The sequence below is a fragment of the Chenopodium album genome, chromosome 8 (genome assembly GCF_948465745.1).
Source record: "Chenopodium album chromosome 8, dcCheAlbu1.1, whole genome shotgun sequence".
NCBI classification, from domain to species: domain Eukaryota; kingdom Viridiplantae; phylum Streptophyta; class Magnoliopsida; order Caryophyllales; family Amaranthaceae; genus Chenopodium; species Chenopodium album.
In genome coordinates, this window is record NC_137841.1 from 55,389,750 (window position 1) to 55,461,838 (window position 72,089).

Genomic DNA, 72,089 nt, shown 5'->3' on the forward strand with positions numbered 1-72,089 from the left:
ACTCATATTAAAAGATTAGATGTAATGCATCTTGTTTTGATTAATAGGCTAGGGGAAGGAAACGTTAGGTCCAATTATTTAAATTTCCTTATAATGCATCTATTGTATTTTTACATGAAATTTGTAAGACATAGTAAATGTGTTTCAATTGAACAAGTATGTTTTTTTTTTTTTTTTTTTTTAAGCACACACTTGTAATTCGCAAATTGCTACACTTAATGATCACATGCATATATAAGCAAACCTGCTCGTGAGCTACTTAACTCTCAAAATTAGACTAAATTTGACTCATATATATTTTAACGTGTTGAATTGAGATAGTTCCAATCCAATTAAATAAACGCGTAAACAACTTGATAAATTACTACTACTAGAAGTATAGAACTATATATATCAAAGAACGTAAATGAATATGAATAACAATTTCAAGCCTTACCCATCTAATAATATTACCTCCACCTTTGATTGTTCAAGAATGACCTCAAAGGGGACCATTCAAAGAATTTTTTTAGTAGTGTTTGTTGGGTCTTTTTGGGGCTATTATTACATAATTGTGTATTTTAGATAATAGAGAATATAAATATTGGGGGAAAAAAGTTACCCTTTCATTAAAAACTCAAAACAAGGATTAATTTGAAATACTATATTGATTAAACTTGGAATCATTCATATAAATTTCCCAACAAAAGAACTAATTTACATAAAATAAACCAAATTTTCACAATTTAATCTTCTAAATTTAAGTCAAAATGTGAAAAATAAATCCTAATCAAGTAAAAGTAACATGAAATTAGCCAAGAGCAACCCCAACTACTCTCTAATTGAAAAACTAAATATAGAAAATTAGACGTTTCAAGTTGTTTTCACGCATTAATTAACCTATAATAATACAACTCTCTTAGTAAGGAAATTAGATGTTGCTTTACTCAAAGATACCCTTTTGCCACACAAGAGTCAAAATTATGCCTCCCTATATACTTACATTTGCATTCACTAATTAAACTTCGCATAAAACAGGCTTAAAAATTAAGCTCCTCTTTATCAATGAAGTTTTCAGCTGACTAGCCATTCTTCATCATCTCATATTACATTTTTCGACGTAAGTAACATTAAGCTAATTTCGAGTTATTCTATGTATATGGATAATAATTTTTCTCATAATTGTATGATCATCCACATTTTCTTGTGTTGCTTAACAGCTTCAAGGTTTGTGTGTAACGCGATGAAGTTCTTACAAAACCACAACCTTGGTACAATGCATCTATATTTTTTGAACTTTTAAGTGTACTTGATCATGTTTTTTTATGTATGTGAACATTTTAACATATGTTTTCCTAGGCGAATCGATTGATGGATTTCAATCTTCAAACTCAGAGTTCTCTATGATGATGGGCAGTAACATGTATGTTTCTACATTTACATATTGAATCACATTTGACATTATCAAAAAATAAAATAAAAAAATACAGAGTATTGATTATTAACAAATAATTCTATATACTCATGCAGCAATAATAATGGTTATATTGGAGCTGGAATTGAGAATGATTACATGCAGCAAATTAATTATGGAAGCATGGATGTTCCCTCTCAATTCTCGTACATTTCACCAGGTTCAGTAATTTCTTTTCTAATTTCTAATTATACATAGATTCTGTAATTAGTGTATGCTTAATTATTATTTGTCAAATGTAGTTTATTCTTTACGTACAAAACATAAATTTCTACTTATATTCAAGGTGAGGTAAGTCATCTTTATTTTTAAATGTCATCAATCTTACCTAAGTTTTGACACTGATTAAGTGTTTTGGGGAGCACATTTTACCACTCAATTCACCAATGTGCACGGGTTTTACTGAAAGAATTAGCCATCTCCACAACAAGGCATAAAATATGCGGTCTTAATTTTAAAAATTACATTCTTTTTGGTCCTGGTGGTGTATATGTATACAAATTATGACACCGCGAGTCCACGAGCCACTTATTATGTCACAAATAAAAGGGATGGAGGGCTTTTTCCAGTAAAATTACAATTTTATCCTTAAGTTCCCGGAGTTTGGTCTATTTCGAGGAGGTATATCAACTATTACTCATTGTACTTGCTTCGTGTACTCGAATTTTCAGTTGCATATTCATCGTTGATGCCTACGCCAATAGAAAATCTCAGCCTTGCAACTCCTCATTTGTTGGATTATCGTTGGAACTTACCTTGTGATGACTCTATTAAGAATGACATTCTTTTGAATCAACCTTACAAACCAGTATGCATTTCTATCTCTTTTTTTACCCTTTTTATGATGTTAAATAACTTTATGCTTAAGAATTTCAACAATAACTTGACACTTTGTTAATATCTCTATTTTAGACGATAAAAGATGTTAGAAAAAGTGTTACCGGGGCTAAACTTGCACAAAGAAATAGTGTTCTCGGTAACAAGGCAAGCCTTGAAGCATCGAGGGCTAATAAGAAAAGGAAGGTGATTGAACAATTTGTCGATACAAGAAAATACAAGGTGATTATAGACGTAAATTCCTTCCTTTTCCTAGTGTATATACTGGTAATCTGGTATAAAATTGTATTTGTATACGACAAACTACTAACAAAATCTAGTACTCGAGTTTGAGTTGATGGATCTCAGGAGACTTTATATTATGAAAATATGAACAATGTAACATATCACTTATATGTGTGTTTTGCAAATTCGCAATTAATGAAATAACATAACTTGGTTTATCAATGTATACTAAAGATGCAGGCACCAGTTAAGAGAAGCCAAAAGTTAAGCGAGAAAATTTCTGCTCTTCAAGAACTTGTATCTCCTTATGGAAAGGTCAGTCAAAAAAAAAAGTTTACTCCGTACTTCATAAGGCCTACAATACATAAAACCATTCATTAATATTTACGTCGTATTATTTACTAAATTTAAAGTGATACGATGTATTACAATAAAATTGCATTGATACTAATTATACCTTAAAAAATGCAGACGGATACTGCTTCAGTTCTTCAAGAGGCTTGTATCTATATCAAAATAATTCATCAAGAAATTCGGGTATTCTTTAATTATTCATGAAACAAATAAAAAGAAACTAATAGTTTAAATTTAAGAATTTAACAAGTGATGTATAAATAGTTTATGAATTTGTTATTTCAGAGGCTAAGCATCTCATATTTTGAGCTTAGGTCAGCACTTCAAGCACAGTTTCAGGTACACCCTGCACTAAAATAAATTTTCTGAATTAGATTGTTCTTTGATGAATTAAGCACCCTTATAATTAACAGTCACGTTGATAATGTGTTTCCGCTAGTAATGTGATAAGTGACAACTAAACCCGAGCATAGGTGGTGCTAACACTAAAGAATCTGATCCTGTTTTTTTTCGCGAGACAGGGTGATGCAGAGAGGCAAAGTGACCTGCAAAGTAAAGGACTATGCTTGGTTCCAGTATCAACTATGAAGAGTATTACAAGAGAAAGTTGGGTAGTTGATCATCAGACTGCATCAAGGACCTTCAAAAGATCTACATATGAATTTAATTAATTCATCATCATAGATAGTACATTTATACACATACAATTATATCACATAGTTTGTATACATTATTTTTCATTTTTCCTCGTTTTTTTTTTTTTTTTTTTTTTGGTTTTTATACAATACTCTCTATTAAGTGTTGATTAATTAAAATGATTCAAATATACTATAAGTATTTTAATATTATAATTAAAGGATTGCCCAATTGAGCTAATACCTGCAAAAGCTATAACTTTGTTTAGGGTATACAAGGTCTCATACTTCATATATCCTTTGTGTTAATTCAAAATATTTCCTCTGTTTTTTTTTTTTCACCATTTATTGCGGATTCTTAGACAATTTTTAAAGATAAGAGAGGAAAAAAATTCATAAAAGGACCCATGTGATAGGAAAAAAATAGAAAGAATTTACTAAAAAAATATGGAGGAAGTTTGTGTAATAATTACATAACCCATGTGAATTAACTCAAATAAGCATCGACAGATAAACCAATTTTAGGGTGTGAGTAAATCTTTCTATTTGGGGCATGGATGGATCATACATATTATCAATTGATCGAGTGACAAAAATCATAATAGGTTATTGGCATTAAGTGAAACATAGCCAAATATATCTATCATTTTGAAGCATAAATATCAAAGATTGTAATTCGCTAACATTAGTACTTAGTAGCAGAAAGCCCTCCCGCAGCTCACTGGTTACTGATCTTTTTTTCGGTAGATGCCGAGACACGTCATTACATACCTTACTCTATCCCAGGATCTACTCCGTATCAAAATGATAGAAATACAACATTTTATTTCACTAGAAATACGAACATTAAGGTAATTTAGAAGTCGTCATAAATAGGGCCAATTGGAGGTTGACCATGAGAGATTGACCAAGCAGGATCAGAGTGCCCTAACTCAACCAGCAAAACTCACAGAAGGTAGTCGGGGAACAAGTAATCATTTACAACCACACAACAAACTATTACAATTTGAGGGAACACTATGAAGAAAGCAACAAAAATCACAAATAAAGAGCGGTGAATAAGAAACAAAACAATAGACAAAGAAGAACAAGGACACCATAAATCAGCAATAGCCAAAAGATTTCAAGATTAGTGATACAGAAAAGTGGTCCTCCATTTCAAATCAGAGGATATGTTCACAGTTCACCCCAGAAAGGAATACACAAAACAGATAGCCAAAGCATACATATCAAAGCTAGGCTCACTAGTGAAATCCCACAAATAACACAATCATCAATGTATTTTCCGAAATTACTGAAGCATAAGAAAAAAGACATCAGTATTACACTGCAACAACCATCAAATATTATATGTAAGCAAGTTCTATTGCCCCTTAAAAGGTATTAACATTTAAACATAGGTAAAGTGGACTGTATGGATAACACTCAATGAAAGCAGCTGAAACATGGAGTGCATTATGCAGCACGGCTTTTAATAACATCCAAATCCATCTCAGAAGGATCGGTTGCTTGCAGTTCAACTTGAATACCATCTAACTCTCTCTTGAACCTGTCCTTTGAGCTTGCATAAATCATCTTGCTTCTCACCTTAGCATTGTCAGGGGACCTTTCCAAGCAAAGGAGTAATAAGGAGGGTTAATACAGTCAATCACAGAAAAACAACTTTACTGGGTGTTTTATTATGGCTGATAAGAAATTACCATGCAATGAAAAAGATCCTGCTCTTTTGGCAATTCTCTGCAGTCACAAAATCAAAATCATAGACTGCATATCTGCACTCATCAGCAGGAATGCTTGCAGTGAAATCTTCGTAGCTTTGATTAGGCTCACCAACCTTTTCCACAATCACCTGCTTTTGCTTTTCTTCAATCTTAAAAATTATGAAGCGGTAAGTCCTTTTCGACTTCAACTCTAAAAATTTGAGCTTGCACTGGTCATCAACTGCCATTCCTGATGCAGCATTGGCCTATACATAGTGTCAATACAATTATACATCACGAGATTCATGACCATATGACAAGATAAACCAATATGTCAACAAAAAAAAGTCAGAATTATGAGGACAGTTTAGGCAGTAATAGCACCAAATCTCGATGACAATAAGGAAGATCAAACGTTTCATAGAAAAGTCATTCCACAAGCCTCATTTTCCTTCCAGCTTGACTTGTGACATACTGACATCTATTTACAGCAGTTTTATAACCCCAAAAGTTACAATTGACATAAAATGGAGTTGCTCAAAGAAAGAAAGCAAAGGAGTATCCAAGATGAAAACACTGAGAAATTGAAAGCATTGCTGCTGGTTGGGGATCAATATAATAATTAAGTGAACTATGCTCCAACCATATGAAAGAAAATCGATGCAAAACTAATTTGAATGCTTTCAAAGAACTTTGATAATTTTTTTTTTAAATAAGGCAATCAAAGGAGCAATTAATATCAATATTCCATATTCGTATCATAGACAAGCATAAGCATAATACAAACTCCTCCATCACCAAGCATATTGTGTAATAGTTTAGGTTATTACTTGACTGTAGCTATACCTTTCTAGTAAACTAAAAATCTCTGCCCATACTTTCACTCAATTTGTCACCAATACAATCCTGGAAATCTTCAAATTAAATTCAGGATTATTATAAACTTACTCTGCTCACATTGAGAACCCGAAAATATCTAAATACATAAGAAATTCTGCAAGTGAGCTCCTCACTGTTAACAACCAATGTCAGCACTCAATACATGGCAAACTGATTTCTCAGAATATTTTGATAACAAGAACAAATGAGAAGGGGAGACAGCACAAAGTAAAAGCTCATTCTTTACCCACCAGATATGGAGTCTCGCCTATAAACCCAAAGTGTTACACATGCAAGGAATCAAAAGAAATCCAAAAACCATAAGAGGTGGCATCAGTAGTTCAGTACCCCAACTCACTATGACACTCAGCCCATTAAAGCAAAGTGATAAGGTAACAGCCCCATCAACCATTGTAACAGAAACCCAGACAGCACAAAACTCGGGAGGTCATCAGCAACCAAACTCTTCACCAACGGAAACAACTTCAGTCATTCCAGCCCATCAAAGCATAATCAAACCAACAATTGCACAATCCTTAAACAAAGACCTTTACAACACAAGGGAAAATTGAATAGTCTTTCCTTGGTTACACTCGACCATCAGCAACATTCTAATCATAGGTTCCTCGCTTCCTCCAGATGACGAAAACTCCACAAAATAAGCATCTGCTAATTCTATGTACCAAATTTTCTCATCATTCATGTGAGTTATTTTCAAGACATCCAAACATTCATCCTACCACAAGCTATGTTACATGGACTCTTCATTTCACCTCAAGTACCAATGTCAGACCCTCGACACTTGGACATGGGTATGACACTTGGACACTTCACTTTTTGTTTCAATACCATGGATTTTTTTTCACAAAATAACCGAGTCGGACATAGGTACCCGAGTCCATGTAACATAGACCACAAGTCCAAAATCATCACATCAGGCTAAAAATCATTAATCTACACGCTTATTATCGCGAAACTCATTAAGTTTGTTAAATTCACCACATCAAATTTTTATAATTTTTTATACTAGTAAATTCATTCAGTCAGGCATATTTAAGACAATCCTCCGAATTTCAGCAGCTCAAGCTACCCATTTCCAATCAACACGATTTACTCAACTAAATCACAGATCCTAGGTTATGCTGTACTCAATCCAAAACCATCTTACACCAAATAAATTCATAAATAATTGTAGTAACCATAACACAAAAATAAACACAATTCCCTTGATTCCCCAGTTCATAAGAAGCTATCAATTTCCAAATTCAAAAAACAAAAAACTTTCAGATCAGAAAATTATCATAATTACTCGTGAAAAATCTGCGTAATAAAAACGCGAACATCAACAAAATAAAATCCAATAATTCAAAACAAATCTGTCACCATATTCCAGATCGAACAACGAAAGATGAAAAATAAAGAAGCATAATTCCAAAAATAATCAAAATCAAAATAACAAACCCTAGATTTCAAAAACAATCATAAATCAGAAAAAAAAAAAAAAAAAAAAAAAAAAAAAAAAAAAAAGAAAGAAAATAATACCATAATTGTAGTCTTGTGAGTGAAGTAGTAACAACAGCTGAGAGTGGAAGAAAAGAGGAGAGAGAAATGGAGAGAGAATCTAGGGCTTTGATGAGAGAGAAAGACGCAGATAGATAGAGAGAGAACAAGAGCTGTATAATATGGAGACTGTTTTTTTTTTTTTTTTTTTGGCAAGAGAATTTTTTTTTTTATTATTTTTTTTTTGAAATTAATTAAATTTTTAATTTTGTATTACGATTAAAATTTTAATTTTTATATCGTGGGGTATATATTTGTTGGAACCAAGAGTTGCACGTTTGGTGCGCTAAGGTTAGGGTAACGGACTGTTGTATAAAGGGGATAGATTTGACGGAGGAGTTATCCAATAGAGGGATGCCACGATAAGTTGAGTGCCTTGTGTCTGTCATGGTTGTGAATTTGTGATGGCTTTTCTACTCTTTTCCAAAGGATCTCTTTACACCATGGTTTTATTGGAGGAAGTCCAAGTTTATCAAATTGATAAACTTCAAATGTTTATCAAAGGACAAAGTAGTGAGGCTCTGTTCTCTTCCGCTTATTTTTAGTTCAGTTCAGTTTCAATTAGTTCAGTTCAGTTTACTTCAATTCATTTCATTTCATTTCTTATCTTAATTTTCTTCTCTCATAAAATATTTAGTTTAGTTCAATCAATCAGAACAGGCCCTAAATAAGTTGTCTCGGTTTTCGTGAAATTTGTATTTATATTATTTCTTCTCTCACTAGCTAGCTCCACAAAACGAAGCACCATTACTATCTTCTCACTACAAACAGAAGAGAGAGAAAAAAAGACTCAGCTTCCCCTTCAACAATGGAGGAAGGTCGGAAGACGGTGTTGAATTTTAGCATTGAGAATGGACAACCAATTTTATCACCATACTTTCCTCCATTAAAGTTACTTAGGAGCTACCATTTCTACCACTGTATTTACGGCGGCTTCGCCGCGAATTAAAAGAAAACCCTAAGATAAAAGGGAGAAATAAAAGGAATGGTGAATCCTTTAGGGTAGAATTTTCCGTCCTCTTTCTTCTTTCATTGAAGCTGCTCATGAGGGTTTGAAATTTTTTTTAGTTTGGAAAAGAAGATGAAGATGCAGAACAGGGAGGGTTTGAAGTTTTTATTTTTGGGGAAGGAGATGAAGATGCAGATGCTAGTGAACAAGATGAGTTATGCTCGGCAATTGTAAAATATGACTAACGACAAGGCTAACGTCGTTAGCTGAATTTGTCTAACCAAACGTATAAAATGGCAAAATTGTCCCTACTATTCACGAGTAAATAATCCAATATACCCTTTGATAAACATCACATGTTTCTCCTATTGATAAACTTGAATTTGCTTGTTTTATTGAGGTCTTCTTAATTTCTTATTTACCTTTGCTTAAGTAGGGAAATTATACACTATAACCTTCAATTATTGACTAAAATTGTGCCCCATCCTTTAAAAGTTACACATTGTAACCTTAAACTACACTTATGTATCAATAGTTATATTTTGTTATCCTACCAATAACTATCATCGTTGGTTTAAGGGAACAAACTGAGCTCGAATTTGGCAAAAAAAATAACGTAAAGTCCTTGTTTTATGAATTCGGATTTCTGCATTTAAGATTAGAATTTACAAACTAGGGATTTTACGTTAATTTTTGCCAAATTTGAGTTCAATTTGGACCCATGAGAAAGGGTCAAAATGGCTCCTAAACCTTCAACTAAATATTTTTTTAGCACCCAAGTCGAGAATGGAAAAAGGAAGGTTAAAGAAGATGGAAGGAAACAGAGGTTGACAAATGAGTCAACTTGTAAAAACATTTAAATATTTTTAAAATAATTGCTCAGAAATCCAATTTACAACAATGCCATTTGAAATATGAAATTCGTTATTCAAGTTGGGTAACTCGAACAACCTCGTCAACAGTACCTTAAGTTATTAGAGACAGAAATTTTCTAGTATAAATAGATATTACCTTATTTTCAATTTTTCATTATAGTATTTGTTTATAATTTCAAAACTTGTGTGATGTTAAAAAAAAAACTTGTGTGATGTTGTAACTTAAAAGTGAGTCATTTCCTTGAATAATGCTCCAATTACTTCCAATTCCATAAATACAGCTAAACTTTTATAATTTCCCAATTTACTGTCCACGTCACCATTTAAGAATTAAACCTATTTTTTTTTAATGGTTTAACACAAAACCGCCAGTTGAATTTGCGATTTTCAATTGGGGGAAAACCGCCCACTCAAGTGGCGGTTTCCTTTTCATGTAAAAAAAAAAATCTCTAAAAAAATTCTACAATAATTTAGGGAAGAATTCATATGAAAAATTGAGGGGAAACGAGATCATGTAAAATTAATTACACTCCTCCAAATCAAATAAAAAACAAAATTAAAACTTAATTTGATAGTGAAAAAAAAAATAAAATCAAAGTACTCTGATTTTAAAGAGAGAAGGGCAAGAACAAGAGAGAAGTTGTCATATATTTCATTATTATGTAAAATATTACAATGAGGAAAACTAAAACAATCTCATAGTTAGAACTAAACTACATAATTACTAAAATAAAAAGTTTTATAAACCTTGTTGCACCTAATGTGAGGACGAAGACAATGATATTAGTGGTGAAGTCGGCAAAGGCAGCGGCGCATAACGATGGAGAATTGAGAAATCCCCGAACAAATTTTATTTAAGGATGCTAGGCAATTGAGAAAGAAAATATAAAGAATTAATGAGAGAAGTAGAGTGATGAGATCTGAAATTTGAGTGAGGTATAATGGATAATGGGCAATGGAGAATTGGGGACTTTGGTTTTATCGAAAAAGTGATTACTTTGAGAATGAAAGAGCAAAGAGATGAGGATAAAATTTTGATAGTACTAGTGAGTGGAAACCGCTACTTCAAATTGCGGTGTTCCCACTTAAACCGCCCTCTCAAATAGCGGTTTCGCTAAAAAATCCAGAAAAAAAAAATAAATTCATTAAATGGCTGAGGTGGACAGTATATTGCGAATTATAAAAAAGTAGCTGTATACATGGAATTGCAATTCTTCCCAACAATATTAAGGGGCCGTTTGGTTCGCGAGGGGTAATTGGAATGGAATGAACAAAGGGAAAGACAGGGAATGGAATGAAAATACCTAAAATTTTCTATGTTGTTTGGTCTTAAAAACAAAGGGAATGAGGGCCACCAGTCCCACCACCACACCACCACCACACATCCACCTCAAACCTTCATTCTCCACCGTTTCCAGCCACCAAACCACTCGCCGCACCTCCCTCCCCCTTCGCCGGTCATCCTCGCCCCTCGCACAGCTCTCCCCGCCCCTCGCAAACCCTCCCTCAACCCCGAAAAACCACCATCAGCCTCGAATAAACCCTAGAAAATATTCTCCCTCGCCGTTTGAGGTGCGACAACCTCCGACGAGGGTTGGGGAAGGTGCGAAAAGGGTTGGGGGAGGTGCGAAAAGGGTTGAGGGAGGTGCGAAAAGGGGCAGCGAAGTGCGATTCCGGTGCGAAAAGGGGCAGCGAACGATTCGATTCCGGTGCAGGGGAGAGTCGGTGAGGGTCGGCGAGGGTCGGGGGAGGGGCGGCGAGGGTCAGGTAGGACGGTGGTTGGGTTTTCCGGTGGTTGGGTAGGTATGAAGGTGGTGATGTGGTGGTGTGGTGGTGGTAGGGAATGGGAATGGAAATACCTAGGGGGGGTGGGGAATGGGCTTAGAAGAATTTGGGGGAATGGATGGGGGAAAGGGAATGAAAAAAAAGGGCTAACAAACAGCAACAAAGGGAATCAGGGTGGTTGATTCCCTTTCCCTTTGATGAATACCCCCAACCAAACGGCCCCTAAGAGAGGGGGAGGTGAGCTCCATTTTCCCTCCAAATCTCTCCAATTTTGGAGAGATTATGGTTATTATAGAGAAAGGGAAAATGGATCCCTCCCTCTCCTTCCCCTTCCTTCCCCCAATCTTTTACCTAAATAAGAGATTTTGTCCCCCTCCATTTCTCTTCTTTTCTTTTCCTTCCATTTCTTCCTATCCAAACAAAGTGTAAAAGTAATTGATTTTCAAAATAAACTGCAACGAGTAGCAATACTTTGAACACCCTTCTCTCCTTCCACGAATAGAGCAATTTGAACAAAAATCATGCTCCCAACCAATTACTCTCACTATTTTTCTCTCCTTTCTTCTTGCAAAAATTTGAGCTCCCTTCTCAGCATTCATGGCCGTTTGGTAGTTCTAGGTATGACCCATACCAATTCAATCCTTACCCATTTGATAAACACCTATTCTTCACTCCAAAAATGTGATTTTGCTAAGTTGGTTTTTGATTCTGTAACAAACCCAGATGTAATTTTGTATAATTCGATGATTAGAGCATATTCAAGGTCTGATCAATTTGATAAAGCATTAGAATTGTATGGTAGAATGTTAGAAAGAGAATTAGTGCCTGATAAATATACTTATACTTTTGTGCTTAAAGCTTGTGCTGGTAATTTTGACTTAAAAGAGGGTGTTAGGGTTCATAATGATGTGATTAGGAGAAATTTGGAGTTGGATGTGTATATTTCTACTGGTTTGGTTGATATGTATTGTAAAATGGATCGACTTGATCGTGCACGAGAAGTGTTTGATAAAATGCCTAAGAAAGATATTGTTTCTTGGAATTCTATGATTGCTGGACTTTCAAAGGATGGGGATCCTGATGAAGCATTGGGTTTTGTCCGGGCAATGCAACGAGTTGGGGTTGTGCCGAATTCTGTTACATTGTTGAATATGTTTCCTAGTGTTTGTATATTGGAGAATGTAAGGTTGTGTAGGTCAATTCATGGCTTTGTGATCAGGAGAGGTTTTCCAACTAAAGTTTACAATGGATTGATTGATATATACTCTAAATGTGGGTTTTTAGAATATGCTCGAACTGTTTTTGATCATTTGCGTGGTAGGGATCATGTGTCGTGGGGAACTATGATGGCTGGTTATGCTCATAATGGATATTTCTGTGAAGTCTTGGAGTTATTTGATGAGATGAAGGGTAAAAGTGCAGTGATGAATAAAATATCTGTTGTTAGTTCCTCTTTAGCTGCTTCCGAGTTGAGAGATTTAGAGAAAGGGAAGGAGATTCATAATTGTGCAATGCAATATCGTATTGACTCAGATACTATAGTTGCTACTTCTCTGATGACAATGTATGTAAAATGTGGAGATTTTGGAAAAGCCAATCAAATTTTTAGGGCACTCAAGGAAAAAGATTTGATTGCTTGGTCTGCTTTAATTGCTGCATTTGTACAATGTGGGTTCCCTGTAGAAGCAGTATCACTATTTCGTGAAATGGTGCATGATAAGCTAAAACCAAGTAGTGTAACTCTGTTGAGTATCTTTCCAGCTTGCGCAGAACTTTCATCCGGAAAACCAGGAAAAAGCATTCACTGTTATTGTCTTAAAGCAGGTACTGATTCAGAAATTGCAGTTGGGAATGGCCTAGTTTCAATGTACGCTAAGCGGGGGTTGTTCACTCAGGCTCTGGCCTTCTTTTATAGAATGCCGAGCAAAAACATAGTTTCCTATAATTCACTGATAAGTGGATATTCTCATAGTGGCAACATATGTCAAGTGATGAAAAAATTTCTTGAATTACTAACTTCAGGGTTAAAACCTGATTTTGAAACTATGGTGAGTGTGATCCCATCTTGTGCACTTTCTCAAGATCTAAAACAAGGGACATGTGTTCATGGCTTGATTATAAAAGGCGGATTCGCATCTGAGTGTCATGTAAAGAATGCTTTGATTGACATGTATGGCAAGTGCAACAGGATATGTTCCGCTGAGAAGTTATTTAATGAAATGGACTCCATTAAAGACGAGGTTACTTGGAATGCCATAATTTCCAGTTATGTGCATAACAGGAAGTCCAAAGAAGCTCTTTATGCCTTTTGTCGGATGAAATCTGAAGGACTACAGCATTCTGCAGTTTCTATGGTAAGTGTCCTTCCTGCAGCAGCAGATCTAACTGCTCTCCCAGAAGGTATGGCACTTCATGCCTGTACAACAAAAATGGGGTTTCAGTCCAATACACACATTAGTAATAGTCTTATTGATATGTATGCCAAATGTGGACACTTTGATTGTTCAGAGAAATTATTTGATGAGATGAAAAACAAAGATACAGTAACATGGAATACAATGCTTGCTGGGTATGCCGTTCATGGGCATGCAGCTCGTGCTGTTGAACTTTTTTCACAGATGCAATGTGATAACGTTATGGTTGACTCAGTGACTTTTCTGAGTGTCTTGTCAGCATGCAGACATGGTGGTTTGGTAGAAGAAGCAAGAAGAATATTCAATTCCATGCATGAAAAGTTCCATCTTGAACCCAAATTGGAGCACTATGCTTGCATGGTTGATTTGTTGGGCCGTGGTGGTCTATTTAGTGAAATCACAAACCTCCTGAATCAAATGCCAGTCGAACCTGATGCTGCTGTTTGGGGAGCTTTATTGGGCGCATGTAGAATGCACTCTAATTCAGACTTGGCAGAAATGGCATTGAACAAGTTAGTGGAACTTGAGCCTGGAAACCCGGCACATTTTATTGGTTTATCAAATATTTATGCTCAATCTGGTAGGTGGGTTGAGGCTAAAAACATGAGGTTGCAACAAAGTGATGCTGGGCTCAAGAAAATCCCTGGATGCAGTTGGGTTTAGGTCAAGAAAACTTTTAGATTTCAGAAAGATACTTGAATCTGGTAGCTGTGAGCCTCTGATGAGAGCATGTAACAGAATTTTGTGGTTACTTCCATACCAATTTGTGAGAAAGTGAGCTCCACATATTTCTTTATGCACTCACAGAAGAAGATTGGCCGTGACTATGCTCACCAAGGACCAAAACCATGTAATGGCAGTATTAATAATTTTTAATTGCTGGTAATTGATCTTGCTTTGTAGTCATTTTTGCTGATGCTTGCATTTACTCTTCTACTATGATACAGTGCTCAGATATGTATTATTTCGAGGAAGAGAAGACAGCAGAGATTGCAGCCTATTATAAAACACGAAGATATAGCAGGTAATCCTCATTTTATAACCTTCCCATATTCAAGTTTCATTTACATAGAAGTATTAAATTTTGTAGATTGCGGAAATCATAACATCGCTCAAAGGTCTAATTTGGGGATGGAGGGGAATGAGGGGGACTACTTATACCTAGGACAGTACCATTTCATCTCATAACTTATGGTTGCAGGACACCTAATTTGAGTCTTCCTTTGCTTAAGTTTCACTTTGCATACATAAGAAGGTAGGCTTTGGCTTGATTTTTCTTTAGAATGGTGGGATGATAATCCATTGACAACATACAACTGATACAAGCAAGATGCTTAAAACATACAGATGGTTTACTTAATATAGTTAAACCCATAAATCCCATTAGGTACACTGACAAAAGTGTTTGCAGCTTATCCCTTCTAATTTTAAACAATAAAAAATTCATTTGCAAGCAGCGCTCAACCAAAAAGGTTGGGGGTTGCTGTCGGCCTACGAATGTGGTTTCAATCCTTTCGGTGATGCCAGGCCGGCCTATATTTAAATGAGAATGCCATGTCGTCCAGATAGTCTATTGTTATTTGATCAGAGGGTCTCACAATATTAGCTAGTATGCCTAACTTAATTTCCCATTCACCATTTATAGTTGTTTCTATTTGTCTAAGTCACTTCCTTTTTTGTCCAAGTCATTGGGGACGATCTTAATGGACATGTGGGCATTAGGAGGGATGGCTTTGAAAGTATTCATGGATGTTTTGAACAATGGAGATAGGAATGAAGTGGGAAATTATATTTTAGATTTTGCATTGGCATAGCTTTTAAGTATCATGAACACATGGTTTGAAAAAAGGACCTCTCACCTAGTGACTTATAGGAGTTGGGGCAATGCAAGTCAAATTGATTTCTTCTTGGTAAGGAATGCTTGGAGCAAGAGTTATGTTGATTGTAAGGTGATCCGTAGGAAGAGTACAATAACTCAAGATAGACTTGTTGTGCTTGATTTTCGAGGCAGTAGATATGTAAGGAAGCGGAGACCACAAGTGGAGCCTAAGATTAAGTGGTGGAAACTTCAAGGGGAGAACCAACAAAAAAATGTAAGAAAGATGGAGGATGTAGGAATTTGGTCTGGTACCATTGATTTGGATGTAGATGCAATGTAGAGTAAATGGAGCATAGCATAAAGGAAGTGGTGAAAATAATCCTAGGAGAATCCAAAGGAAGCATGCCACCGAGTAAGGACACATCTTGGTGGAATGAAGAAGTGGCGATAAAGAACAAACGAGATTGCTATAAGATCTTGATTGTTGAAGTATAAAGAAGCTAGAAAAGAAGCGAAGAAAGCTGTAAGGGAGGCGAGTATGAAAGTGAACTGAGACCTTTATGCAAGCTTGGATACAAAGGAAGGAGAAAAAGGCATCTATAGGCTTGCTCATATTAGAGATTGGAAGACATGGGATATTAGAAAGGTCAAATGTGTGAAGCATATTGACTAAAGAGTTCGGAGACAAGGAAATAAAGGATAGATGGAGGTCTTACTTTGGTAGTTTATTCAATGGAGATCGAACTCAGTGATACAAGTGTCCCTCATGATATGATTAATCGGGAGTTTATGTGGAGGATTCATTGGGAGAAGTCAAAATGGCACTAAAAAGATGGGATTGAAAAGCGGTCGGACCTGATAGCATTCTTGTTAAGGTTTGGAGATGTTTGGGAGAAACAAGAATTGAATGGTTGGCAATTTTTTTCAACAAAATTTGGGGATGTAATAAGATGCCTTTTGTGTAGTGGAGAAGTACTTTGATACCTTTGTATAAGAACAAAGGTGATGTCCAAGATTGTGCTAACTACCGAGAGATCAAACTAATGAGTCATACTACGAAATTTTGGGAGCGAGTGATACAACAAAGGTTAAGGAGAAGTGTGAAGATCTTGGAAAACCAATTAAGATCGACTCTGGAGGCAATCCATCTTATGAGACAAATAATGCAGATCTATCGGGATAAGAAGAAGGATTTACATATGGTTTTTATTGATTTTGAGAAGGCTTATGATAAGGTACAAGGGAGATTCTTTGATGGGCTTTAACAAGGAAAGGCGTTTCGCGGAAATATATTGACATCATTAAGGACATGTATGAGGGAGCTAGCACAAGTGTGTGGACCATTGTCGGGAAGAATGAAGAATTCCAAAATACAATTGGAGTTCATCAAGGTTCTGCACTTGGTCCTTTTCTTTTTGCTATAGTCATGGATGAATTGACGAGTGCAATTCAAGATGATATACCATGGTGCATGATGTTTGCTGATGATATTGTGTTGATTGATGAGACAAAAGAACGATTCCCTTCTCTAGTCCTGAACCGTATATATACAAATTACATATCATAAATCTTTAATAATGTAAACCCACATCAAGATCATAAAAATACCCTCAATTAATGGGATTTATTTGAAAAAATATTCAATGTTCAATATACAAATTGAAGAATAATACCAAAAATCAATTATGAAAGTGAATTAAACAATACACCACCAGATGGACATCACATCCATCCCGCATCCATCCCTCGTCCGACGACCACCATAAAGTCAGCCTACATCATCAATTTTCAACTCAAACACACTCCGACCCTAATGAATGGGGAGGTGAGATGGTTCGATGGTTGTAGATTGTTGTAGATATTGTAGTCGCTTGATCGCTTGCATGCATTGGGGTGAGATGTAGAGAAAATTTTACATTTTACTATGAGAAGAGAGTATAGGGGTGAATTGAAGATTAGAAGAACATGGAGAAAGAGTAATAAAGAAAAAGGAGAGAGAAAGAGATAGAAGGGAATGACGGCTAGAGGAGACTAGGAGAGAGAATATGGTGGTTGGTGGGGAATTAAAACCTTAACCCTTGATGATTCAGCATATTAAAAAAATAAATAAATAAATAAACCTATCTCACGGGTCAGCGGTTACCTGCCACTCTCACAGGTCGGGTACCCTACCCGCTAATTTCAAAAGAATTAAAAAAATACCTGGTAAAATTAGTCGGGTCATCGGGTCGGGTATTTTTGAACACCCCTAGTTTTAACCACTCTTTTAAAACTTTCTTGAATTTTATTCTTGATTTTCTTTATAACACTCTTAATTTTTCTTAAATGCACTTTCCAACGTGGACCAATGTGATATTATTATTATTAATGTGATGTTTCCAACGTGGACCAAATAGTAGCTTAACTAAATGTTCCCCTCCATGCACTCTCTCCTAGGGTTAGTAAATGATGTAATAGTTAAAAAGAAAAAAGTTAAGTCTTGGTGGAACATGGAGAAGAAGAACTAGTTAGTATCACGACATTCTCATTCAATTACAAACAACAGAACTACCTACACATAGGCTTACGAATGAAACTAAGTTGCACTTAAATAGCAACCAACAAACTAAGTGGATAAACATGATCCCACATCTTACTCCACTAATACAACTAATTAGGTACATCATCATTATTTAGATAAATTAGCTACCTTTTTTTTTTTTTTTTTTTTTTTTTTTTCACAGGAAATTAGCTTAATCAAAATTAAATATCAGTTGTCAGGAACTCATTTTCAGTTGATTTTGTGAACAACTACTCGCTAAAAAGTTCTATAAAAAAAGACTACCCAAAATTTAAAAAGTTTGGGCATCACTACCCTTTTTTCTTTTTTCCGGCAAGTGGGGCCCATATGTTTTTTCCCTAAAAATACATAAAACATCCTCACCCTTGTATGTATTAATCAACCTGCCTCTTCTTTGCAAAAACTTAATCCAAAAAACCAAATCTTTGTGAAAAAACAAGTCGTTTTTTTTTTCTCTTTGGAACTCAATTTAAAATGTAACAAACAATTAATACCACTTCCCCCCAAAATCCATAACTCAATCCCGAATAGGATAACATGGAATTATTATTTCTTCGAAAGTTATATTCTTCCTTTCCGCTACACCATTTTGTTGTGGTGAGATAACATGGAATTATTATTTCTTAAAAAGTCCTATTCTTCCTTTCCGCTATACCATTTTGTTGTGGTAAGTATGTTGCGGCAGTTTCATGTACTACATTACTATTCTTATTGATTGAAAAAAACTTGAATTATAGTATTCACCACCTTCATCGGTTCCTTATCTTTTGATTTTACCATTTGTTTGCAATTTTACTTCATTTTTGTAGATTTTAAATATAGCAAGGGCTTCATTCTTAGAATGCAATAAATAAACATAGCAAAATCTTGAAAAATCATCAATGAAAGTTGCTAAATACTTTTTGTTGCCCAAGGAAGGTGTGCTATGAAAATCACATAGACCACTATGCACTAATTCAAGCAATGATTATTCTTTTCCCTTGTGATTATGTCAACATGCATGTCGTACACTTCTCTATCCTTGGATCAAAAGACGGAATTAAATCATGTTTTGACATAAACAAATTTTTTATAATTAACATGTCCAAGTCTTACATGCCATGGAGAATAGCAATCATTAACAACATACAAATTGTCTCTCAAAGTATTAGAAATATTAACCTTAAACATTCTATCACATAAATAACCAAGTCCTACAAATAAACTATCTTTAGACAATATAAATTTACCCGACTCAAATAAGAGATTTGTCGATTCAAAATAAACTATCTTTAGACCATTTTAAATCTAAACGATTCAAGATAGCACCGGACCCAAGATTTCCCCTAAGCTCGGGAGTATACAACACATCCCTTAAAACAAGAGATTTGTCGAGCTAAACATTAACTCTACTTGTCCCTAACCTAGTACTTTTGCGGTGGAATCGTTCCTCGTGTAAAGAATCTCTCCATTGAGCAGCTCAATAAGGGATTTAAACAACAAACGATCTTTGCAAACATGCCTCGATGCTCCAGAATTAATGTACTAAGAAGTATCACCCTTGCTTGTCTTAGGATGGCTTGACCGCCTTTCTCACCTTAAGCCTTTTTGTTGTTCATCTTTTTCATCCAAATGGTACAATCCTTTTTGAAATGACTGGGTTTTCCACAAACCTAACAAGCTCGTGATTTTTTACCATCACTTCCCTCTTTAGGCTTTTTGACTTTATTTTTGCTTGAATGATTTCCTCTCTTTCTCTCATTAGAATTAACATCCTCCACCACATTAACCATGGTAGAACTAAGATTAACATCCTTTTGTCCCTCTTGAACTCGGATGTCCTCCTCAATCCAAATATGAGAAGCCAAGCCCTCAAGATTAATATCATCTTTCTTATGCTTTGAAACATTTCTAAAATCTTTCACACATGATGGTAGTTTATCAATTATAGAAGAAACAATAAAGGACTCATCAAGATTGATATTGTGTTGCCTAAAACTCCTTAAAATTCTTTGGATTTCATGAAATTGTTCCATAACCGAGCTATTATCAAACATTTTGAAATTATTGAATGACCTGACAAATAATTTCTTGTTAAATGCATCCTCGACCATATACTTAGACTCTAGTAAGTCTATTTCATCGTAAAGCAATTTAGCAGACTCATGAAATTGATAGACATCAAACAATTCATAGGACATACCATTTAGAATGTGACCATGGCATATGTAGTCATCATTCTCCCACTTGTTTCTTTTTCAAGTGGCATCTAACGTCTTGTTTTCCTCATCCGAAGGCATCAGCGATGTGAGAACATAAGCTACACCGAGCGATGTTAACACAAATTGCATCTTCTTTTTCCATCATAAAAAATCCACTCTCGAACTTGTCTAATTTCTGGAATTTAGTCATCATTTCTTTCACATTTGCCATCATTGTAGTAAATTATACTTTTGGATTGTTGGGGATTTTCTAGTAGTAATAAGGGTCACAAATAAATGGAAATGATAAATCTGGAAAATAAACTTCGAGGCGTGAATTGAATCACTTTCCCAAATGAATAATTCCGACCCTATACTACAATTGAGTATCACAGAAGTCACTTATAAGATACAACAAAAGTTAATTACAATCACAAGTAGGATGATTGCAATACAATGTACTTAAGTGTGTGAGATTTGTGATGATGAACAATACGATGCAAAAGGTTCTTTTAAAGAGAAATGAAATTGATTTTATTAAACATACGATCCAACAAAAACTGATTTTGATGCAGCTTCACTGCAGGGCGTGAGAGCACCTAGATTAATCTAGGTAGCTAGATCTCGCTCGCCCGGTTGGGCGTGTCGCTGCTCGGTTGGGCGCGGTTGTTGGTTGGCAACCTTTAACAGTGTTCTTCGGTTTTATGCTTGGTCATATGTTCTAGAAAATTGATTTTAAAGAACCTTTTGCTTTTTATTGTTCATCATCACAAATCTCACACACTTAATTACATTGTGTTGCAATCATCCTATTTGTGATTGTAATTGACCTTTGTTGTATCTCCTAAGTGAATTACGTGATACTCGATTGTAGTATTGAGTCAGAATTATACTTTTAGGAAAGTGATTCCGTTCACGTCTCGAAGTTTATTTTCTAAATTTATCATTTCCATTTATTTGTGACCCTTATTACTACTAGAAAATCCCCAATAATCCAAAAGTATAATTTACTACAATGATGGCAAATGTGAAAGAAATGATGACTAAATTCCAGAAATTAGACAAGTTCAAGAGAGTGGATTTTCGATGATGGCAAAAGAAGATGCAATTTGTGTTAACATCGCTCGGTGTAGCTTATGTTCTCACATCGCCGATCCCTTCGGATGAGGAAAACAAGACGTTAGATGCCACTTGAAAAAGAAACAAGTGGGAGAATGATGACTACATATGCCATGGTCACATTCTAAATGGTATGTCCTATGAATTGTTTGATGTCTATCAATTTCATGAGTCCGCTAAATTGCTTTACGATGAAATAGACTTACTAGAGTCTAAGTATATGGTCGAGGATGCATTTAACAAGAAATTATTTGTCAGGTCATTCAATAATTTCAATATGTTTGATAATAGCTCGATTATGGAACAATTTCATGAAATCCAAAGAATTTTAAGGAGTTTTAGGCAACAAAATATCAATCTTGATGAGTCCTTTATTGTTTCTTTTATAATTGATAAACTACCATCCCGTGTGAAAGATTTTAAAAATGTTTAGCATAACAAAGATGAGAGCTTGGCTTCTCACATTTGGATTGAGGAGGAAATCCGAGTTCAAGAGGGACAAAAGGATGTTAATCTTAGTTCCATCACGGTTAATGTGGTGGAGGATGCTAATTCTAATGAGAGGAAGAGAGGAAATGATTCAAGCAAATATAAAGGCAAAAAGCCTAAAGTGGGAAAAGATGGTAAAATAATAAGGAGCTTGTTGGGTTTGTGGAAAACGAAGTCATTTTAAAAAGGATTGTACGATTTGGAAGAAAAGATGAACAACAAAAAGGCTTAAGGTGGGAAAGGCGGGTCAAGCCAATCCCAAAACAAGCAAGGGTCATACTATACATTGATTCTGGAGCATCCAGGCATGTTTGCAAAGATCGTTCGGTGTTTAATCCCTTGTTGAGGTGATTAATGGAGAGATTCTTTACATGAGGAACGATTCCACCGCAAAAGTACTAGGCAAGGGACAAGTAGAGTTAATGTTTAGCTCGACAAATATCTTATTTTAAGGGATGTGTTGTATGCTCCCGAGCTTAGGAGAAATCTTGGGTCCGGTGCTATCTTAAATTGTTTAGATTTAAAATGGTTTTGAGTCGAGTAAATTTATATTGTCTAAAGATAGTTTATTTGTAGGACTTGGTTATTTATGTGATAGAATGTTTAAGGTTAGTATTTCTAATACTTTGTGAGACTATTTGTATGTTGTTAATGATTGCTCTTCTCTATGACATGTAAGACTTGGAGATGTTAATTATAAAAAAATTGTTTATTATGTCAAAACATGATTTAATTATGCCTTTTGATCCAAAAATAGAGAAGTGTACGCCATGCATGTTGACATACTCACGAGGAAACCATTTCCGAATGTTGAAGAAAAGAAAAGAAAAAGAATAATCATTGCTTGATTTAGTGCATAGTGATCTATGTGATTTTCATAGCACACCTTCCTTATGTAACACTGTGTTCGAAAAAGCGCACCTAAGGCGCTGAGGCGCAAGGCGATAGGGGGTAAGTGCTTTTTGGCCTAGGCGAGGCGATTTTGATAAGGCGTGCCTGAGAAGTAATTTGCCAATTTTTTTCAATTATTTATATAGTGCGCCTCACTTCACTGAGGTGCGCCTAAGGCGCTGCATATCCCTTATCGCCTCAACACGCCTTTTTTTATACATTGATGTAACAAAAAGTATTTATTAACTTTCATTGATGATTTTTCATGATTTTGCTATGTTTGTGTATTGCATTATAGGGATGAATCCCTTATAAATTAAAATCTACAAAAATGAAGTAGAATTGCAAACAAAAGGTAAAATCAAAAGATAAGGAACCGATAAAGGTGGTGCCATAACGGAAGTATTGTAATGGAACGATTTGGAACTCACCCTCAAACACAAAATAAAATTAATAGCAAAACACGATAATAAAAGAGACAATGTTTATGAGGAATTTTCGATTTCTTTCGCTCAAGCTCAATTTTGTTTTATTAAGATCTTAAAATTTAAGACAATAACCCTCTTAATGATTTTTCTCCTCAATAATCCATTATTATTTTTACGCTCTTGATGATTTTCCTACTCACTAAATCATCGTTATTTTTCTAGTAAGCCTAATCCCTCTTATATAGTCTAACATAGAAACCCACATCAACTAGCTACAGTATTTTTACTTCTCCCAAGTCTAAATAATCCTAAATTGATTATACATACCTAAAATATATCTAGTCTCCTAATTACAATCCTCATCTAACTAGGAAAGCATAAAAGATAAAAATAAATAAAAGATACAATATATCTTTTCCCAAAACAAATCTTGTTAGTATTTGATAAGTTTAGTTTTATTTCTATCAGGTAGTGAATACCATAAACCAAGTTATTTCCAATAAATAGGATTAGTACATAAAACTACCGCGACATACTCACCATAACAAATTGGTGTAGCAGAAAGGAAGAATAGGCCTTTAGAGGAAATGGAATTCCATGTTATTCTATTCGGGATGGAGCGATGGATTTTGGGGTAAACAATATTAACTGTTAGTTACATTTTAAACCGAGAATGAAAAGGAATGAGGTAACTCCATATGAGTTGTGGCAAAAAGAAGAAAACCAAACTTGAGTCATCTTTGGGGTTGTAGGGCAATTGTAAAGGTGTCGGAGCTTAAATTTGAAAAGTTAAGTGAAAGAGGAGTGGAATGCATTTTTATCAGATTTTCGAAACATAATAAATCCTATAGGTTATATGTAATTGAACAAAATGACTATTGGTCGGTTCATATCACCATTAAGTTTGGAGATGCATTGTTTGATGAAAATTGTATTTATCAATTCCTAGACCAAAGGATATAACTCCAAATACCGATGCTTAAAGTTTTGACCAAAATGAATTTGATTAAGAGATGGATGACCAAACTAATTTAGAGGAGGCATTAACATCATCATCTCAACCTAGGAGAAGTAAAATGGCAAGGAAAGAAAATCTTTTGGCTCAGACTTTCATGTGTACTTCATTAAAAGATTAAGGAATTCTATTTCGACACAATTTTCATACATTTTAAATTTGGAAGATGATCCATTTGACATATGATGAGGCTATGAGGTCTCGTGATGCTCCATTTGGGAAAGAAACTATTATTGATGAGATATGTTATCTGAATTACCACCAAAATGTAAATCAATAGGGTGCAAATGGATCTTAAAAAAGAAATTGAGCATTGATGGAACTGTTGAAAAGTTTAAAGCCCAGTTAGTGGCACAAGGTTTTACCCAGAAACCTGGTATCTATTATTTTGATACATATGCATCAGTTGCTAAAATTTCAACAATACTTGCGGCTAGTGCTGTGCACCGGTCCAAAACCGAACCATGACTGAAATGGACCGGAACCCGGAATCAACTTTTTTTTTTTTTTTTTGTGATCGAGGACTAAACCGTAATTCACCGGTCAGGTTCCGGTTCGGTCGGGACCTTTTTTTTTTTTTTTTTTTTTGCATTTTTGTGTCTTAGACATCATTTTTTAACGTCTTGTTTTTGTTTGCGTGTAATCTTATTTTGCACCTAGAATTTATAAATTACAAGTTTTGTACCTAAATTTTTTAGAAATTGAAACATAAAGTTTAAAATTTTCACCCAAAAATTACAAAACTCACTTTCCGGTCCATTCCGGTTTTTAGCCGGACCGGACCGGAAATCCGGAATCACCAATTTGTGAGGATCGAAGACCGACCCGGAATCTAACAGTCCGGTCGAGTCTCGGTCCTTTTTTGCACACCCCTACTTGCGGCTATCCATAATCTTGTGATCCATGAAATGGATGTCAAGACAACGTTCTTGAATGGAAATGTAGAGGAAGAAGTTTATTGTTGTGGAAGGTCAAGAAGAAAAAGTTTGCAAGTTTATTATATCTTTGTATGGGCTAAAACAAGCACCTAAGCAATGACATCAAAAGTTTGATGAGGTTAGGTTGTCTAATGGTTTCAAGTTGAACAATTTAGACAAGTTTATATATAGCAAAGTTGATGACAACAGTCAAGGTGTCATAATTTGTCTATATGTTGATGGCATATTGATATTTGGAACGGATTTATCACAAGTTAAAAAAAATGACAAAATCCTTTCTTAGTTCTCGGTTTTCCATGAAAGACATGTGAGAAGCGGATGTCATCTTGGGCATTAGAAAGAGGGAAAAAGAAAAAATGGTTTTGTCACAATCTCATTTCATTGAGAAAGTGCTCAAGAAATTCAATGTTAGTGATGATTCGACATCTCTTTATTCAACAGGTAATGGATCCTAGCGTAAAGTTGATACATATTAGGTATATGCTAAAGTAATAGGTTGTTTGATTTATGCCATGCCAAATATTAGGCCGGATATTGCTTATACAGTTTGTCAACTAAATAGGTACACTAGTAAAGTAGTAATCCTAGTATGTTACATTGGCAAGCGGTTGATGCTTGTTGAAGTATTTGAAGAAAACCATGGATTATGGTTCGTCTTATAGTAGATATCTCTTGGTTGTAGAAGGATATTCGGATGCAAGTTGGATTTGTAATAAAGACCATTCCTCCACAAGTGAATGGGTTTTCCTATATGAGGAAGGTGTTATTTCATGAGTTTCTAAGAAGCAAACTTGCATTGCGGACTCCACAATGACATCGGAGTTCATTTTTGAGATACATTTGTTGCCAAAAACGATTTAACCTATAGTGATACACTGTGATAACAATGCTACTTAGGCAAGGGCATATAGCCAAGTTTATATTGGTATGTCAAGACAACATTGGAGTACGAAATAATTACATTCAAGGACTAAGCAAGGATAGTGTGATAACTATTGATTATGTTCGAACAAATCTTAATCTCACCGATTGTTTCACAAAGGCGTTGGCAAGAAATGTTAACAATGAGATGGCAATCGGTTTAGGATTGGAGCCCTAAATAATTACAAATGAGAAAGTCTTAACTTAAAGCCTTATAAGACGTTGGGTCTTAAGTTCAACAAAATTAACTTTCTTATTTGCTAATTGGGAACTTGTATATTCATCTAAGGTAAAGTTCCGAATTTTTTGTGATGTCAAGAGGTTGTTTAACTTAATAGAATTCTTAATATTGTGCTTTGTCACGGGAGCATGTTTTGGAAATCTACCTATATAAGTATTTATTTTAGCCGCTTCAAGATATTATTATGGGCGTAGCTTTGATGTACTTATGAATAGATATGGATACATGGCGTAAGTGTCAAGTAAATATGTATTTAAGTATTTAATCTTGTGTGTGTAATATCTTCAAGTATCTAATATGTATTACTGTTGGTTCAAACATTTTATGATACCGAATAGTCTTTGTACACTTTCATTTATGCATAAGATTTTTTGTGTTGATGATGTTTTGCAATGAGTCTAATTTAATACTCTAAAAGGGGGAGGATTGTTGAATAATTTAGAGTATTGGTGACAATATTCATGTTGTTTGATTGTTTTACTTAGGCTAAGGTATTGTGAATTGATTAAACAAGTATTAGACCAAAGATAATATCAATTTAGAGAAAAAGCAAACTGCCGGTCAGAGCACGCCCTACCGGGCGCGAGTGCAAGCATGAAGGTTTCTGGTTTGCTGCCAGGCGGGCTCGAGAATGAAGAAGAATTTTCGTTGGGCGATTGCCCATTCGGGTCACTGCCGCCCAGGCAGGCGCAAGCGCGAAGGATTTTCAACAAGGCGCGAGAGCACCCAGATTAATCTGGGTCGCTAGATCTCGGTTGGGCACGGGTGTTGGCTGGGCAACCTTTGATGGTTTTCTTTGGTTTTATGCTTGGTTATTTTGCTCTATATATATTATACATATATGATGAAATCATATGTTCAAGAAAATCAGTTTTATTTCTCTTGAAAGAACCTTTTGCACTTTATTGTTCATCATCACAAAGCTCGTACATTTTTTTTTTTGAGGGAAAAGCTCATACACTTAATTACATTGTATTGTGCAATCATTCTACTTGTGATTGTAATTGGCCTTCGTTGTATCTCCTAAGCGACTTCCATGATACCCGGTTGTAGTATAGGATCAGAATTATACTTTTGGGAAAGTGATTTCGTTCACGCTTCAAAGTTTATTTTCTGAATTTTTCATTTCCATTTGTGACCCTTGTTATTATTAGAAAATCCCGACCAGATAAAAGGATGGAAATTTTTCTAATTTTAGAGATTAGAGACCTCTGTTGGTCATGCTCAATATATCTTTTTCTTTGTCTTGCAGTTATGTTCTCAGGTGTTATAATGTAATTTCTGTATAGTAGTTATAGTTCTGCATATATCACTGAGAGCTTGCTAGTTAGGCAGTTAGGTTCCAATTGTTGGAGGGAAGGGTGAGGACAGGTTTGATTTGCTGCTCAGTGATTTCTGGTTATTTGTTCAGTTTAATGGTAGATTTAATTTTGCTTTTTCTTCTTCCTTGCTGCAGTCCGTAATCTGATTGTCCTCGAATATTAAAACACCATTTGGCATTTCTAAGCTCATTCTCATGAGTAATTTAACACCCCTTTTATCTGATCATTGCAGTTGTATGATATTACCATTTATGCTGAACAGCGCCAAAAACAATGGAGTGTCTTATCAGTTTTTCAGAAAGTATGATTAAAACATCAGTGAGTTTGGCTGTTACTGCATCAATAATGCTGCAAGCATGAAACACATCCGCAGCGAATTTCTGCATAAGCTTTGGTAGCAAATTTCCTTCTTAAGTTCTTTACAAAGCAATGACATGTTCTTTACTACAATTTACTCTAATTTCGTAATAATTGCAATTATAGGGAGGGCACAAAGTTTTAAAATATTATAGGGTGGGGAGTATGGGGATCAAAGGGAGAATCTTATAATATAAAGTATAGTTAGTGTGTATATATTTCATTGTTTGCTGGAAAGAAAAAAAAAATAGTGTTAGTGGTAGGAGAGATAAATAATAAAAATAGTATTGAGACCTTATCAAATAAGGAAGTGTTGCAATTATTACAAAACGAATGAAAAAGGAAAACAATGTTCTTTCGGCTATTTTTTTATACCGGGATATGGTGCACCCGGGTGGCACAAATCAAGAATTACATATGTCTTCTAAATATAATTGTTGGCTTGGCCTAAAATATGAACTTAAAAGCAAAGTTCGAAAAAATTACACCTTACTGATAAAAGTGTCACCATTCATCACTAGTGTGAAAATACAAAAGCAAAGTAAACACGGAAAAGTCTAGCAATTACAACTTGGTGGTCAGTGACTTTATTGATTCAATAATTGAGATGTCAATAATATGAACCAATTATAGTAAACACAGAAAAGTCTAGCAATTACAACTTGGTGGTCAGTGACTTTATTGATTCAATAATTGAGATGTCAATAATATGAACCAATTATTGTACGGATCATTATTGTTGTTTAATTATTTAACCTTTAAATCAAGATTAGTTAGTACAGTAGAACCTTGCCATGAAATGCAATTATCATGTTGGGGTCATTTTTAATTTGGTCAATTATTAGCTTGTTGGTCAGTACTAACACCATTCTCACTCATTTTTTAAATTTGACACTGTTTTGAAATCTACTACTGTAGCTACTCTTACAAATCTAATTAGAACAATTGAAGATGCTTAGCTATTAGCTCAGGTTATTAAAGTTTCATTTAATACTGATGATATTTTTTAATTTAAGTTATTGTTTCTATTTAAGTTTTAAATTAGGTTTAAGTTATAATTAAAAAAATGGTTGAAAAAAAAAGAGGGCTATATGCTTTCAGGCTTTCAGCGCTCCCAAAAGATTGATTATGTTATGGTAATAAATTTCAAAAATAAGTGAATGTGTGAAAGAAAAAAATAAAAGAAAAGTAGAACTTTGATTGGAAACACACCCCAAAATAAAAGTTGGGTTGAACTTTTAAAGATGAAACCAGAATGTATTCGAGTCAACTAGGTAGGAGTATATTGGCAAAATTGCATATCAGATCATTGTTTAAGACCTTCAAGATTGACCCAACCTTATTATGCGTAATTAAGCCAACAAGTTCAGTATTATGTATTGACTATCACTTTCTAATTTCTATCCCTCACTCACCTTTTCTTTTTCTCTCACAAAACTCTCATTTTCTGTCTCTTTTCTGCAACCAAAAATGGATATTGGAACAGCCATGTCTGTAGCTCAAACTTTGTTTGCAGCGCTGGATTGTGATCAGCTCAGACAGAACTGCTCCATTGCTTGCTACAAATCCGAACTTGATGCACTTCGTGGCACCGTCTTTAGAGTAAAAGCTGTGCTCAAGGATGCTGAGGCCAAGCGAGAGTTGTCCGAACAAGATCAGCTCTATATTGAAGAACTCAAGGAAGCAGTTTATGAAGCCGATGATCTCTTTGATGAGTTTGTCACTCTTGCTGAGCGGAATAAGCTCACTGAGGGAATCAAGGATCGTGTCCGTTCTTTTTTTAGCAAGTTTGGTACAGCTTACAATATGGCTCAAGGGGTTAAGAAGATCAAGAAAAAGTTAGATGCTATTGCTAATGATAGTCGGTTCAGCTTGACCATTTATCCTAAGCCTATTAAGAGTCGAAGGCTTGAGAGTTGTTCTTATGTTTATGAATCTGATCTCATTGGAAGAGAGTCTGATTTAGAGAAAATTGTTGCTGTGTTGCTCGATTCTAATGTTCAACAAAACGTTTCTTTCCTTTCTATTGTGGGGATTGGGGGGTTGGGAAAGACTGCTGTTGCCCAACTTGTGTATAATGATGTAAGAGTCACAACCTCATTTCCTTTGAGGTTGTGGACTTGTGTCGCTAATGAAAATCAGATACTGCTTGATGTACAAGGGGTTCTTCGTAAGATTCTAGCTTCAGCTACGGGTTATATGTTGGATGAGAGCACTACTATGGATGGGTTGCAAATCCAACTTCGAGAAAAACTTGCAGGAAAAAAATTCTTGCTTGTTTTGGATGATGTGTGGACTGAAAATTATGAGCGATGGCATACACTGACACAATATTTAATGGGAGGTCAGAGGGGGAGTTGGATTGTGGTTACAACACGTTCACAGCAGACAGTACGAATCATCGGAGGTGGTCCAAGGCATGAGCTACAAGGTTTGACAAAGGAAAAATCATGGTGTTTATTTAAGAGGGTAGCATTTGGATCACAACATGAAAACCTTCCTGAAGACTTGGTTGAAATTGGTCAAGATATTGTTGGGAAATGTGCTAACGTACCTCTTGCAATTAGAGTGGTCGGAAGTCTTCTCTATGGCCAAGAAAAAAATAAGTGGCTTTTAATTCAGAAGCTGGGATTAGCGGAAGTTAATAGAAGCGAAGATAGCATCATACCTACACTGAAGCTGAGTTACTATCAACTTGAATCTCCATTAAAAAGTTGTTTAAGTTATTGTGCAGTATTCCCTATAGATTATGTAATGAGGAAGGATACATTAATAAGGCTTTGGATAGATTAAGGCTACATCCCACTAGACGATCCTCATAGCCCAGAAGATCTTGCCGAGGAATATTTTTCAATCTTGTTGCGGAGATGTTTTTTCCAAGATGTGGAGAAAGATGAAGATGGTAATATTAGATCATGTAAGATACATGATTTAATGCATGATCTTGCTCAACAAGTTGTGGGAAAAGAAATTTGTAGAGTGAAAACCATGAATGGGGATGTAGACAAAAAAGTTCGCCATCTCTCTCTTGTAAGTATTACAAATTTCTGTTTTACTAATAAGAGCCACATACGTTCATATCTTCATGTTATTGAGCAGTATCAAGAAATGGTCATGATGGACCAAGTTTGTGTGGATGCATTAATAGGTAATTGGAAGTATTTAAGGGCATTGTACTTGAGTAGATCAATGATCAAGAGTTTGCCATACTCAGTAGGTGAACTGATACATTTGAGGTATCTAGACCTCTCATATAATTTAGGTCTACAAGTTATCCCAGGATCAATTACAAAACTATATAATCTTCAAACTTTAGACTTAAGTTGTTGTAGCGAGTTGAAAGAGTTGCCAAAAGATTTGAGGAGGCTGGTAAAGCTGAGAGTCTTGGATTTAGATGGTTGTAAAAACCTAAGCTATATGCCAAGGGGCATGTGTAGGTTGAGTTGCCTTCACACTCTTAATAGGTTTGTGGTGGGAGGAACGAGTTTGAGTAAGAAAGAGGTGTTTGATGGGCTTGAAGATCTAAGAGCTCTTAGAAACCTGAAAGGTTATCTTAAAATCAGGATCCATTACACAAAGAAGGGTGCAGATACTTATAAGATAAATGGTGAAAGGGAGGGAGGGTGCCTGGGGAACAAGGAACATCTTAAAGAAGTGCTATTTGAATTTGATGATGATGAGGAGGGTAAGGAAAGAGAGGACTATGATGAAGCAGTGATGGAAGAGTTGCAGCCATTTAATTCTAATCTTAAGAAGTTGTGGGTGTATGGATATCAGGGTTTGAGGATGCCACGCTGGGTAAGGGAAGATAACTTGGCAACTTTTCTCCCCAATCTTGTTGAAATGAGATTTGATGATTGTCAGAAATTGCAGTATCTGGGACAGTTACGGCTTCCTCGATTGAAAATATTAGACGTGTATGATTGCCCAAATCAACAGCTATTTTGGAGTGTCCTGCATTGGAAGTGCTAGAATTGTATAATATCAACGAAAGATTGGAGATTATACCAGTATCAGGGGACTCATCTTATGGTATTGGTCCCAAATTAAGGGAGGTTAGTATAGACAACGTGGCATGGCTTAATTCGCTGCCCATGGACTCTTTTCAGGGTGGTGCAAAACTGCGCATACGATGGGATGAGAAGGTGGAGAGTTTGGGGGAGGCAAGGGAGGTGTTCCGTAGCTGCTCATCTTCACTGAAATACTTGGAAATTGAAAGTTGCTCTGAATTGAACAGTGTAATATCCGGAGGATTAGAGCATCTCTCTACTTTGGAGGACTTAGAAATAAGTGGTTGCTGTAATCTGAGTCAATCAGAACAAGTAGAGAGGGAATACTCCTTTTGTCAATCTCTCTGCTCTTTGAAATTGACTGAACTCTCTCAGCTGCTAGAACTGCCCAATTGGATAGGGTACTTGACTGCCCTCCAAACTCTTCATATTTGGAATTGCGAAGAACTGGGATGTATGCCGAATTGGATGTCCGAACTCACCTCTCTTAAGGAACTTCGAATCGCGTATTGCTCAACACGGCTGAAAGAAAGATGCCAACAATCAACTGGAGAGGACTGGCCCCTCATTCAACACATCCCTCACATTGTATTCCTGGACTATGATGATGATAATGATAGTGATCAGGTTGCATTGTGATCAGGTTAATTGTTCAAATTTTGTTTTAATAGAAATATTATTGGTATATGCGTGGTAAAAATTGTTTAACAATTAGTGTATTTGAATTCTTAGGATTGCGTGACTCTGTTTTACCTTGAACAAGGCATCCCAACTATCTGTTTGACGAAATGACTTCTTTTGCTACAAATCTCACTTGTCATACAAAGACATTTTCTTAATCCTACGTTGAAATAAATGAATTCTTCTGATGGCCCTGATGGGTTGATTTTACTGCAGTCCGTAATTTGATTGTCCTCGAATATTAAAACACCATTTGGCATTTCTAAGATCATTCTCATGAGTTATTTAACATCCCTTTTTACCTGATCATTGCAGTTGTATGATATTCATTTATGCTGAACAGCGGCCAAAAATAAATGGAGTGTCTTATCAGTTTTTCAGAGAGTATGCTTGAAATATCAGTGAGTTGGCTGTTACTGCGTCAATAATGCTGCAAGCATGAAGCTAATCCGCAGCAAATTTTTGCATAAGCTTTGGTAGTATTTTGTCTGTAGTGCAATAATTTGTCAATCTATTATTGTCATTTGATGCTAAATATATGTACATGCTTGAAAATACAGAAGCATGAAAGCTGTTTAGACAGGATTGCTCTGAATTTATTTATTTTTTTTTTTATTTTTTATTTTTATTTTTTATTTTTTATTTTTAACAACAGTTTTCTCTGGAAGTTGATATGATTTACATGGTAAGTGATGTTTATGTATCCATATATGTTGAGAAGGGAAACAATTGACATGGATTGGTATGGGACTTTTAGATGTCTGTTTTCACCAAATGATGTAATGGGAATCAATGAAATTGTAAAGGATTTACAAAAAATGATGAATCTATAGTTTATATATGCAATGTACAAAATACATTTTATCTATTTAAATTATTATAAATATAATTTTTTTATTTGCCTATTGAGTATCAAAAGTTTATAAAGTATAGGATTGTGTAGGCACGAGTCATATGACCAGATGAATAAAAAAACATTTAGAGCATGGAGCACCTTAAAAATCTCAAATACATGTACTCCATAATATTTTTGATGCGTGTTTGATGGGATTGTTACAATTTTGGCAAAAAAAAATTAAAAAAAAAATATATAAAAATTTAAAATGAATATACAAGCTACAAAGTGTTATATACAACGTTAAATGAATAAATATTTAGATCTTGGTTGAAAATAAGGACAATGTAAATTTGGAACGGAGTACTCGAAATAAATAAATTGATCCCACTTCCACAAAGAAACTCAATTTCCTTGGAAAATTTTTAAAGAAAATTTAATGAAAGTATGAGATTTTTTTTTTTTTTTTTTTTTTTTTTTTTTTTTTTTTGGGACACGGTATGGGATTATTAAGTATACAACTAAATATAAAACTTAGATTTTACGAATTTAATTTGATTACATTATTATTTATATTTTAAAATTGATAATCTTACATCGCTTGGGTCCATAGCTCAGTGGTAGAGCATTTGACTGCAGATCAAGAGGTCACCGGTTCGAACCCGGTTGGGCCCTAAACCGAGATTTTTTTTAAAAAAATTATTTTTTATTTCTTTTTTGATCGCCTTGCTGTTTGTCTCCATTTTGCTAGAGTGTGCGTTGGGTTTATGGGGTGTGTACTAATGCCGTGGTGCTTCACCAGTGCTCTTCACAGGTTTGTATGTTTATTGTGGAATTCAATTGCAGGTAGAGTGTTCTTTCAACAGAGATGATTACTGGTTATAAGTTTTGCTGTTTTATTTTTAAGATGAATAGAGTAATCATGTACATTACAAGAGTGAGTATTATTATCAATTGATAAACCATAATTGTTGTGAATCACTGGTGGTTGTATCCTCTCCGAGTTTATTATAATCGTGAGCGTAGTCATAGGGTTCCATGACTCCCGAAGTAGCAGAAAAGAATCAAATCAGGTCTATCATTCAAAATTTCAGAGTTGCTGAAAATACAAGAGAATGATATAATGTAAATGTCCTGTGTAATAACTGAGAGATGTGATTATACTTGATGAAATTCAAGCTCCAAACAATAACAAATTAAGAGATGATACAACAATACAAGCTCCACTAAAATAGCCAAAGAAAATGATGCAATTGCTACGCTTTCAATTGAAATATACCAGAACTTGATGCTACAAAAGCTGTCAGCAGGAAAACAATGATTCCAAGAGATTTCAATCTGTTTCATGAAGCCGACAGGCTTGACACAACAATTGCTTCTTAACATTATAGAAGAAAGTATATCATAAAGCTCATAAACCGATCGTTACTAGATTACATGAATACTCCCTTCGTTCCAGTCCAAATTCAACCTTCTGGACATTGCTGCTTCCGCAACAAGGCTTCCAGTCAGAAAATTAGAAGAATGACCATTCCCGACTTTTTAACTGCAATTTAAAAAACCAAATAAGTTATAATACTCTTATTGAAATAAATTCGTTGGTGAAAAGTTGAAAGCGCAAATTAACATCAATATGCCAACCACCAAGTACATGCAAATAAAAAGAGTGAAATTAATGATTCATGTGACTATAAGTACAAAATTTCCAAGCAGGAGTAAAATATACCCAGAAATCAAATGTAAAATGCAGCTACATTTTGTCAATGCATCGAATGAACAATGTTGTCAATGCATCTAGATTTTGTCAATGCATTGAATGAACAATGTTGTCAATGCATCTAGATTTTACTCAGGGTATATACACAATCACTATCTAGATAAACCAACATAAGATATATGTTAGATGTCTTGCTCCCAGTAACAAAAAAAAATTCTCATTCTGCAGTGTACTTGAAACCATTTCTTGAACAATTTCTTGCTCCCAAATGATTAAAAACACATTTTCATTTAAATTAAAAGAAAGCAAATACGCTAATAAACAATGTTTAAAAGATGGAAGTTTAAAACGCATAAACCAAATGAGACATCACAAAAGAGTAGGATTAGATGCACAAGGCAGAGGCTCATGAAAAAGTCAAGCTAGCTGAGTTATCCATAAATTGTTTAACGTAATTGGAAAGGTATATTTCTTCCAGACAGCTTGACTAATTAGCATGCAGTCTCAATTTCGATGTGACCAGCGTATCATTTGACCAGAAGCTAACAAATCTATTAGGAAACACAGGGCAGGACAGTAGTGACGCCATCATTGCCTTATGGAAGCTTAAGGAAGAGGCCTAAAGTGGTCGACTAGAATGTCTCATATGTTTTCCTAGGTCCGTAATCATCATATCATAAGCAAATCAACAACAGAAAGCTTCCACCATGCAGGATAATGTAACTATTTGGTGAATAGTGGATACAAATTTCAATTACATGTATAAGCATCAAGATTGAATTTAGATGGCTAGGGTGGGTTACAACGTACAACAAATCCACTTTGAATACATCAATGAACTCACAAGCTCAAATATTCACATTTCTTGGTCTACAAAACACAGAAAATTCCCAAATAAAAAATTAAAAATATTTGGTCTAGGATGTACTCTTTATTATGGCATAATAACATGGCCTAGACCCAACATGAAGTTACTAAGAGGAACTACATCACAGCACACAAACACGTTATTGACATGTACAATACCATAGTGTTGTGGCCTAATATGTGAGATATGCAATTTGTTGTGTCAGGCTGAGGAGTAATATATTAGCTTCTCCAGCTAGTATTTAGCTTTTCAAAGTTTAACTAACATCTTAAATACAAAGTACCTTAAATACACTTTATCTTTTATGTACGGTTTGTTATTACTAGTATCTTTAATTTCATAATGAAAAAAATTATGAAAATTACATATTTAATAAAACACACATTATTATGAATCTAACAAGAACCCACTTGATATATTTTTTTCTTTACAGATTATGGAACACACAAGGTCAAAGTTTAGTCAAATCAGATTTGACCAGTTTAATAAGGTGAACTAAACAAGCCCCTATAGATGACCCACTAGATTAATCTCACAAACACTATTTTGAGTTCCACCACTAGTCTATCTCATCAACTTCACCAAACAAAAATTTAATATAGTGAACATACTCTAATCGGTCATATGAGGCAAACAAAAAGGGACAGAGGGAGTATAAACTAGGCTCATCTATACCCAGCATAATATGCATATGATTTTGGTAACTATGCCTTCCAACCTTGAAAAATGTGTTTCCAATCCCTCCATCAGAGGTCATGTACAAACTAGCTAGCGGAAGTTTCACCAATGGAAAATAATATCTACAATCAAGCATAAAATCAAGGCCTTGATGGAAAATAGCAAAACATGTCCGGAATCCTGAATTTACCCCAACATGTATATGCATGAGATCAACCTTAAAGTACTCTCACTGATACTTGCCTTTTATGGTAAAATCAATATCTTAGAGCGCCAGGAAAAAGGTTCTGAATCACATTCTTCATTTTTCACTTTCTTTAAGTAACGGTCCAGTGCATATGTCTGGTCATCTACAATTTCTGTGGAATTTGCATCTTCAGCCAACTTGACTGCAGCCACTTGAGAAAACTGAAATGTTTCGCCAATGTGCTGCAGCTTCTGAGCAGTTTCTTCCATGCCAAGCATCAAAAGGGTGGACAACAGTGATTTCAGCTCACGTCTGGCACCTACGGTCATAGCCATACCCTTAAGATGATCAACCAGAGCCAGTTCCTCGCCAGGGCTACATCATAAAGGTTTTCAGGTGATAAAATTGTTGGCAACGAAAACACAGTAAGATAAAGGGAGCTAAATCTGATAACCAGGGTGTTATCATTATCGAGAGAGTCAAAGAGCACGAAAACCTAAGATATAAAGATAGAATACCTGCCAGCACGAATCTTTCCTTTATTTTTCTTGCGCTTGTTTTCTCTTGCCCTGCTGGAAGTCCTAGAAGTCATTGAAGCAGTAGAAACCTTACTCGTCCTGCCAATGAGAAGTTGAACACCATAAGAAAACTACACTGAATGAAATTGGAGCAGGGGGATGCTAATAGAAAAAAGCAACTAGAATAAATTGTCAAGAAAGTGACAAAACAAGATAGCTCAAGAAAGATAGGCATGGCCACATATGATGCATCAACATAGGAATTAAATGTTTAATTTATGAAAGAATTAGAGCTCATGTTCAATCATTGTATCAGCAAACAAGCAAAATGAGAGACTTCAAGCCTAGTGTTCAAAATAAATGTAATGTTTTTTTATTTCAGAAAACCCCTTGTCATTCAATATCTGGAGAAAGCACCACTTCATTGTATTTTGATCAATAACTGACCAAGCTCTAAGGCAAGGGGGCAATACTAGAGTTATATATAAAGAGTAACTTACAATTATCCCAAGTTCATTCTTAGTACTGACGATTGAAAATTTCATTCCACCTCCTAAAGTTCAGTAAAACTCTAATTTTGTCTCGTACACTTTAACTGACATGCAATGTTTGCAAATATTTCTAGGGTATATATTCGCAATATTAGGGTATCGAGATGGAAACATGCCAAAAAGGAAGGAATCAGAATGAAAAAAAGTCTACAATATCAAACACACATATAAGCATTCAAACTTACAACTAGTCAGGGGTCACACAGGACATTTCATGATAAGGACAAACCAACTGATCCACGTCAGCATGCTGTAATTCCTGAAACAGGAGTAACTCATAACAAGTACTCCTTAGCTCAAGTTTGACTAGGGTCATGGCTAAATTGTCCCCTCTATAGCTTCACCCCCATAACGCAATAGAGGTCCTGGAGTTGAAGGCATAAATACGCCAGCAAAGTGAGGCATACATTTCCACAAATAAAAGTATGACAAATTTATATAAAGAAATACTTCAGTCTTTTTTTAGTTGACATGTTTTTGACACTATTCACAAACGCTACTTTGAATAGCTTTTGTGATTTATATAGTATGATATAACATAGTCATGTAGGAGCTTGTTAGAACCGTCTCAACGTATATTTTCATAATTCAACTTTTTATTATTTTTACTTATTGATAATTAGATATATTAATTATTGAATTTGTGTGTTGGCAAATATGATTAAAAGAAATGTGTCAACTAAAAAAGAATGGAGGAAGTATATATCAAGAATTATGCACTACTGTACTAGCTTTATGACAATAAAGTATAAAAGGCCTTTCAGCGTAAATTGTTTTTTTAGCTTCAATAGTTACCTATGATCCAATCTAAATACAAAATTAACCTACCCAAAATAGCTTCCATAGTATTGATGATTAACATTATATGACTTGGAGATGAAAATTGTATGCAAAAGAGAGGTAAATATGACCCTAGGCCAGGCTGATTTGTGGCACAACACATCGCAAAGTAGGAACGACACGCTGTGTCAGCCCATGGACTAGGTTTGTTTGGAGAAGCATGATAAGGCACGACATAGCATGAATCAATACGACAAAGCAAGCTAAATTAAGTTATATTTGGTTTTGGTACACAAGCATAACACAGCACAACACGGTAACATGAGGGCTTCGGCCAACGCCCTTTTGAATATTTTGGCATGGCACAGTACACCCGCTGCAAGTGGGCTGGGCCTAGCCAGACTACCCAAGGCATACAGGCCGAATACGTAGTACAGCCCATAGTAATTTTTATGGAGACTAGCGAAGGCAAAATACAAATAAAAATAGTCTAGACATATGTTCCTCTCATTATTAAATGTTACCATTTTACTGCATTCTTATTTTCTATTAGAATTCCATTTTTCAGATACATATTTGAGCCACAAAACTAACACCATGTACACTATCATTTAACAAGACAAATGAGCAATCACTACAAAATATCACTTATCCAAACTTCTGAAAGGTCCATCCATCCAACAATTCACCGAATATCTAGCCCCCGTCTCATTAAGGAAATGTCACATTCTTAGTCTAAACCTAAAAATATGAACATAAAGACCTTATCCACTAAGAGTTCTTAAAAAAAGATATAAGTTCTTATGAGTTTCTTCACAGCATTCTTCTCACAAATAAAGTGTCTATTTGCTTGAAGAAAAATTGTCAGAAAAACAATATACAATGGCACTCCACCTAGCAGCCAAATCCTATTTAAATCACCCACAATGATCTAACTGTAAAGACAAGGCATAAAATAAATTAACTTTTGTTGGAGTACAGGGCAAGCAGAGAAGCAGTCAGAGAGTAGCCTAAAAACTTATATTATACCACAACTTTACAACCATTATCTATGGGACCACTTCTTTATCTCACTCTATTGCTGTCCTCTCCAAAAACAAAATTTTACTTCCCCTACGGAGCAAGTAGATATTGAGGAAAAATGAATTCGCCAGAGTCATTACCAGTTTGACAAACCTTTTTCTAACATGAAGTTGAAAATTAGTTCAATGTCAAATTATATAAAACTTATTATAAAAAACAATTACAAGAATCTTAAAGTTATATACAGATTATATATGTGCTCCAAGCCACTAAAATGCATGAGTTAACACTCTAAACCATAACAACTCCCCTTCCCAAAGAAAAAATAAAGGAGCAAGCAACAATGCTAAATGTAAACAAATAAAGGACAGAACCAGACCAACTTTTCTGAATTTGCGAAACCAATAATTGAATGGACATTGATTAGAAGGAATATAATTTATAATCACAAGAAATGTTTTGAAACATGACAAATCAGTAAAGCACCAATATTCTAATTAGCATAGAAATAATTAGGAAAAAAATATGCAGCCATGAGCAATTGTTAAAAACATGACAAACAGTAAAGCACGTATATTACAATAAATTACTGATTCAGCATACCCTGTAGTATAAGCACTCATGCCACTGAAGTTACTGCTAGCTTCTGATATGGTATCATCGTCAATGTCGTTCACGGAATGCTCCTCAGACCGCAGCTTTGCTGCAAGCATTAATCTTCGTTGTCGGACAGCCAAATAGCGTGTAAGATACTTCCCAATTTTCTCTAGCCCCTCCTCATATTCGCTTACCAAGATACCAGCACATTCTGTGGATGCACTTTTCACTTCTGTGATTAGATCGTCATTCCTATGCATAAATGCAATCCTTAGAGCTTCCTCCCACTCTCTAGCACTTACTAGTAAGCTGATAGCAGAATTAACATCCCCACAGTATTCTAAAGCAATCTTGGCAGCTTCAGCTGGTTTACCAAGGGCTTGGAGTTCTTCACAAAGCTCATGTGCCAACTTCAATACCTCTTCTTTATCAAATTTCAGAAGACCGGCAACAGTTAGGACTCCACTCCAATGACCACAATCACGACAAGCCTTAAGAGATTTTTCCAGACAGGAGCAGCACAAATATGTCATGGCAGCATCCTCAAAGCATTTCTTATCCACGAGATGATCACCCCAAGCCTCATAAATCTGCATTCTCTTTGAATGGTCAGAAAATAGCTTTAGTCCAAGAGGAAACAGCTGAGGTTGATCTTTCAAAAGAGCCATGCAATCTGAATGATAGGTCTCCCCTGCAGAAATAATGTGCTTCAGTGCCTTCTCATACCTCCGCAACCGAAGGTCTACTCTATACTGCATTAAAAGAGTTGGCATACATTCCAATTCCTGGAGAAAAGGAAGAAATTCTTTTGGATCCCTCTGAGAATTCAATGCTACAATAGCTGCAAGGTTCAAATCATACAGACCTAATGCAGCTTCAAACACAGCATCAGCGTCAGACAACCACAATAGGTGTTTGAGAGCCTCTTCAGCAGAGGGATAAGACATTCTTCTTTGTTCATTAGAGCCTGATAGTTCCATTTCTCTAGTAATCTTTATCCTCGCCAAAGCTTCCTCAAGTGCAGGAGGATCATTTCGTGCAAGAGTAGTCAAGATACAAAGCTCCCTGGCAGGACTTTCAGGTACATGTTCCTCAAGGGCCCTTCTAATGGCCAACAAGACACCAGATACCTTGCTCTTATGATCGGAATCCCCCAGTAATCCAGTATGCACATCTTTCTCATCAGAAGAAGGAAATGAAATGCAGTCCTTGTACAGCTTAACAGTTGTATTTTCATCCTTTATGGCACAAACAAACTCGGTAATATAACTCAGATTATTTACCTGTTTAACAAAGTCAGAAGCAAATGGGAGGAAGGCCTGCCAATCACAGTAGTCAACAACAATATTAAAATCTATTCTATGCCGCCTAATCATAAGCAATGCATCCTTAAACCGCTTTTGCACTAAAGCATTTGTAATCGAGGTCAGGACCAATTTTCTAGGATAGATGCACTCCAAGTTTCCTCTAATTGTCTGAAGTATAACAGTAGCTTCGTCTCCATGAAGAACGCCAACAATTTTAGCACCTCTTTCCCATATGTTTATAAAATTTCTACTTTCCTCTTCCTTTCTTTTGCTGGCAACACGCATGAAGTTTTCATACTTTACCAGAGCATTCCCGGCTAAAACATCAGAGATGTCAACAATGTAAAGCAAATCTTGCTTAGTTGCAAGGATTAAGTGTGTAATGATCTGATCAGAAGAATTAGAGTATATGGAAAAGGTGCTGCAATTGTTGCATAATATTGCTCCATCTACATGAAGCACACCATGCTCATTAAGTCCAAATAGCAAAGGCCTCAACTGCACACCACTGGTTACATTAGCCACAGTCATCCAAGGGCAAGATGATGAGAGGGTCACTGCATTATATTTCTCAAAATGAGGACCAGAAGTTGATTGGAGCATGCTCGTCTGCGACACATACTCAAAAACATCTCCCCCATTGAACTGAACAAATGCTGAACCACTTTTGGCGGGATTAGGAGCAATACTAATTACCAGCTTCTGCACAAAAAATTGGTTCGAAATTTTCACATTCCAGCTTGAGCAAGTAACTGAATCTGGAACATGATTTTCAGAACAAAGAACCCCAATTTCCACCAATTGGTAACCCATATGGTCGTTTTTTGACGCAGCTAGGGACAAACATTTCTCATGATTGAACCCAAAATGAGAAACACCCAGAAGTAGATGAGAGTCTAGCCATTCAAGATGCAAAAGAGATCCAAATGCCATTTCACAAACCGAAGCCTCAACAACAAATTCTTTCCCTTCTAGATCTTCCCAAAGAGAAAGACAAGGAAGCTCCACAACACAAAAGCTTTCATCCGACAGAAAGGCAGCCAATAGGATCTTTGAATTATTAGAATAAAATGCCATTTCCCTGACAGCACTTGGGAATATTAGTTTGAATGAGTACATGGGTGGTGGAATCAAAGAAAGGGAAAGAGGGGTCACAAGTATATTAGAGCCGTCAATGACTAATGCTACTGAATTATCCATAACAGCAGTAATCCATATAAAATTGTAGACAGAAATATGACCAGTAGAAGTCCAACAGATCAGCTGTAGTGGCTTTGTTGGGTCCCACATCAGCTGGGGTCTCTCCTGCCTGGAGTATCTGATCTCTTGTTTCAAATACCAGTGGTTGTTGCTAAAGAACCAAACCTTCAAAGAGTAATATTTCTCACATCTAACAAGGGCACAAAGGAGATCAGAACTACAATTCCACTTCAAAACTTCAACTACAGCATCTGATAGCTCTTTAATGCTAAATGAGCTTCTCTCCAATCCATTCCTCTCAAAAAAGGCTATGGATGGACACATATTCTCATTTCTCCCATCATACACAGTTGCAATTTTTGCTCCACTAGGCATCCATTCTAAAGTTTCTGAACAAAAAGGCTTTGGATCTGAAGAGGAATGCAACAAACCAGTATCCCTTTCCCAAACCTTAATCTTCCTCAAATTCTGCATCTTACTCAACGTAGCGAAATACCTCCCATCACCTCGCCAAGAAATGGGATTTCCATGGCTATAGATAGTAGAGTTTGTTGACTCACCTGCACATCACTAAGATATTTAAAAATATGCTAACTAAGAAAAACACATTGAGAAAAGGTGTTCAGCATACACCAACTGCAAAGTTTACACAAAAGAAGTGATGAGCTAAAGGACTAGTGTCAAAAAAAAATCCATGTTAACATCCCAACAATACACTTCTAAGCGATTTTCCTAATCTCAACTTCGGCCTTCCTTCTATCAAAGGAGAATGACCTATATTAAGAACAAGCTTAGAATTGGAAACCATAAAATTCCCATCAAATTGCAAAATTAAAGAATAGGTGCTCAGCATCCATGACTCATAGTGTTCAAGTCAGCAACCAAGGCAATTTTCATATGCCTTAGCATGCCTTAAACATCTAATGTCATAAAGTTGGAAAACATAAAGGTAATCACCATCCTTAAAAATAACATTAACAAATTATTTTCTTGAATCAACAGTTACGCATAACATAATGGAGAATAAACTTTAGGGCTCCAAACCAATAGTATATTCTTGCAAATAAATTGTATGGCTAAAGACAAAATCTAATATGTTATACAAAGTGACAGTTTAATATAAGCAACATTCATCAAAGCAAACAACATCTAACAAAATAAATGTCAACTGGAGATGTATTGTGAGGATCATAGAGAAGTCCTTACTTACGTCAACATCTTCAGGATGATCCTCGAACGCTGTTTCGTACAACACGTCCCAATCATGAGTCATAACCAACAGCTGGCCCAGGCCAGTGGTTACTGCAAGAAGATCTCCGTCTGGACTAGGAGATATGCATTTCACACCACCGTCAACTCTGCCAACTACTTCTGTGGCCTTACAATCCACCACGTATAACAAAAGAAATCCACTAGATGTCCCAATGATCAATGCCTCCTTCTCCAGGAGATAATCAAATGATGTGATGGCATCATCAACTTCTAAATCAAGTGATTGTACGTCTGCTGACAAAATTATCCCACTCTGTGCTTTTGCATTCTGACAATATCATACATACAATCAATAAACGCTGCCATATAAGTTGAATACATCAGGCATGAGATATAATTCATGTAACAAGCATCATCACTTTCGGAAGTTTTCAAATTAGAGAACCTTCCCATCAACTGACTTAGATTAAAGTTCAAATTTTCTTAAACAACCTAATTCCCAGTGAAATCTCTCTCTAAGAGGGCCTTATAGAAACCCAATTAATTCGAGAAAAAAAAAAAAACAATATAATTATAGTAAAAGTAATAAAAAGACAGAGCACTTGAGTTCAACTATTAATTAAAATTGCCACAAAGTTCCTTAAGATTTTGCTGAGCTTATATCTGTTCTTCGAAAATTATAACCATCAAAGACTGCTTACAACTTCTGATACTCTTTTATAATTCATTTCGGTCCTCCTTCCCGTCCAGAAATTACTGTCACAAACATCTCACACAATTAATGATACGATAGTATTTTGAAGCTCCCACAATCGCCTGATCACTCGGTTTTAAACACCACGAAATTTAAAAAATCCAATAATAAATCATCACTATACTCGGGAGCATGGCAACATTTTCCCTAAGCCCGAAAATAACTTTGTATATGCTACTCCTAAACTGATAAGAGTACATTACAAACCAAACCATTCAATACTATAATCCTCCAAAATCAACAGCAATATACTTAACAATCAAACAATTTACAAATGCAGCAAAAAAGAGTAAAATAATGAACAAAATAAATGAAAAGTGAGCTTACTTGGAGAGAAGGGAATTGGGAAGTGTAGATAAGATTAGAAGAAGAAGCAAAAAACAAGCGATTTCGTTCAATATCAATGGCGGAAAACAGAATTTGTTCGCCATCAGATTGAAGCTCCAAGCTCACAGAAATCTCCGAAGATAGCTTGAGATTCTTCATCTTGTTCGAAAAAAAATTGGGTCTTCAAACCCTAGAAAATGGTAAAATGTCGAACAATGGATTGCAGAGGTTTTGCGAGGGTTCAGGTGTGTCGAGCCATAGAGTTGAAGTATAACGGCAATGTTGGGTGAACCCTAAAAGAATTAAAGATTTTTTTTTTTTTTAATAGAGAATTAAAAATTAAAAATTAGGTTTGGTTTGTAATGTACTCTTAAGAATTAACTTAAGTAGAGTGTACCTGTACAAGATGCACGAGATATATAAGAAAAAATATTTTTGAAAAACGGAAAGTTGATTTTGATGTTGTAACTTAGACTTGAGCATGGTCGGTTTTGGACTAGTCAGCTCTGTTGAATCCTGCTTAGCTCTGCTCTACTGAGTATTAATAATCTGCTGACACTTGTTCTGCTGAAAGATGATATTTTCTGCTTTGCTTAGAAGCTAAAAAAACAGGGTCTTTTTCTATTATGTCGGTGGCCACGCAATGTAGCTAGCTATTATGAGGTTTACTTTGTCAAAGTTATAGAGGTTATCCGTTCATTGTTATAAGGGTTACTCGGTTAGTGTCATATGGGATAGTGTCTTACTCTAGGAGTTACATACTTTGTTCTGTTGCAAGTAATTATTCGGTGAGGCCAATTGCGGAAAAACGTGTTGTACATTTTTTTTTTTTTTTTTATGATTAGAGAAGTGAAAATTGTTTGAAGGGTAGTCCCTAAAAAATGCATATAGTTAAAGGCTCGGGGATTTAGAGTAGTGCAGTGAGTTGTTGACAAAGGAACTGTATACTCGTGCTAATGCATGACATATATTACACTACGTACCAAAAAATAATACGCGTAAAACAAAGTGAAATGTTATTACATAGTTTTTTTTAAAAAAGTGAAATTTTGGGGATTTTGAGTGCTATAGTGAATTATTGATAAAGGAACTATATATTCGTGCTAACGCACAAAATATACGTATGATGTATGTATATGTAAAAGAAAAGGAATTGTGTGGAAATTATAATGTTATAGGTTTTTTGTAAAAAAAATAAATAAATAAATATAATAAGAGAAGTGAAAGTGATTAGTGATATGGTTAAAGTAGTGGGAGTTGGAGAGGAAGTTATCCAAAATAATAATAATAATAATAATAATAATAATAATAAGAATAAATAAAAAAAATAAAAAAAAAAAGAAGAATGCATAGAATTGCTCCACTCAAAAATTAGAGTGTTGTGGTGAGAAGTTATAAAAAAAAACTCTTAAATTATATATTAGATTTTTAAGAACTTAAAAAATCTAATCTAATGGGTGAGCATATGGGACGGGTACCCGTACCGTTAGTACTAACGATTCGAGTACTTAATAACCAAAATCACTAAAAGTGATACCCATAACCGGCCGATAAGTTCGGGTACCCGGATTTTGGGTACCCGGATTTTCGGATCGGTTATCGGGCACCCAATAATATATCCATTAATGATAATTAAACTTAATTATGTAGTTATTATGATATAATTTACAACTAATTAACAACTACACCATATGATCTTGACCAAATTATTAATAATGTTACTAATCATTGATATTATAAAGTGATTATGAAGTAAAGTAAAAGTTTAGATTTATAATAATTGATTTAAGTAAGATAAAAAAAGCAAAAAATGCTTATCGGATCGGATTGAGTAACCGTTAATTTTAAAATGATACCCATAACCATACCTGATAACAAATTATCGGAACGGGTACCCGAACCGTTATGGTTATCGGATCGGGTACCCTAATTTTCGGAACGGTTACGGATCGGTTTTTTGGGTTTTCGGTTTTTTGGGTAGTTTTGCTCAGCCCTAATAGAGCATTCAGCGCGCCATATAAGCAAAGGTATATTTTTTACCAATTAAAAATTAGGTTTTTATTTTATTTTATTTTATTTATTAAAAAAACTAAAAGATATCGTTTAAAAAAAATCATCTTTAGATAAAGGATATATATATCTAAGATAATATTGATATTGTTTATGATAAAAAATAAAAATTATTCCTTAATTATAATTAAATTAAAATTTGTGAATTCTACCACTATAAATTGACGCATCCGACAACACTAATAAAATTTCATATCAATACAAACCAAATCAAGCAAATTTTGTGTCAGTTATGTCAGTTTTAGGTCATCAATGGCTACGTAATCCTTAATTTAATTTTTAAAATCCATGTTTAAATGTATATTTGTGATTATTACTTGCATTTTATTTATTTGGAATATTTAATGATTATATGTTTATGTTTTGTTTTTTGAATTTTGTTTTTACATGTAAATCTAATGTATTAGAGAATTAAATTTGAGCAAAAATTATTGGAATATAAAAGTACGAAGAGATATTATATCTTTATAAATTGTTTATATTTGTTAAATTTTTTATAAACCTTTTTAATTTTTATTAATTAATTTTATGATTAAAACAAATTTTTTGTGATTTAGGTTTCTTAATCAAGTCATCAAGTCAACTTAATTTTTATTTTTAATTACAGGGTGATTGCGTTCAATGCCTCAATTGAACTTTGTACAATTTCGTCCAAAATTAATTGAAAGAAAAATTTACTCCATTAGATACTTTTCAATTGTTACAAATAAGAAGTAATATCGCACGCATTGTCTGTGACAACAAAATAGTGATTTAATTTTTCAAAATACTATTGTTCGGGTGATTGGGGACAATAAGAAAAATTCCAATGCATAAATTTGATTTTGTACAATTAAAATTTTTAGATCAATTTCACAACAATTTTTCACTTCTTGGTAAATATATTGATTTATTTTATAAGACTATAAAGATTAATTTTATATAAATTTTTATTTTTGCTCACATATTTTATTATCCATTTGGATTAGATGGAAGTGATATGAGTGTGAACGAGTATCGAAATAGAAGATAAACAGTATACATGTTTTTATTATTTTTATTTTTAAAAAAACAACGAATAATAATTTAGGATTTAAATTATTCAAAAAATTAAAAAAAAAAATTCACACTAAAGATTTTATCCTAACATGTAACCGATAAAATATCATATTTACAAAAAAAAAAAATTCGAAAAATATCATATTTACATTTTATTCATATTTTTAAATTCAGTTGTCATATAATTAACAACCATAAATAAAATACAAAAAAACAATAAATAAAGTCGCATTATAAATTACATTAAAAAATATACTTTTGTAATAGGCAATAACACTTTAATTAAAATATAATGTGTTTTTTTGTCTGAAATTATTAAATAGTAAAATAAATTAAATAATAAAAAAAAAACTTAGAATCTATACGAAAATATATTTTCTTTTGATTTATATATGAAAAAACAATTATAATAAATTTTGATACCTACCAATATTATAAGATAAATTTTGATAGTATTTATGATAAGAAATAAAAATTATCCATTAATTATAATTAAATCAAAATTTGTGACACCTACCATTATAAATTGACACATCATACGACACAAACAAAATTTCATATCAATACTGACAGGCTAAAGTCGTATTACCTAATAATAAATAATTCCTAAGTCCACTAACTATGCAGATAGGGAAGAAGGGTCGAACCACAGGGAAACAAGTCAATTTAATCCTAATTAATTAAAAGTTATCTAAATTATTAAGTAACCAAAATTGTAGTTAATTAAAGGAACTATACTACGAAGAATAAAAGTAGGGAGAAATAAAAGTCATAGGAAATCAATGAAAAAAAGGCCTAGTGTAACACCCTAGAAATTCCTTTCCTTTAAAAATACTTATTTTACTCTTTAAAATACGATTTAGGAATATCTAAGACATTACCGCCACCGTGAGAATGGTTAAGGCAATTATTAAAGACACACAGCGGAAGACTTAATTCAAAATCATTCAAAACGAGTCAACTCAAAAGTCAACCAAACGAAAGTAAAGTTAAAACCAAAGTCAAACGAAGTCAAATAAAATCAACCTACAACTTGGAACCATTAAAGGCCCTTATTACAAACCAAACCAAATCCAAATCTTTGCATTAGTTTACATATAATTAATACCATAAATAATCAAAGCATAAAAACATATCATAAACTAATGGAAACTAGCATGATTCACTTTTCACTCATGCCCCGTCATGAATATGCTTCAATACCTGAAAAGCTTATATACTTGTTTCCACTACTCTCCATTAAAAATGGGTCACCATAGGGCCAAGGTAAAGACAAGACCAATAAACATACAAACACATAATAAGAAATTAAAAGCTGAGTACATAAGCGTAATTAACATACTAACATGCTTTCACCTAACAACACACACTTACCTCAATGCACCTGTTTACAAGCACAAAATTTCTCAACTAGATAACTAAATACTTTATTTAGCATTGGTTACGCATCGAACGGGTTTCCCACTCTACCTCCCTCAAATAATTGAGGTTGCTGACACGGGAGCTAACCGTGCCAGCATCAAAACCACACATAGGTGGCGGAATTCCTGCGCATAATAATAAATAAAAGGAATGTACAGTGTCCTGTGCTCCAGTAGAAGTTATGATCAAATATAAAGTCACATAAATCCCCCCATATGTTCATACTCAAGGTATATACGTTCCAAGAGTTTTGGTGCGTAATCTCTTTCACTTTACGTTATTTACAGATTATTAGACTTGGTGACTGTTTAGGGTAAAAATAACTCATACACGTGGTCCAATCCCGTAGCGACACGTGGCCTAGTAATAAGGCGACACGTGTCCCAGTAATAAGGCGACACGTGTCCCTATGGGAAGATGAAATGCGTCTATTGCTCAAAAGAGCACCTGAAATCAACATAAAAAGGCCTTGTTACATCATGGCCCAAATCCCGAGAAATGTTCTTGAAAGCCGCAAAACGGCGCCCCCCATGTGACACGTGGCATTCCCTGATTGCGCAGCCAATCAGGTCACGGAATTTTAGGGCACAAACCCTAAAGGGGCAAAAACTCATACCCCTATAAATACCCCAATCATTTATGATGGGAGGGGTGGATTGTGACATTACAAGAAAAAGAGCATCAAAAAGCTCCAACTTCTCTCTACTTTCTCTCTCTAGCCTTTCCGTTTCAGATCTCTAAGTTGATCATCGGAGGCGAATATTCCGATAACGGAATATTTGTTATTTTTCAGGTGTCCGGGTCTCATTACCGGAAGAGCGTGACCAGTATCCGAGGAAATCCAAAAATACCCCGAAACATTTGGCGCCGTCTGTGGGGATACTCGTCCGTTATGGCAATAGATGGTCAGACACCTAATGCCGGCCCTCGTCCAGGCGAGGATGGCTATGTAGAGGACATATTCACTACAATACACTCCGGTGTTCCTCTGACCGCCTCATTTCACGAGGCCGAGGACCCTCTAGTTACTGCAGCTACTTTGCTGGCCGAACTCAACAAACTTCGCAAGGAGTTTGGACCAACCGCACCTCTACCTCTAGGCAGCCGCCCAGGAAAGAGGGAGAGGGTTCTCCAAAGAAAACCTAGAACAAAACCAATGCAACGGATGCTGGGAACCCCATTCCGCCGGCCACATGGAAGGTCTCCTAGGGTGCCATGGACAAACTTGTCCAGTTTGTTGGCGAAAACCCAGTCGGCTGGGGGGAGGGGCAGACAGCCTTAAAGAAAAGAGCATAAACTGTCTTGGCGTTGGAGGGACGCAAGGGATTACATTCGGCACAAACAACGGGAGCGTGCTGCTTATTACTCAGACACGGCCTCTACCCCAACCATGCTGGATGAGTTCTCTAACCACTCTCTCTCCCAGCATACCAACACGGCCATCTCTAGCAGGAGTCAAGCTGTTGGCATTCCTACCCCCATTCCAGTTCAACCGCTTTAATATCAGCCCCCTCAAGTTTTCAATGGCATTGTGCAGCCGATTCCCCAGATCTTCGGACAATATGGGCCATACGGCGGCCAGGTGTTCGGTCAGGCTCCTTATCTGGCTGGACCGTCCGCGCAACCCCAACCAATTGATTGGCAGATGCGCTTGCTGACTCTTGGAGATAAGCCGCCTCCGTTTTCACAAGATATTTTAAGCTCTCCTCAACTAGAAAAAGTAAAGAGCGTACTCGTGGGTGCTATGATGGCACGGGCAACCCCGAGGAGCATATTACTTCGTACAGGAATTTGACGTACTTGCAAAGCGTAGATGACGCTACTTGGTGCAAATGCTTCCCGACCACTTTAAAATGTGTGGCGCAGGATTGGTTCAATATCCTTCCGGTCGGGTGCATTAACTGCTTTACTACACTCAGTTTGCTGTTCGTAGGAAATTTCTCTTACAACATTCCGCCTAGAAAAACAAGTCTCAACCTAGCAACAATTGTGCAAGGAAGAAATGAAGGACTACGCTCGTAAGTCCAAAGGTTTAACCAAGAAAAAGCCTAGATTCATAATCTCCCGGACGAAATGGCCTACTTTAAATTTCTCCGGGGATTAAGGCATAATGGTTTTAAGTTTGATTTGGTGAGGAAAAAGATTCAGACGTACGCAGGTATTCTGCGGGAAGCCGAAGCCAACATTGAGGCCGCGGACTTTTGTTCGCTTACAAAATCAGAAGCGCCAGCCAAGGGGGCTGAGAAGAAACAACCCTCTTAGTAAGACTCGGCCGATCGAAAGAAAGAAGGAAACAAGAGAAAAGAGGTCTGGGTAGCTGACGGCTAGCAGGGTAAGTCAAAGAAAGTGAAGATGTACGAGCCCCAGTATGAGTTCAACAAAGATTACTATTCTATTTTGATGGAGATCAAGGATAAATTTGAGATTCAAAAGTGTAACACCCCAATAATTCTCCCTTTTCCAAACCACTTACTTTAAATAAAAATAGAGGAGAACCATTGGCATGTTACCGCCACGTGTTAAAACGTTAAGGCTTTATCAAAGTATTGCAACGAAAATCCAACTTAAATCTTAAAATAATATAATTTAGAAAACCAATAAGTCAAAGCTTACAAATTGGAACCATAAAGGCCCTTGTTTAAAACCAAACCAATAATCAAAGTCCCAAAACATAATTAAAGTAGTAAAACATAAATAAGTTCAACACAAAAAACGAATACTCTCAATCACACCAATCCCTTGACAATGCGTATGTCAAATCACCGAACTTCACATCATCAAGCTAACCTGTGCAATACTGCTCCCCAATAATACAAGTGTAATAATTGGATCATCACAGGGTCATTGAAAGGCGAAGTCCATGACCAAAAGAAAACACACAAAAGCACACAATCAGCAAAGCTGATTACATACAAGCTACAACGCACAAAACTTGACATGCTCAACTAATTAAAGTAAATAAACATACAACTTGAATTCATTAATCAAGACTCCACACTTAAACAATTCAATTGACTCAACATACTTTCTAACCAATTCTAAACACTCGACTCTTTATATTTAATTTAATTAATTTAGTTTGGAGTAAGCAATAGACGAGGTTGTCCGATCCACCAAATCATTTTGGTCCCAAATGACCATTTAAAATAAAAGTTTAGCGCGATGCAAGAATGGGCGCGACTCCATTCTCACAAAGTTAGTCTAGGATCCCATCTAACTTTCATTATAAAATAAAATGTAAATACCAAAAGAAAAGAGGACATGTTGATCAAACAAGCCTCGGAAAGCCACGGGCTACCACCGTGTACCCCAACCCATAATTGTCAATACTCTAGAAGTGCACGCTTTCTAGAGTTTTATTGCTCATCCATGTTTCACTTTACGTGATTACAATTTTAATTAATAGCCGACTCAATCCAATAGACGATACATAAACATCATACATCAATTTACTTTTAATCTTATTTAGGACAATGGTGATCACATCACAAATTGACCTTTAATTTCATTAAACTTCTAAATTATCCAAATTGTTGAACATAGTCAACTCACCTAGCCATTTCGGCTTAATCCACCTTTACTCAACATACTAACAAGTCATGATTGAGTAATAAAATAAATAACAACCTTGTGGAATAATTAATAAATTCATTCCACTTAAACCATTCAATTTCAATCCTTTAATAATCCAAATGTGGTTAACAAACCAATCCAATAAAAATATGCTTGTATCAACATTCCATACAAACAATTAATCTAATATAATTCAACATGTTTGCATCCATAATCCCATACAAATATAATCAATTCACCAAAACATGTCTCATAAACATAAGCACATGAATTAATTAAATGTATAACCAAACAATTTTCATCCAAGTGTTCTCTAATCATGAAACTAAGTTATTTTCTTTGGTACCTAAACATGATACTACTTACAACGAAGTAGACATGTACGTACCTCGTATAAACAATCCTTTGTGCCACTTTTAATCAATTAAAAGTCTCCTAGGGAATAATCACTTCCTAGAAAACAACCAATAATCACAAATTAATACTTAACCAAATTTCCAGCAATATAAATTAGATTAAAAGTTCTTAAAACTTCCTTTAAAACATGTTTTTATGCTTAATTAATCAATAAAAATACAATAGGAACAAAAGCCCCAAATTAATTGATCATAAGAACCCTAAAATCCCAATTTCAATAAATTAAAACCCTTGGTTTATAATTCATAAAATCTGAAAATTTATAACATGATTAAAATATGAAATTATTAGTTTAAAACATCAAAAACATGATTTTGATACTAAAAATATAATCTTTATACTACAAAATCAAAACCCAAAATAATTTAATAATAAACAAGATAGTATAACAAAAATAAAAGGAGGAGGAAAGAGGGGCAGCCACGGTGGGCCGCTTGGTGGGTCGCCGGCGGTGGTGGGCGGTGACCGGCGACCGGCGGTGGTGGGCAGCAGGCGGCAACAGGGGAAGCAGTGAGCTATGCTCACGTGAAGAAAGAAAAGAAAGAAAGGAAAAGAAAAGAAAAAGGGAAAAGAAAAACAAGGGAAAAAAATAAGGGAAAAAAATAAAGAAATAAAATAAAGAGAAGAGAGTTTACTAACCTTTTTGTGTGGGGAAAAATTTGGGGATGTATGGGGTATTTATAAGAGAGAGAGTTGTAGGGTAAGTAGTAAGATTGGGCCTCATAAAATTAATGGGTCAATTAGGTAAATAAGATGAGTTTGACTGTGTTTGTTTGGACATGAATTATAGAATGAAGGTATGTATAAAAATTTGTACCAAAATAATTTCCGACCCAAAATTAAAAATTGAAACTTTTGAAATTAAATTCCGGAAAAATACAAATAAATATTATAAATAATATATAATTTCATTTATAATATATTTAAAAATATGGGGGATGACAAAAAGCCTCAACCTTTGAGGGGTTTGGCCCAGTATAGGAACAAGAACAAGTATTGTCACTACCATAAAGATGTGGGTCATGACACGAACAATTGCATCAACCTGAAGAGGCTGTTGGACAAGCTGGCCGAGAAGGGCATGCTGAGCTCTTATGTGATGAAGTCCAAGTACACATACACACGGACAGACAACTGTAGACACCCATTTGTGTCTCCCCAAAACCAAACCTAGTGATGAATACCTTTCGCGTCAAACCATAATCGAATGAAGTGAAAGTGTGAAAAGACTAGTGTTGCGGTTAGTTTTTATTAAAAATCTTTCTTTCTGTTTTCGAAAACCAACTCTATTTTATGAAAATGGCCAATCCAGTTTAGTTTGGTCCATGATAAGGGTCCAATAATAGTGTAGTTAGATGGGACTCTAAAAGAGCTTTCCAACGATATATTATAAGCCCAATTCCGATGAATAATGAGGAAGTTATGGCCAAAATACTAAACTGGGCCCGGTTTGATCTTTACATACGACCCAATGATTTAGAGGAGTGCCTACTATTATTATTCCTAAAGCTATTAGGATTGATTATAGTCTTCTAGAGCTTCTAGAAGGTTCTTTTCATATCCTAGTGGAATTAGGATTGATAATTATATATATGACTTTTATTTGGAATAAAATAATGTTTTATATGAAATTACGATTTTAGGCTTCGTACGGACTTTACAACTCAATTTTATTGATAAGTGGACTCCGTGCTGAAAGCGTGTGAAAAATCCAAGCTGTCGCAAAACGACAAGCTTGTCGCCTGGCGAGAGGATGAATTCCTGGCGACAACGTGGAGTTTTATTCCTTTTCAAATTTTGCCTATTTTACAATCAATTTCCGGATTGTTTTCATATAAATAGGGTCCTTAGACCTCCGTTTTGAGTTATCTACAATCACCTAATTCTCTCTCTCTCTTCTCTCTCGAGCAATGCATGCTTTCTTTCTCTCTCTCTAGCTAGCGTTTACCAAACACGATACCGCACTCACAAGATCTAGAAACACCTAGACAAGTTCAAAGTTGCCTTCGCCCTAGACGTGAAATGTTAATACTTTTCTGAGGGTTTGGCCCCAAATCCAGTCTAAACTTTTTAACTCTTTCTTTGAATTATTTAATTTAATTCTTTAATTTTAATATTATCATTGAAGTTTACTAACTTGTGTATTTTGTTATTAGAAAGAGGTACGAGGCTTCGAAGTAAGTAATTAGCTTACTCCCTATTTATTTCAATGTAGAAAGCATGCTAGATTTGATTAATTCCTAGTATCATGTTATGATGTATTTATTGCTTTCTAGAATCATGTTTAGGATGCCTTTTATTCTTTCTAATAGCATGTTAGTACCATGTTAGGTTTAAAGCTTTCATCTTTATTGTTTAGTGACATGCTAGGGTTTGTTATTAATCTTGTTAGTATCATGCCTAGGATCTTGCTATTATTATTAAACTTTATTATGCCTTATTATGATTATTATTGTGCTTATTATTATGTTGCTTGATATTTTATATTATTGTTATTGCTTGATCACGCCTTTTATGCATGTTTAAGGGAATTTGTATTTGAAATCACGCCTAATAAGATAATTAATAATTTGGTTTAGGCTAATATGATTTTAATTCAAGTGATCGCCAATAATAGTTTTATTTGTGCATTAATATTCAACCAACATAGATTAAACAGGTTTAGGGCTAAACCTAATGTTTGCATGTTAGTCAAAAAGCGCACATGAATACGAGCAGAATAAATTAGAGGCCTATTTTATAGGGCGGGTCCTCTCTTTTGTAGATTGGATTCGTACCCTCATCCCCGAACCCTATTTGGTTCTTGACCTTATGGAGTTGATGATCTCATGGATCGTTAAGGGGTGTAAACTTCACCTCGTGAACGGTTTACAAGTTCCTAAAACTTGTTGGCGACTCTTTTGCTCTCTTTTCTTTCCCTTTGGACGCCACCATACTTAAGTGTATGATCACAGTGGGGTTCAAGCTTGGGGTTAGTGCTTGAAATATTACCTACAGTTTTTTGGCGACTCTATTGGGGAGGATTTTTATTTTAATTCCTGAAATTTATTTTGGCAATGATTTAGAATGAGCGGATGAGACTCAAAAAGTTCTAAGTATTTCATGTGCGTAATTTTGATTAACATTATTGTCATATGCATAAAAAAGGTCCTTGATGTGTCCATTTTATATGGTATTTTACCCCCGTCCCTCGGTCATAATTAGTAGTGTTTTTGGCTCTTTAGAGCCACTTTTATTACTAATCGGTGTTTTCCAGTGTTTTCGTAGATTTGGTTGACTTTTGCAGGGATTTATGCTTTTGGAGTATTTTCCCGAGATATTTTGGAGCAATCACGAGCATTGGAGAAACACGACCACTTTTGGAGCCCAAGACCGATGAGAGCCGGTGATTAAGGGCTCGGTAATCGAGATACCGAGGTATATGTACCGAGTGATCAAGACCCTAAGTGGATATCCGGATTGGGCCGAAGAAATAAGCCCAATCGAAGCTCCAAGCCTCGAAGAGCCACAAGGGCCCGATCGGGCAAGCTTAGCTTGATCGGGCAAGAAGCGCAGCAAGCCAAGGACGAGTGGCCCAAGGCGCGCCCGATCGTGCGAGGGTTAGCACGATCGGGCGGTGCTGCTGAGGAGAATGTGCTAGCAAAAAGGCGCGCCCGATCGGGCGGCCTTTAGCCCGATCGGGCGCGTGTTTCTGGAGAAGTGTTTTTGACGAGCAATTAGTTTCTAATTAGGAGTTGTTTTAGTTTTGTTTAAGTACGTTTTTTAGGACGATTAGGGGGACTTCTTCTCTTATCTCCTTCTCTTAGACTTTCTCTCTCTACTTAGTTTTATCTCTCTCTCTCTCTTCTTTCTCTCTCTCTATCTTCTCTTCTTCTTCTCCTCTTTACTCTTTCTTCACTCTCTTAATTATTCTCTTAGAATTCTCTCTCTAAACCTTTGTTCTTAATCTACTCTTAATTCCAGATTACTTTTTGGTAACGATTTCTCTTCCCTTAATCTTAGTTGTTTATTTTATTCCTTTCATCATGATTTATTTTATTGCTTTGATTTGTTTAGTTTCTATTATGTGTGAGTAGTTTTATTTCTAGGGTTTATGGGGATCTAATAAATAATATGAAGGGGTAATTTATTGTTGTTAATTATCAATGTTAGATTAATTTCCTATTGATTGATTTAATGCTCTGTGACTAGATTAGGCCTATCTTTTATGCATGAGTTTGACAATATTGATTCAAGAATCGAGAGATGAGAATTAATGTTTAGGTCTAGTTTCAATAGGCAGGTTAATTTATAAATGGTTAAGTCAAGATTCGAGAGATGAGATTTAATACCGGTAAATTAATTGTGTGATTGTAATACGTAGCGAGAGCCCTTTACAATCTGGTTAATTGATGCATTGATGACTGACTATTATTGATTGTTGATATTGCATGATAATTTCTTATTGGATTGTTTTAATGTTTTACAATTGCGGCTTGTAAAAGTATAGCAATATTAAATTGATGAATCGAGCAGATGTTAATTTGATATTAAAGGCTATTTTCAATAAGAACTTAGATCTAGTAAATTGCGAGAGCCTGTTAGATCTATGTTGGTTAATAAATTGCGAGAGCCTGTTAATCATGTTATTTATGCAATGTCAGTGATTGATTACCTTGTTTTACCCTGGAGTATTATTTATTGGTGAACCTATGCCCTAGATCCCTTTATATATTGTTTTCTCCCTACTCTTACTCTTTTTGGTTTAGTTTCTTATTCAACTTTAAATATTGGTTACTTAAATAGTTTAGATTATATTAATAAATTAGGAGTAAAAAGACTAGTTTCCCTGTGGAGATCGACCCTACTTCCCTATCTACCTTAGTTAGTGATTTAGGTATTTATTTTTGATTAGGGGATACGACTTTACCCTGTCAAAATTTGGCGCCGTTGCCGGGGAAACGGTTTTATTTTTATTTCTAATTATTATTAGAGTCTAGACTATTTTGTTTTATTTTGTTTTATTTTTATTTTATTTTATTTATTTATTTTATTTATTTTTTTTATGAGTTGAAAATATCCATGCTTATGTCACTACAAGAATTATATAATTTTTATGCAGCACCTAACTACTGTAGTTGTCAACGTCTTTGTCATGAAAATCCTGAATGCCCTTATAGTGAGTTTTTTGTGCGTGCTCCGGATGATTTTAGAGTCTTTCCATATACATATGATCATAGTCGGAAACGATTAGTTGCTAATGAAAGTTATTGGAAGGCTCTTGATGAAAAAGTTTACGGACACTATAATAATATGAATGTTATTGAGGATGAAGAACCATCGGTTATAGAATTTGTGGTTGAAAAATCATTGGTTGACGAATCGGTGATTGAAAAATCATTAATTGTAGAAACGGTGGTTGATAATTCCTTTGTTGATGATGAGGTTATTTGTGAGGGTAAAATTTTAAAGTCATTATTGGATGATAAAGACAATGACTACCTCCATGTTTGTTCTATTAATTCTAAATTTTTAGCGGAGGAAGTAGAAGGTTGTGGTGTATTTTCATCTCCTTCTTTTGATTTTTCTTTCTACCTTGAGTTCTCTTTATGTGCTCTTAACCTTTTCTTTGTAGGGATTAATGTGCTTGCAATTAAGCCATATATAGTGTTTAATGAAATGTTTGCAGGAGCGTTTGATAAGTTACTCAAGGCGTTGAATTCTTCCGATTGAGAGAAGGAGTATGGTCGAGCGGGACCTTGATAAACTAGCGCTTTGCGGGAGGCAACCCGTAGTTTAATTTGCTTTTTAGTTTAGTTTTTCCTTATTTTTTTTTTCGTGTGTGTGTTTTATTTTTTTTATTTTTTTTAGAGGGGTAAGGAGAGTGTAACTAATGCTTGTGGGAGTTTGTTTTTGTGCAGATTTTGATCTAGAGAAGGCTTCATTCACGCTGGAACTACACTCGTATTCGATCGGGCAGAGCTCGCCCGATCGGGCGCGTATACGTGTCAGCAAACTTTGTCAACTTCGACAGGCCATAACTTTTGCGTTTCTTATCCGATTTTTTCGTGTGACCTGTCGTTGGAAAGCTCTTCAAGTCTAGTTTCTAATGCAATTAGAATCACTGTATTATCATTTTTATATCAAAAGTTATGATCAGAATAGTGCACCTGACTCAAATTTGAACTTTTTCCCACTAACACTTTGTTTCTTTCTTGCCCAATTTTGTTCCAAAGAGATGCATTGCAATCCTCGAGGCTTTGGTGACATTGATGTGGTGATGATGAAGAGTAGTCACCTTGACTACTAGCTTCCCTTTAAGACAATGAGGACATTGTCTAATTTAGCTTGGGGGGAGGTTCTCGTGTGCGCTTGGTATATCTTTCACCCTCTCTCTTTTTATTTTATTTTATTTTTTATTTATTTATTTTTCTTTTGGTGTGCTTAGTAGATTTTATTGCTTTCTTAGGTTAGTTTTATTGCTTTCAAAAATAAAAAAATAAAAAAAAATCCAAAAATATATTCCAATGAATTGTAAATCATGTTTCCCTGTGCCCCTTACTTGAGAAAACTTGTTTTGATTCTTGGTTATTGATAATGAGCATTGTGGATTTGTTGGTCATGATTTGAAGTCTAATTGTTTGGATACCTTAACATGTGTCAATTTTGTCCAACTACTTGTGAATATAGTTCTTGACTAGTTGATTTGGTTAGGAAATGTGTGATAGTTCCATAATTCCTGGTATGTCAATGAATTTGAGTATTGGTTTGCAACTATTAGTAATATTTATATGATTCACTATTATGCACATTGTGGAGGACGAAGGCATTTGTTCTTTTAGGTAGCCTCCAGATATTGTAGATACATTTGTTCCCCTCTTGCTACCCATGTTGTTGCCTTGACCTTTTTGTTGTTTATTAGCCACATTACAAGCCTATTTTGCCCCATTGGTTACTAGTCCCAAGCTTGGCTTGGGGGAGCTATTAGTGAGTGAGGTGAGGAAGTTTGTAGTGTGCTTATTATTTGCACAATTTGGGTGAGATCTGAGAAGTTGTTTTGTTGTTATTCATGTTTATTTTTTTGATGAGTATGAGAGTTATATTTTCTTGAAAAAAAATAAAGCATGATATTATGAAAAAAAAATAAAGGGGAGTTCAAAGAAAAAAAATGTGAAAAAAATAAGTGAACTTCGAAAGAAAGTGTTCAATGTTCAAATGTTCTATTTGGAGGTTGATCAAAGAAAAATAATTTCGAGCCTCAATGAAAAAAATTCAAGTTTGGAAAATAAGTTTGTTTATTCACTCTATTTCTTCATTATTATATCTTATGAGTGATTATTGTAAGTGTTGGGATTATTTATTATGATTGGAGTATATTTGGTTGATGTTAGAGTTGGTTATGTAGGAGATGTATGATCACTATTTATTTTGATCATGGGTTTTATTAGGATATGACTCCTTTAAGCATAGCTTTTCTCTCACTTATTCCCAAATTTATCCTACCCTTTACCCTAGCCTTACATTACAAGCTTTAAAGACCTTCTGACCTTTGTGCATAGAATTGTATGAATGTGAAAGTGTGGCTTATCAATGCAAGTTATGACTTGGCATATTTCGAGTCGACTAGTAGGATTGAGCGTTCATTGTTTTATACACACGAGAGTGTGAGTTGGGAGGGAATTATTCACATAAAGGGGTTGGATGGAGAGCGATCGAGTACATCTTTTACTCGCCACATAAATGAGAGTTGAGTGTGTGAGCACTAGTCTTGAATTCTATATGCTCTTGTGGTTTGCTCTTTTTGACAATTGTTAGGGAAGAAAGGTAATTGGATGGATTTGATTGGTTGACTTTGAAGCATGTTTATTTGATTTACCCTGGATCGTTTGTGCTTGATTTGTACTTTTGGGGTGAAGCATATTTATTGATTCATTGATGAGATCTTTGCTTAGGGACAAGTGATGAGTGACATTTATGTCACTCCTAGGATAATGTTTATGCCTTGTTTTAGCTTGTCTTAGGGTGTTTTGTAGTTGTTTTGTTCAAATAATGCGTGCATACATGTCTCGATGTATTTTTAATGAAATCGCGTATATTGTTGAATGCTTGCCTTCATTGCGTGTTTGCACCGTTCCCTATACCTTATTGCTTCCCTTAGTGTTTGTGCTTAGGTATTTGAAGTCTTGGATTGCAAAGAAGAAGCCAAGGAAGCATGAGAGAAGAATCGAAGAAAGCAAGGTGCAAGGGCGCAAATAATGTGCGGGCGCGCATCCCTGTGAGAACCCGCGCAAAATTGGCGAAATTGCAGAATCGAGGCAGAAAGTTTTGCGCGGCCTATGCGCGACATGTGCGCGGGCGCACACCCACACCGCGCGGGCGCGCACACCCAAGCACAAGCCGCGCAACCCACAAATGCGCGGGCGCGCAACTACTTTGCGCGGGCGCGCAGGCTGCTGCGAGGGAGCGCAGGCCGCTGCGAGGGCGCACAGACCGCTGCGAGGGCGCACGCGCGGGCGCACAGCTACCATGCGCGGGCGCACAGATCCTTGCGCGGGCGCACAGCGGGTCCTGTTCAGCGTTTTTGCGCGATTCTTTATATATTGCGAGGCTTGTTTTGTAGAAAAAAAAACTTCATTCTTTTAGATCTTTTTCCCTAGTTTTAGGAGAGCTTCTCTCTCTAGGTTTAGCTTAGGATTAGAGTAGTTTAGAGAGAGAAAGTGAGGGTTTCACCATTGTTGAGCTTGGATTTTGAAGAAGAAGATTGATCATCTTGTTTGTAGACTTTCATCTTCAATCAATGAGAATCTCTAACTCTCTCTCCTCTATTTTTATTGTTTTATTTTGATTATTGTTTTTGTTGTTGGTATTGCTTGTTAATCATGTTGATTCTTGATTATTTGTTGATTAATCTTGTTGTTATCATGATTAGTGAGTAATTTCCCCATTAAGGGGATGGTTGTGGTGTAGTTGGATCTTGAGAATGTTCTAGGTTTAGAGTTGATTTATTTGTGATTAATGTCTTTATATGCTTGATATTCTTTACTCTACTTGCAAAATGCATGTTGTTAGTTGATTAAAGGTGAATCTTTGCTAACAAGGAACGGAAGTTGACTTAGCTAAGGTTCATTGTTATCGATTGTTATTTAATAGTACCTCCTAGTATATGGTTCTAATGTGGAAACATAGAGGCTATGTTAGGAGAAGCCAATTGACCCCGGAAGGCGGCTAGATTGGACCCTTTATTTCGATATTTGAGCATGTTTAGTTCATAATTAATTCAACTTCTATGCTTTTGTTTATGTTCAAGTGAATGCTATACCTAAACCATTTCCCTTAATGTTTTATTTCTTGTTTTAGCATTTTTAGACTTTAGTTTATTTATCTCCTATTCCGGACTAGCTTAATTGTCGATAACATTTGGTGGTGTTTAACCGTTCTCTGTGGTTCGACCCCTATGCTTGCCTTATACTCGTATTAGGTTTGTTTAGGTTGTATAAATTGTATTTGATCTAGGGATAGTTGTTTGACGACGCGATTATTACCTTGTCAAATTGGTGCCGTTGCCGGGGAACGGCTTCCATTATCGTTGTGTTATCTTATTGAGACTAGTCCATTGTGAATAATTTCCTTTTGGTTTGTTTTTCTTCTTGCTTTTATTTTGGTTTGTGTATAATTCTTGAGCTTTCTTGTTTGGTTGCTTGTTGTTTGTCTTCATTGAGTCATGGATCAATTTGTCCAAAATGAGATGTCTTGTTCCTCTTTGCCTCAATTTGAATATGAACCCTTTTGGGTCTACTTTAATAGGTTTGAAGACTTCTCTAATTTCCATGGTTGTTCCTTATGGGAGGCTTGTGAAGTTATTTATTGGGGATTGAATGAGTATACTCGAGGGGTGATTGAAAACATGTGTAATGGTCAATTTCGAGCCAAATCTTTGGATGAGGCTTGGGATTTCTATATGTGGTTTGCCAAGGATGGTTATGAGCAAGAGAATAATGCTAATTCTTGTGATTTTTCTAGCTCTTGCATGCACTCTAATGATGAATCCTATGCTCCCCAAGATGCAAATCCCTCCCCCTTGTGTGCTATTTATGATGAGATGCATCTTAATGTTGATAATGTTCATGCTCTTTCTCAATGTTCTTTAAATGCGTGCATGGATGTTGATGATGCTCCCCATACCCCTAATCCTCACTTGCATAATAATTTCGAGCCTCAATGAAAAAAATTCAAGTTTGGAAAATAAGTTTGTTTATTCACTCTATTTCTTCATTATTATATCTTATGAGTGATTATTGTAAGTGTTGGGATTATTTATTATGATTGGAGTATATTTGGTTGATGTTAGAGTTGGTTATGTAGGAGATGTATGATCACTATTTATTTTGATCATGGGTTTTATTAGGATATGACTCCTTTAAGCATAGCTTTTCTCTCACTTATTCCCAAATTTATCCTACCCTTTACCCTAGCCTTACATTACAAGCTTTAAAGACCTTCTGACCTTTGTGCATAGAATTGTATGAATGTGAAAGTGTGGCTTATCAATGCAAGTTATGACTTGGCATATTTCGAGTCGACTAGTAGGATTGAGCGTTCATTGTTTTATACACACGAGAGTGTGAGTTGGGAGGGAATTATTCACATAAAGGGGTTGGATGGAGAGCGATCGAGTACATCTTTTACTCGCCACATAAATGAGAGTTGAGTGTGTGAGCACTAGTCTTGAATTCTATATGCTCTTGTGGTTTGCTCTTTTTGACAATTGTTAGGGAAGAAAGGTAATTGGATGGATTTGATTGGTTGACTTTGAAGCATGTTTATTTGATTTACCCTGGATCGTTTGTGCTTGATTTGTACTTTTGGGGTGAAGCATATTTATTGATTCATTGATGAGATCTTTGCTTAGGGACAAGCAAAGGTTTGGCTTGGGGGAGTTTGATGTGTCCATTTTATATGGTATTTTACCCCCGTCCCTTGGTCATAATTAGTAGTGTTTTTGGCTCTTTAGAGCCACTTTTATTACTAATCGGTGTTTTCCAGTGTTTTCGTAGATTTGGTTGACTTTTGCAGGGATTTATGCTTTTGGAGTATTTTCCTGAGATATTTTGGAGCAATCACGAGCATTGGAGAAACACGACCACTTTTGGAGCCCAAGACCGGTGAGAGCCGGTGATTAAGGGCTCGGTAATTGGGATACCGAGGTATATGGACCGAGTGATCAAGACCCTAAGTGGATATCCGGATTGGGCCGAAGAAATAAGCCCAATCGAAGCTCCAAGCCTCGAAGAGCCACAAGGGCCCGATCGGGCAAGCTTAGCTTGATCGGGCAAGAAGCGCAGCAAGCCAAGGACGAGTGGCCCAAGGCGCGCCTGATCGTGCGAGGGTTAGCACGATCGGGCGGTGCTGCTGAGGAGAATGTGCTAGCAAAAAGGCGCGCCCGATCGGGCGGCCTTTAGCCCGATCGGGCGCGTGTTTCTGGAGAAGTGTTTTTGACGAGCAATTAGTTTCTAATTAGGAGTTGTTTTAGTTTTGTTTAAGTACGTTTTTTAGGACGATTAAGGGGACTTCTTCTCTTATCTCCTTCTCTTAGACTTTCTCTCTCTACTTAGTTTTCTCTCTCTCTCTCTCTTCTTTCTCTCTCTCTATCTTCTCTTCTTCTTCTCCTCTTTACTCTTTCTTCACTCTCTTAATTATTCTCTTAGAATTCTCTCTCTAAACCTTTGTTCTTAATCTACTCTTAATTCCAGATTACTTTTTGGTAACGATTTCTCTTCCCTTAATCTTAGTTGTTTATTTTATTCCTTTCATCATGATTTATTTTATTGCTTTGATTTGTTTAGTTTCTATTATGTGTGAGTAGTTTTATTTCTAGGGTTTATGGGGATCTAATAAATAATATGAAGGGGTAATTTATTGTTGTTAATTATCAATGTTAGATTAATTTCCTATTGATTGATTTAATGCTCTGTGACTAGATTAGGCCTATCTTTTATGCATGAGTTTGACAATATTGATTCAAGAATCGAGAGATGAGAATTAATGTTTAGGTCTAGTTTCAATAGGCAGGTTAATTTATAAATGGTTAAGTCAAGATTCGAGAGATGAGATTTAATACCGGTAAATTAATTGTGTGATTGTAATACGTAGCGAGAGCCCTTTACAATCTGGTTAATTGATGCATTGATGACTGACTATTATTGATTGTTGATATTGCATGATAATTTCTTATTGGATTGTTTTAATGTTTTACAATTGCGGCTTGTAAAAGTATAGCAATATTAAATTGATGAATCGAGCAGATGTTAATTTGATATTAAAGGCTATTTTCAATAAGAACTTAGATCTAGTAAATTGCGAGAGCTTGTTAGATCTATGTTGGTTAATAAATTGCGAGAGCCTGTTAATCATGTTATTTATGCAATGTCAGTGATTGATTACCTTGTTTTACCCTGGAGTATTATTTATTGGTGAACCTATGCCCTAGATCCCTTTATATATTGTTTTCTCCCTACTCTTACTCTTTTTGGTTTAGTTTCTTATTCAACTTTAAATATTGGTTACTTAAATAGTTTAGATTATATTAATAAATTAGGAGTAAAAAGACTAGTTTCCCTGTGGAGATCGACCCTACTTCCCTATCTACCTTAGTTAGTGATTTAGGTATTTATTTTTGATTAGGGGATACGACTTTACCCTGTCAGTCCTCGTTGGATAGACCATCCGAAATTAGTAAAAAACATAGGATTTTTACACGTTGGATATTTGAGAAATATCTTTCACAACTAGAATCAAAATAATACTGCGAAAATTGGAAAATTCTAAGAACACAAAGAGTTTCTGAGGCATGTAGGAACTAGCGTCAGAAAACAGGGCTTGTCGCCCGTAAAGTGTTTATGTCGCCTGGCGACAGGAGCACTTTTGCGGCGACAGTCCCTGTAGTTTGGCGCCATGTTCTTCCAATACCGAGCCAGAAATTTGCCTTCTTGTTTTGACCAGTTCTAGCACTGTTGGCTCGATTCTACTTCCTGATTGAGTTTTTCTCAATTTTCTGAAACCCATATGTGTTCAACATATGGCCATAACCCTCTGGGGGTTCACGCTTCATCTACCCAATCGAACGCTCCTGGCACCGACGGGTACATCCGAGTTTGTGAATCCACCAAACCGTGGAAGCAAGTTTTTTAACTTGCGGGCTCCCATCCATACGCGCCAACCCTTCCAAAGGTAAGGCTTCCGCGCGATGCATCCGGACTTATAACCATGGACCCTCTTTGACTAACCTGTATCCTTGAACTTTAGAAAACTAGAGGCATGGTTAGGTTGCAAACTCATTGCATCATGTTGTGACTATTTGACTCTTGTGCATTCTCTACTTGTGCATAAATTATATGTGCTAACCGTTTGTTTGACTTGTGTTTAAGTCTAAATAAACTAATTAATGACTAAAAGGACTTTGTCTAATTAATGATTCAACTAATTAATGACTAATAAAACAATCACAACTGACTTAGTAGGACTTTAGGCATGTCCCTTTAGAGTAAAAATACTGGAAACAGTCCCAGATTAATGCTCCAGCAATGGCGCACGAGTTTGGGCTGTGGCGCCAAAGTCTACTGTTTGTCGCCTGGAAACAACCTTGTCGTCTGACGACAAACAGTAGATTGCGGCGACAGTCCAGATTATTACTCGAGTCATCACGACGAGTCTAATTAAACAGTTTGCTAATCAGTTTGATCACTTTGTTCATGGCTTTAGCCATATTTAGTCCTTAATTGAGTCTAGGCACTTAGTCCCATGGTCATACACAAGAGTCAAAGCATGTCACTTGCACTCACTAATAAAGCACACACTTAACATGTATGTCACACTTTGACCATGTCTAGAGAGTCTTGTATGCGCGTGTTTTCCGTCAATTTTTTTAGGAGGGTAAGTCGGATATTAATCCTCCAAGTAAACCACTTGTTTGAACCCAATCCCAAAAATATGCACCCTATTTTTGCTTTTTTTTTTTTTTTTTTTTTTTTTTTTTTTTTTTTCTGCTTTAAAACCATAAAGTCAAAGTCAATTTGAGTTTAATCATTAAAACGAAAAAATGGTTTAATTTACAGCGCGTGGTCAAGAAGGGAAGGGCGTCTAATCAAGGACAACACTTTCATCCAAGTTCTACTTTTTAATAAGACAATCAGTCGAAAAAGGAAAGCTAAGAAGATAATGGAAACTCAGGAAAAATTCAATGAACTTAAAGGTCAAGTGGCTAATATAGCTAAGGTAAAGTCTTCAAATCAATGACCCTATGAAGCAACAACAAATGGAGCTCATGCAAGAAAGCTTGATCAAGATATCCAATGACTATAGATTCCAGGGCATTAGTTCGCAAGGGGTCTCGGTGGACAAGGAACTTCTTCCGCAGAAGTTCAATTGCCAACGACATCCCAAGGTTCAAGGCAACAGATAACCCTTATTTCCATTTAAGAGCTTTTGAGACAATAATGAATATTAAGGGAATAGATAAGTGATGAGTCTATTTTATATATAATTTTATTCCCCGTCCCATGGTCATATTTGTGCTAATTTGAGCTCTGCAGGGCTATTTTTATTACTAATATACGTTTTCTAGTGTTTTTGTAGAGTTGATATTATTTTGTAGGAATTTGCAGATTTCTAGCAATTTTTCGAGTTTATTAAACCACTATAAAGATATTGGAGAAGGATCGTAATTTTATGACCGTAAATTTAAAGCTCAAGGCCGTGCTAAATAAATTTGGTTCGGTGAATAAGGGCTCAATTCAACAGTCAACATAGCCCAAGTTTGAAGCCCAATTCTTGTTCGGGCGTGAGAGTCGTAGTGAATATCAGATTTGCGAGTATTAATTCTCTTGGAGTTTTATTACTAGTGGGTTTCATTGTTGAAGCTAAGCCCAATGGAATTAGGCGGTGGAATGAATTGTAAGACTTTTGTTAGGATTAGTGCTTCTTGGAATCCTAGTCTAACTTTAGTTAGGATATCTTTTTAAGGGGCTTATTATTATAAGCTTTGTATTTCTATTTTTTTGGGGGAGGCTTTTACGTAGGTAATTTTAGATTAGTTATAATTTTAGTTTAGTTTTCTCTTATATTATTTCTTTAGTTTTAATTTCTTGTTCTAGATATTCTTCAACTCTTCTTAATTAGTTTTATTGTTATTCTATTCTCTTGTTAATTTAATACTTTTTTATTTTTTTATTTTTTTTTATCATGCTTAATATTATTGCTTTGATTAGTTTAGTTTTTATTATGCGTGAGTAGTTTTCTTTCTAGGGTTTGTGGGGATTCATAAATAATATGAAGGGGTAATTTGTTGTTGTTAATTGTCAATGCTTGATATTAATTTCCTATTGATTGATTTAATGCTATGCGGTTAGATTTGGCCAGATTTAATTCGTATGAGTTTAGCAATATTAATTCGAGATTCGAGAGATGAAAATTAATGTTTTGGCTTAGTTTCAATAGGTAGGTTAATTTATAAATGGTTAAGTCTAGATTCGAGAGATGAGATTTAATACCGATAGATTAATTATGTGATTGTAATATGTAGCGAAAGCCCTTTATGATCTGATTAATTGATGCATTGATGATTGTCTATTATTGATTATTGATATTGCATGATAATTTCTTATTGAATTGTTTTAACACTTTACATCGGATTATGAATCGAGCAGATGTGATTTGTTTGTAAAAGTATAGCAATATTGAATTGATGAATCGAGCAGATGTTAATTTAATATTAAAGGCTATTTTCAATAAGGACTTAGATCTAGTAAACTGCGAGAGCCTGTTAGATCTATGTTGATTAGTAAATTGCGAGAGCCTGTTAATCATGTTATTATGCAATGTTGATGATTGATTATTATGTTTTACCCTAGAGTATTATTTATTGGTGAACCTATGCCCTAGGTCTTTAATTCATTGGTTTTTCTCTATCCTTTATTCTTCCCTACTTTTACCCTTCGTAGTGTAGTTGCCCCTTTTACAATAACATTTTGGTTACTTAATAATTTAGATTATAACAATTAATTAGGAATAGAAACACCAGTTTCCCTGTGGATTCGACCCTACTTCCCTATCTATATTTAGTTAGTGGTTTTAGGAATTACTTTTGATTAGGTGATACGACTTTAGCCTGTCAATAAGTGTAGGGAATAAATTCAAGCGTTAACCCCTAGCTTGAACCCCACTGTGATCATACACTAAAGTACGGTGGCATCCAAAAGGGAAGAAGATAGAGCAAAAGAGTCACCAACAAGTTTTAGGAACTTGTAAACCGTTCACAGGGTGAAGGTTACACCCCTTAACGATCCAAGAGATCGTCAACTCCATAAGGTCTTGAACCAAATAAGGGTTCGGGGATGATGGTACAAATCCAACCTAAAAGAGATTGAACCTGCCCTGATAATAGGCCTCTACTTTATTTTGATCGTATTCATGTGCGCTTTCCAATTAACATGCAATCAATAGGTTTAACCCTAAACCTGTTTATCTATGTTGGTTGAATTTAATGCACACATAAACTATTATTGGCGATCACTTGAAATTATAATCGAATTAACCCTAAACAAGATTATTAATTATCTTATTAAGCGTGATTACAAGTACTAAATTCGTTAAACATGCATAAAAGGTGTGATCAAGCAATAAATAATAAATATCAAGCACCATAATAATAATAAATAATAATTATAATCATGACAATAAAATTATAATCATAATAATAATAATATCATCATAATAATAATCATGAATAATAATTATAATAACAATCATCATAATAATCATAATAATAATATTCATAATCATCATAAATTATAACAATTATAATCATAATCATGTTCATGTTAATATTAAAACATAATAAAAATAGCAAGATTCTAGGCATGATACTAACAAGATTAATAACAAACCCTAGCATGTCACTAAGCAATAAAAATCAAATCTTTAACCCTAACATGATACTAACAATCACAAATATTAGGAAGAACATAGGAAGCATCACAGGAATCATAATAAGCATATTTAGTATTAAAATTACCCTAGACATGATACTAGGAATATCATAATAACAATATAAACATGATTTCTACATCATAATATCAATTAAAACCATTAAAATACTTACTTTGATGCCTCGTACCTCTTTCTAATAACAAAATACACACGTTAGTAACTTCAAGGAAAATAATAAACAAACAATTAAATTAAATAATTGAAGTAGAGATTTGGGACCAAACCCTCATAAATTAAACCTTTCACGCCTAGGGCGAAGGCAACTTCGAATATGGCTAGGTGATCTAGATCTTGTGAATGCGGAATTTTGTATGTAAAAGCAAAGTTTAGAAAAAGAAGAGAGAGAGATGAAATAATCAAGAAAACTTGATGAGAATTGGTGAATGATTAAGAGAGAATTAGAGAATTAATGATTGCGAATGAAAACTGATTGTAGGTGAATATTCGTGAGAATTGGTGAATGAAAGAATAAGAATTAGAGAGAATAAGAGAGGATTGATTAAAACTGGTTTTAAAATAAGAATTGATGAAATCCCGTTATCGAAAACGAAGTTTTTAATACGTTATTTATAGAGATTGGCGCCTGGTGCTAGACATTGGCGCCTGGTGCCATTAAGCTGGTGCTAGCGCCAGGCCTGGTTCCAGGCGCCAATGCCTGGAGTCAGGCGCCAGGCCTGTTTTTGACGCGTTTTCGAAAATCAAATAAGTTTGCCGTACTGGAGGATAAAATCGTATCTTTTCCTCGAAAATGCTTTTTGATTTTAATTAAAACTCTGAAAAGTCAACAAAAGTCAATTTATCAATGCTAATTGAATTAGGAATGAAAAGAAACTTCTAGAAGAATCTAGAAGACTAAAACCATTTCTAATTGCATTAGGAATGATAAATCATATTAGGCCTTCCCCTAGATCATTGGGCCGCATATAAGGCTCAAACCGGGCCCAGTTTAGTAAATTGGCCATAACTTCCTCAATATTCATCGGAATTGGGCTTATGATATATCGTTGGAAAGCTCTTGTCAAGCCCTATCCAACTACACTACTATCAGACCCATATCATGGACCAAACAATATGGATTGGCCGTTTTCTTAAAATAAGTTTTCAAAAACAAAGAGAAGAGAAAATAAATTAAAAACTATCCGCAACACTAGACTTTCCACACTTTCGTTTCATTCGATTATGATTCGACGTGAAAGGAACTCATCACTGGGTTTGGTTTTGGTGAGACACAAATGGGTGTCTACAGAAGCCCTCACTTTGACTGAGTTTGGAGAAACGTAAGTTTCGAAAAATAAAAGTCAAAGTATCGATAGGGACGGAGAATGATTCAGAACGTTCTGCGATCCTAAATCACTC

At 35.3% G+C, this 72,089-nt stretch overlaps 3 protein-coding genes, 1 non-coding gene and 1 pseudogene across 6 annotated transcripts; 3 read left to right on the plus strand and 2 right to left on the minus strand.

Annotated features, from left to right (window-relative positions):
• Positions 1 to 4,727: 4,727 nt before the first annotated feature.
• On the minus strand, positions 4,728 to 7,801 carry LOC145641877 (actin-depolymerizing factor 4-like). The gene is made up of 3 exons (XM_081692894.1): positions 7,626 to 7,801; positions 5,205 to 5,470; positions 4,728 to 5,110 (listed from the first exon to the last, which is right to left on the minus strand). Exons 1-3 carry the CDS (start codon positions 7,626 to 7,628, stop codon positions 4,960 to 4,962), a joined length of 420 nt encoding a protein of 139 aa, XP_081549020.1. The 5' UTR covers positions 7,629 to 7,801; the 3' UTR covers positions 4,728 to 4,959.
• Positions 7,802 to 11,782: 3,981 nt separating this feature from the next.
• LOC145556144 (pentatricopeptide repeat-containing protein At2g39620 pseudogene) lies at positions 11,783 to 28,048 on the plus strand (annotated as a pseudogene). The gene is made up of 3 exons (XR_014091773.1): positions 11,783 to 14,516; positions 14,614 to 14,690; positions 27,822 to 28,048. The product of XR_014091773.1 is annotated as a pentatricopeptide repeat-containing protein At2g39620 pseudogene (transcript).
• Positions 28,049 to 29,416: 1,368 nt separating this feature from the next.
• Positions 29,417 to 30,739, plus strand: LOC145643065 (disease resistance protein RGA2-like). Its single transcript, XM_081694226.1, has one exon. It carries the CDS (start codon positions 29,417 to 29,419, stop codon positions 30,737 to 30,739), a length of 1,323 nt encoding a protein of 440 aa, XP_081550352.1.
• A 3,336-nt stretch (positions 30,740 to 34,075) lies between these two features.
• On the plus strand, positions 34,076 to 34,147 carry TRNAC-GCA (transfer RNA cysteine (anticodon GCA)). Its single transcript has one exon. It is a non-coding gene; the product is annotated as a tRNA-Cys (tRNA).
• A 340-nt stretch (positions 34,148 to 34,487) lies between these two features.
• LOC145641878 (elongator complex protein 1-like) lies at positions 34,488 to 45,370 on the minus strand. 2 transcript variants are annotated; one of them, XM_081692895.1, is made up of 6 exons: positions 45,192 to 45,370; positions 44,105 to 44,438; positions 40,398 to 43,458; positions 37,441 to 37,539; positions 36,979 to 37,297; positions 34,488 to 35,018 (listed from the first exon to the last, which is right to left on the minus strand). In XM_081692895.1, exons 1-5 carry the CDS (start codon positions 45,348 to 45,350, stop codon positions 36,982 to 36,984), a joined length of 3,969 nt encoding a protein of 1,322 aa, XP_081549021.1. In that variant the 5' UTR covers positions 45,351 to 45,370; the 3' UTR covers positions 34,488 to 35,018; positions 36,979 to 36,981. The 2 variants fall into 2 exon arrangements, with proteins under 2 accessions (XP_081549021.1, XP_081549022.1); XM_081692896.1 differs by lacking the exon at positions 45,192 to 45,370 and having other exon boundaries at positions 44,109 to 44,243.
• Between the last annotated feature and the right edge of the window lie 26,719 nt (positions 45,371 to 72,089).

What these genes read in the sequence shown, in the direction of transcription:
- LOC145641878 (XM_081692895.1), bottom strand. Translation starts at nt 45,350, where the DNA reads ATGAAGAATCTCAAGCTATCTTCGGAGATTTCTGTGAGCTTGGAGCTT. An exon ending in CCCAATTCCCTTCTCTCCAA is followed by an intron (nt 44,439 to 45,191) that starts GTAAGCTCACTT and finishes TGATATTGTCAG; the next exon opens with AATGCAAAAGCACAGAGTGG. An exon ending in ATGAGTGCTTATACTACAGG is followed by an intron (nt 37,540 to 40,397) that starts GTATGCTGAATC and finishes TCTCATTGGCAG; the next exon opens with GACGAGTAAGGTTTCTACTG.
- LOC145643065 (XM_081694226.1), top strand. Translation starts at nt 29,417, where the DNA reads ATGGATATTGGAACAGCCATGTCTGTAGCTCAAACTTTGTTTGCAGCG.
- LOC145641877 (XM_081692894.1), bottom strand. An exon ending in AGGATCTTTTTCATTGCATG is followed by an intron (nt 5,111 to 5,204) that starts GTAATTTCTTAT and finishes TTGCTTGGAAAG; the next exon opens with GTCCCCTGACAATGCTAAGG.